This window comes from Dermochelys coriacea, chromosome 15 (genome assembly GCF_009764565.3).
Source record: "Dermochelys coriacea isolate rDerCor1 chromosome 15, rDerCor1.pri.v4, whole genome shotgun sequence".
NCBI classification, from domain to species: Eukaryota; Metazoa; Chordata; order Testudines; family Dermochelyidae; genus Dermochelys; species Dermochelys coriacea.
The window spans coordinates 3695649-3764779 of NC_050082.1; the positions used below are offsets into that span (position 1 = coordinate 3695649).

Below are 69131 nucleotides of genomic sequence, written 5' to 3' on the forward strand. Positions count from 1 at the left end.
ATTTGCCACACTAATTCCAATTTAATCAAATAAAATACATCCTGGGAGTTTAGGAGAACAGGGCCTGGGGTGCAATGACAGTCAGTAGGACCAGGGGTCTCTAGGGCTGGGGTGCAGTGACAATGAAGCTGGGGATCTCTCAGGCTGGGGTGCAGTGATGGTGGGACCAGGGGTCTCTCTGGGGCTGGGGTGCAGTGATGGCTGGTGGGGGCTGGGGGTCTCTCTGGGACTGGGGTGCAGTGACAGTCAGTGGGGGCTGGGGGTCTCTCTGGGGTGCAGTGACAGTCAGCAGGGCAGGGGTCTGTCATGGAGTCCCTGGGCGATGCTCTGGACCTACTCCCTACGAAGCTAGTCAAGACTCTGGGGAAGTCTCCTTTCTGGGAGCAGCCTGTCTGCAGGACACACAGCTCACCCGGCTTCCCCCTTCCTGGTCTGACCTCGGAGCATTCAGCATCCTCTGCTCCTCTGTGCACTTCCCACAGCAAGTCTGCCCAGGCGGGGTCCTGGGGAAGCCAGAGGGTCCTGCACCCTGATTTTGCAGTCAGATGTGACTCAGCCAGCCAGTAAAACAGAAGGTTTATTAGATGACAGGAACATGGCCTAACACAGAGCTTGTAGGTGCAGAGAACAGGACCCCTCAGCTGGGTCCATTTTGGGGGGCAGTGAGCCAGACAACCACGTCTGCACTTCACTCCATGTCCCTAGCCAGCCCCAAACTCTCTCCAACGCCCCCTCCTCTGGGCTTTGTCCCTTTCCCGGGCCTGGAGGTCACCAGATTCCTTTGTTCTCCAACCCTTTAGCTTTCACCTTGCAGGGGGGAAGGGCCCAGGCCATCAGCTGCTAGGAAACAGGGTGTTGACCATTCTCTGTGTCCAGACCTCTGCACACACCTGCCCTCTATGGCTCTGCAACGATCATACACCCTTATCCCACCACCTAGATACTTAAGAACTGCATAGGGGAAACTGAGGCACCCCCACAATATTCAGAGGAAACATTAAGAACAGTCCAGCTTCATCACAGGGTCTCTCTGGAGTTGAAAGAAGAAAAGGAGTACTTGTGGCACCTTAGAGACTAACAAATTTATTAGAGCATAAGCTTTCGTGAGCTACAGCTCACTTCATCGGATGCATTTCCGAGTTCTGGAGTTGGGGTGCAGTGACAGTCAGCAGGGGTAGGGGCTGGCTAGCTGTACGGAGTCGGCACCGGGTCTCAGCTCTAAGGCTGTTTCACTGGGGCTGCAACACCTCCCCTGGCTGCTTGGCGGGAGCATCGCTTTGAACAGCTAGTCTACGAGGGTGTTTTCTTGCCCAGCTGAATGTGCTGCTGGGCCCCAGCCACCATGGCTCTGCCTTGCTTCTTGGGCTGCTCCTGCCCTCCACTCAGCCTCCCTCGCTCCCTGCCCAGGACTCCCCAGCAGCTACGTGCAGCTCACAGAACCGAGCCCCTGGAGATGGTCTGGAAAAGGCTTAAAAACAAGGTGACTGGAATCCAAGGTCTTCTAATGCTCTGCAATGGCAAAGGACTCAGACTTTGGGCCCCTGGCTCCACTGCTGTCAAATGGGACTGGGATGGAGCTGCTGGAGTTTTAGCTGAGTGAGGACAGGATCAGGCCCACAACAGGCGATCCAGATTGCGCCCTGTGTGACCAGTGCCCAGGTGCTGGGGGAAAAGGGTCATTTACAGGGCTTGGCTTGGAGAGGTTCACGAAGTGATGGGGCTTCTCCCCTAGTCCACATTGCCTTACGTTATCTAACTTCTGAGAATGAAGAGTTCTTGTGGCATCTTAGAGACGAACACATTTATTTGGGCAAGTGGGTTCTAGCCCACAAAAGCTTATGCCCAAATAAATGTGTTCGTCTCTAAGATGCCACCGGGCTCCTTGTTCTTTTTGCAGATACAGACTAACACGGCTTCCCTCTGAAACCTGACTCCTGAGAGCAGCTCTCTGCAGCCAGTCTGCACTGAGCCGCAGCGAGAAATGAAACCCACAAGGGAGCCAGGAAAACAAAAGCAGGGCATGCCAGGGGAAAGAGCCAGCTGGAGCTACAGTGCAGCGCCAGGGCCCTCCAAATGCCCTGCAGCCGGGGCCATGCTAACACTGCCCTCCCCACTGCCCCTGCTGTAGACATCGGCTGCAGGCCAAGCTCCCCCAAGGGGCTCTAAAGCAGCGTGGGCCTGGGATAGGCCGGCTCCGATGGCTCTGGATCTTTACCAGACGCCTGCTTGGAAGCTGGATAAGTTCATTTTCGACATGCTGCAGCCCGACTGCACGTTCCTGCGCCAGGCTCGCCAAGCCATCGACACAGTCTGTGAGTTCCTGAAAACAAACTGCTTCGCCAACCGCCCCCAGCCCTGCATCAAGGTGCTGAAGGTTGTGAAGGTGAGTGGTGGGGGCCTGTCCCAGCTGCTCCTGGAATTACTGCTGGGGGGGTGGCACATCAGGCAGCTGCTCTGCACAGTGTGCAGGGCAATGCCAGGTAGGGGTGACCTGCCCCGAGTGGCAAGGCTCAAGGATCCCTGCTGTTCTGTGTGCATATCTGGGATGCAGGAGAGGGACAAATCACCAGGCGACCTGATGGCTCGGTCCTTTCCTTCGGGAGACCCCAGAGTGACTGGCCAGGACCCTGGGTGTAACACCAGGATGTGGGGCTCGGGTACTGGCCTTGGGGGCCCCAGGGGTAGGGACCGATCCTAGAGTCAAGGAGGAGAATGGGCTAGGGTGTGTCTGGGCAGGGTGCTCCTAAGACCCCATGGGTGCTCTGCTGAGTGGCACTGACCGTGCCAGGGATGCTGAGGCTCTAGGGTGCCTCAGGAGGGATCGCTGCCAGGGCGTGTGCAGCAAGGAGCAGAGTGTTATGTGGTTACCTGGCAAGGAGGGGCAGCCTCTGGGCCAGGCTGAGCACCAGGACAGCACCTCCAGCTGCTGAGAGCAGTATGGCTGTGCTGAAGGCAAGGGCAGGCCCTCACCTGTCAGTCCACAACATGCCTGGGTTACCAGCTGGGAGCCACTTCCCCAGCCAAGAGCACAGGGTGGGGGGGAAAAGGGAGGGACCGGCAGCCAGGCTTGCCCAGGTGGGAGAGAGCTGGTGGGGACCTCACTGGGGATTGGAGCAAGGAGCAGTGGAGGGGGGTTCTGTGGCCAGAATCTCTGGGGAGGAGATGGGGAAGGGGGTCGATGACATCTGCATCATAGATATCGTTACCTGCTTTAGAGCTAGTGACAGTCCAGAGGAACAGGAGCTGGGATGCATATGGATCTGTGTTCTAACTGATCAGTCTCAAGACAGGTACTGTGCATTCTGCTATATTCAAAATCAGATGAAGGCACAGGGGAGCAGCTCCTTGAAAAGCTATCTAGTATGTAAAAAGAAAAGGAGTACTTGTGGCACCTTAAAGACTAACAGATTTATTAGAGCATAAGCTTTCGTGAGCTACAGCTCACTTCATCGGTTGCATTTGGTGGAAAAAACAGAGGAGAGATTTATATACACACACAGAGAACATGAAACAATGGGTTTATCATACACACTGTAAGGAGAGTGATCACTTAAGATAAGCCATCACCAGCAGCAGGGGGGGGAAAGGAGGAAAACCTTCCATGGTGACAAGCAGGTAGGCTAATTCCAGCTTGAGGAATTCCACCATGATTTCAACAATTTCCATCCCACCATCAACCTCAGCCTGGACCAGTCCACACAAGAGATCCACTTCCTGGACACTACGGTGCTAATAAGCGATGGTCACATAAACACCACCCTATATCGGAAACCTACTGACCGCTATTCCTACCTACATGCTTCTAGCTTTCATCCAGATCATACCACTCGATCCATTGTCTACAGCCAAGCGCTACGATATAACCGCATTTGCTCCAACCCCTCAGACAGAGACAAACACCTACAAGATCTCTATCATGCATTCCTACAACTACAATACCCACCTGCTGAAGTGAAGAAACAGATTGACAGAGCCAGAAGAGTACCCAGAAGTCACCTACTACAGGACAGGCCCAACAAAGAAAACAACAGAACGCCACTAGCCATCACCTTCAGCCCCCAACTAAAACCTCTCCAACGCATCATCAAGGATCTACAACCTATCCTGAAGGACGAGCCATCGCTCTCTCAGATCTTGGGAGACAGACCAGTCCTTGCTTACAGACAGCCCCCCAATCTGAAGCAAATACTCACCAGCAACCACACACCACACAACAGAACCACTAACCCAGGAACCTATCCTTGCAACAAAGCCCGTTGCCAACTCTGTCCACATATCTATTCAGGGGATACCATCATAGGGCCTAATCACATCAGCCACACTATCAGAGGCTCGTTCACCTGCGCATCTACCAATGTGATATATGCCATCATGTGCCAGCAATGCCCCTCTGCCATGTACATTGGCCAAACTGGACAGTCTCTACGTAAAAGAATGAATGGACACAAATCAGACGTCAAGAATTATAACATTCAAAAACCAGTTGGAGAACACTTCAATCTCTCTGGTCACTCGATCACAGACCTAAGAGTGGCTATCCTTCAACAAAAAAGCTTCAAAAACAGACTCCAACGAGAGACTGCTGAATTGGAATTAATTTGCAAACTGGATACAATTAACTTAGGCTTGAATAGAGACTGGGAATGGATGAGTCATTACACAAAGTAAAACTATTTCTCCCCCCCACCCCACCCCCCACTGTTCCTCTGATATTCTTGTTAACTGCTGGAATTAGCCTACCTGCTTGTCACCATGGAAGGTTTTCCTCCTTTTTTCCCCCCCCTGCTGTGGGTGATGGCTTATCTTAAGTGATCACTCTCCTTACAGTGTGTATGATAAACCCATTGTTTCATGTTCTCTGTGTGTGTATATAAATCTCTCCTCTGTTTTTTCCATCAAATGCATCCGATGAAGTGAGCTGTAGCTCACGAAAGCTTATGCTCTAATAAATTTGTTAGTCTCTAAGGTGCCACAAGTACTCCTTTTCTTTTTAAGAATATCAGAGGAACAGTGGGGGGTGGGGTGGGGTGGGGTGGGGGGAGAAATACCATGGGGGAAATAGTTTTACTTTGTGTAATGACTCATCCATTCCCAGTCTCTATTCAAGCCTAAGTTAATTGTATCCAGTTTGCAAATTAATTCCAATTCAGCAGTCTCTCGTTGGAGTCTGTTTTTGAAGCTTTTTTGTTGAAGTATAGCCACTCTTAGGTCTGTGATCGAGTGACCAGAGAGATTGAAGTGTTCTCCAACTGGTTTTTGAATGTTATAATTCTTGACGTCTGATTTGTGTCCATTCATTCTTTCACGTAGAGACTGTCCAGTTTGGCCAATGTACATGGCAGAGGGGCATTGCCTTTGACTTTGTCCTGACCCATAACTATTTCACATTTGGTGACAATGTATACCTTCAAATCAGCGGCACTGCGATGGGTACCCGCATGGCCCCACAGTATGCCAACGTTTTTATGGCTGACTTAGAACAACGCTTCCTCAGCTCTTGTCCCCTAATGCCCCTACTCTACTTGCGCTACATTGATGACATCTTCATCATCTGGACCCATGGAAAAGAAGCTCTTGAGGAATTCCACCATGATTTCAACAATTTCCATCCCACCATCAACCTCAGCTTGGACCAGTCCACACAAGAGATCCACTTCCTGGACACTACGGTGCTAATAAGCGATGGTCACATAAACACCACCCTATATCGGAAACCTACTGACCGCTATTCCTACCTACATGCCTCTAGCTTTCATCCAGATCATACCACTCGATCCATTGTCTACAGCCAAGCGCTACGATATAACCGCATTTGCTCCAACCCCTCAGACAGAGACAAACACCTACAAGATCTCTATCATGCATTCCTACAACTACACTACCCACCTGCTGAAGTGAAGAAACAGATTGACAGAGCCAGAAGAGTACCCAGAAGTCACCTACTACAGGACAGGCCCAACAAAGAAAACAGAACGCCACTAGCCATCACCTTCAGCCCCCAACTAAAACCTCTCCAACGTATCAAGGATCTACAACCTATCCTGAAGGACGAGCCATCACTCTCACAGATCTTGGGAGACAGGCCAGTCCTTGCTTACAGACAGCCCCCCAATCTGAAGCAAATACTCACCAGCAACCACACACCACACAACAGAACCACTAACCCAGGAACCTATCCTTGCAACAAAGCCCGTTGCCAACTCTGCCCACATATCTATTCAGGGGACACCATCATAGGGCCTAATCACATCAGCCACACTATCAGAGGCTCGTTCACCTGCGCATCTACCAATGTGATATATGCCATCATGTGCCAGCAATGCCCCTCTGCCATGTACATTAGCCAAACTGGACAGTCTCTACGTGAAAGAATGAATGGACACAAATCAGATGTCAAGAATTATAACATTCAAAATGAAGTGAGCTGTAGCTCACGAAAGCTTATGCTCTAATAAATTTGTTAACCTCTAAGGTGCCACAATACTCCTTTTCTTTTTGCAAATACAGACTAACATGGCTGCTACTCTGAAACCTTTATCATGGGGGGTTTGGATCGGAGGGGAGGGGGCACATGCTGTAGTGCTCATGCTACCATGGGGAAAAACATCCTTGGAGTTTCTAATCATTATAGCTGCGAACTTTCTAATGCAAAAAGCATCACAGTGAGCTCAGGGGAATTCTATATTATCCTTCATTCTGAAGGATAAGATGAATTATCACTGAACTAAAACCTGATGGTTACCTAGGTGCAAGTGATCATGATCCAATTTAATTTGCTCTGTTCAAACAGAAGATGGTCCCAACCAATATATAGACTTGGTGCTTTAAGAGGGCCAGTTTCCCAGAGCTGAAAACAGTCCTGAGCAAAATTGAATAGGAGGAAAAATTTAAACATAAAAATATGAATGATGATGATTAGGAGCAGTTTAAGGATGCTTTATTGCATGCCCAAGGGATCTGCAATTAAAGAAAATCATAGTTGAGAGGGAAGGTGAAAGGAGCAATTATATAAAATAACAATGACTACAAACTGGTAGTTAGGAATTGTAGACAATTGATAAGAGAAGCTAAAGGCATCAATGAAAACTCTATGGCTAATAGGGTTAAGGACAACGAAAAGGAATTCTTTAAATATTTCAAAAACAAATAAAATCCTAGCATATGGCATTGGTCCGATACTAGATAAGGACAGATCCCCTTTGTGGATCTGGCCCAGCAATTAGGGTGCTCCCCTGGGAGAGGTGTGGACATAATGTACTTTGACTCCTGGCAGGCATTTGCCTTGGTCCCATGTGAAACTGGGAGTAAAAAATCAGCACTGTGCAAAATCGCTGTGACCCATATCGAATCAGTTCAGAGCTCTCCTACTGATAGGTATGCAAAAGCAAGTGTAAACGGGGAGTTGTCATCCAATGGTAGGGTTTTAGTGGGGTCCCGCAGGGATCTGCTCTCGACTCAATGCTGTTCCGTATCTTTATCAGTGATCTGGAAGTAAATATAAAATCACTGCCAGTAAGATTTGCATATGACACAAAGATTGGTACCATGGTAAATAGTGATGGGGAGAGGTCAGTTACAGAGTGATCTGGATCCCTTAGTAAACTGGGCTCATTGGAACAACATTACTACAGCAATATGCAGGGTCATACACCTAGGAATGAAGACAGCAGGTCATAGGTTCAGGGTGGGGAGCTGGATCCTGGACATCAGTGACTGAACAGTACTTAGGAGTCATGGGGGAAGGCAGCTAAACATCAGCTCCCAGTGCAAGGCTTCTCTGATCCTTGGTCATTTGCAGAAATACAGCTGAGGATGCAGTCAGAACAGGGAGGTAGTATTTTCACTTTGGGTACAGAATTGGCGAGACCATTCCTGGATCCTGCTCACACTTTAAAATGGATGCTGAAAAAACTGGAAAGGGTTCAGAGAAGAGCCAAGGAATGATCTGAAGTGTGGAAAATCTGCTAAGTGATGAGTAGGAGGTGACATGATCATGGGCTAAACGTACCTCCCTGGAAAGAGATTTCTTATAGCAGATGGCTCTTTAATCTAGCAGAAAAAGGCAGAACAAGATCCAGTGGCTGGAAGCTGGATAAATTTGGACTAGAAAGAAGATACCCCCCGTTAAAAAAAAATTGTGTCGTTAACCAAAGGGACAGCTTAACCTAGGATGTGGTGGCTTCTCCATCACTTGAAGTCTCCCAATCAAGACTGGGTTTTCTAACAGGTCTGCGTAGCTCAGCCAGACGTGATGGGCTGGATGCAGGAATCCCTGGGCAGAGATCTGGTGCTGTGTTCTCCAGGGCTCAGACTAGCTGATCAGTGGGCTCTGCAGGAGGGGTAGGGGAGGCAGGCCCAGCAGGTGACATGGGACTAACTCCCCTCTCCCAGCAGGGTGGCTCCTTGGGCAAAGGCACGTCACTGAAAGGCGGTTCCGATGCTGACCTCGTGGTGTTCCTCAGCTGCTTCAAAGGGTACAGTGATCAGGAGACAAACCGGGCAGGGATCATCAAGGAGATTGAGAGGATGCTGGAGAAGTGCCAGCAGCAGAAGCACTTTGAGGTGTCAATTGAGCAGTCCCAGTGGCCGAACCCCTGTGTGCTCAGCTTCATGATGAGTTCCAAGATGCTCAATGAATCCATAAAGTTTGACGTGCTGCCAGCCTACAACACCCTTTGTACGTCCTGCTGCCCCTACTCCGCCAGGGACGTGGGGCTGTGACGGCTGCCTGCTCTCTGTCTGTCTCCAAGGGCCAGGGATTCTCCTTGGGGGGAGAGTCTGGGCCCTGAGCCCTGGAGAGCCATGTTTTCTGGATCCCTAGTATCACAGTTTCTCCTGAGATCCCTAGATCTTTGCTACCCCACTCTCTGCAATGGTATAACACCTGGAAACAGCTGAGTAAGGGGAATACAAATTTGGCTGCTTTTGGAGGGGCACTTTCTGTGCCTCCCACAGCCAGAGGAGCTTGCTCTCCACCCCGGCAGCCCCTTGGGCCAGAGGAGCTGGCTTCTCCCCACTGCACCCGGAAGAGCTGGTGCACGCACACACCCCCCCACACCCCATGGCCAGTGGAGCTCGTTCTCCCTGCCCCGGATGAGTTCTCTACCCCCGTTGATGAGGGGGGCTCATGCCCCTGCTTACCTCCCTGCACACACCCCTGCCCTGAAATGAATGCAGATGCCCTCCCCCAGGTGCTGTGCCAGCTCCCACAGCTCAGGTGTCATGTGAACTCCTGCCGGGGTTGGATGGGCACTTGTGCTGCACCGGGTAGCATGAGAGACAGTGGCAGACCAATGGGAATCGTCCTCTGCTCCAAACCTGTCTACCAGGCCTCTGCCCCCCCCAAGCTGGGTTATTCTGCTAAACAGCCCCAGGTGGGTCCCCCTGCGTTACCAGGGTCCAGGTTTGCCCTGCAGGTGCCAAGCTGAGGTTAAACAGAGATGGAGCCCAGCCTGGCATGCACCTGTGTGTTTATGTTCCCTGCCAGCCTCGGGTGCCAAGCCTGACTCCCAGGTGTACAAGGCGCTGATCCACAGCTACTCCCAGGGTCGAGTTCTCTACCTGCTTCACCGAGCTGCAGTGGGATTTCGTGGTGGATCGCCGCACCAAAGTGAAAAGCCTGATCCGCCTGGTGAAATACTGGTACAAGCAGGTACAGTGGCCAGGCCAGGCTTCTCAGAGCCCCTGGGGTGGAAGTGGGGGGGGGGGTCATGCTTTCCCCTCCCAACACCCTCCACTCACCTTGACTGGCACAGTAAAGCCTCTTCACTAAATGCTTTTCCTTCCGAGTCCGAGATGGGTGAATGATGCCCAGATGGAGCTGGCACTGATGGGGCACTGTGGTGAGGAAGCTCACTGTGCCTGAGTCCTGGTTGGTACAGACAGGGCCCAGCTGCAGGGAGCTCCCCCTACCCCGGTGCCCTTTGCTGAGTGGATTTTGGGGCATGAACTGGGCACTGAATCAAGGCTCATCTCTGTTCCTGTTGTCCATGCCAGCACATCCATCCATACAAAAAGTACCTGGAAGTGGGGGAGTGCCTGCCCCCCCAGTATGTGCTGGAGCACGTCTGTCTACGCCTGGGAGCAGGGCAGCAGGGATCGAGCCTTTGACATGGTCGAGGGCTTCCAGATGGTGCTGGAGCTGATCTGGCAGTACAAGAAGCTCTGTGTCTATTGGACCATCAACTACAACTTTGCGGACGAGCTCCTGGAAGGATTCTTGCACCCATTAGCTCCAGATAGACAGGTCAGTTTCCCTCCACATCATGCCCCCACACACCCTGCTCTTGCTCCAGGCCGGTCCTGTTCAGGTCCGCACTGGGAGTGGCTGGTGGGACCATGAAACCAGCAGCATGGTGTGTGGACATGACTAGCGTGCTCAGGGCTCAGTCCAGGCAGAGCAGGGAGCTCAGGATGGGAGCTTGGTGCTCCCACATCTAGGCTGCTGGCTCCAGCTTGGGGTATGTGCTGCACGCAAAACGTGCTGTCCCAGGCATAGGGAGGAGCTGACACTGTGACTGTTTCTGGGGCACCTGGATCTCAGCTCCCTACCCTGCCAAGAAAGTCTGGGCTGAGCCCTGGGTGCCTGGTCCCAGGCTACAGGGGAGGGGCGACTGCAGCACAGCTGAGCCCAGGAGCCTGGCCCTCAAATCAGGAGATGTGGGGGTGTTTCCTCGTTTTGATACCCCCACAGGCAGTGCTGGCAGCCCCATCCGTGCTCAGTGAGTCACCCACAACGGGCCTGGCTACAGGAGGTCTCGTGACGAGACCCACCTGTGACCAAATGACACAATTTGTACCTGGTGCTGCCTGATGGGGCGGAGAGCTCGCAGCTCCTCCCCAGAGCAAAACCTTCCAGGCAATTCATGCTGTAACCCTAGCTCCAGAGCAGCCCATCCTCCCCAGTCCTACAGCTGCCCAACCCCCTCCATCCCCAGCAATTCAGCATGGCTTTTACCTGGGGCTCGTCCAATCCCAGCACGGCCAGTCTCGGGAGATCAAAACTCCTGAGTCAGATCCCAAAAAAATCATGATTGATTTTTATTTTTAAAAAGACGCTACTGTGATTTTTCAATCTGTCTTCTGAGTGTTGCCCTCGGCCTGCTCCCCCTCCCTGTGTGGGTCTGTAGAGAGGTTAGCCTCGCTCCGTTCAGGAAGAGGTCTAGCAGGGAATCAGTCCGGCCGCAGGAGTCTTCCTCTGCAGCCTCTGTGAGGGCAGAAACAACACAGGCCCTAGGTCAGGGCGGGGCAAGGGTGAGCCAGGTGCTCAGGCCCTGAGGCAGGGACTGAGCAATAAGCGTACATACACAGTGGGGCCAGGCCCTGGGTCCGAAGGCCTGGGAGAGGGGGAGACGGCCACCCACTGCGTCCCAGCCCGGGGTCCTAGCACAGCAGAAGACCCACTGCTAGATCAGTGGGGATCCGGGCCGCAGCACAGTGACATGGGGGTTTGTGGAATCATAGACTAGCAAGGTTGGCAGGGACCTCAGGAGGTTCTAGTCCAACCCCTGCTCAAAGCAGGACCAACCCCAACTAAATCGTCCCAGCCAGGGCTTTGTCAAGCCTGATCGTGTAAACACCTCTAGGATGGAGATTCCACCACCTCCCTTGGGAGCCCGTCCTGGCAGTGTTGCAGCCAGACTAGGATCGGCTGCCCCTGGGCTACTTCTGGTCTCCACCTCTGGAGGTACCAGGGTCAGGGTGGTGTCCTTGGGGGTGATGCCCTCAGGGGGTTCCTCGGGATCACTGGGGCAAGGCAGGCCCAGCCAGCCCTTGGGCCCACCACAGGTCGCTGGGGCTTCCCACCTGGGAGCTAGGCCAGAGGCATCTGGTCTCTGCAGCAACTGCCCTCCCCATGAGCTCTGGGGTCAGGCTGTTGTACGTCCTGTGCCACACCTCACCCTCTGCGGGGTGGGCACAGAGCTCCCTGGCTCCGCCCACTGTGGTGTCGGGAGGGGCTCGTCTCTCTCTGGGCAGCAGGGACCCCCACCGCCTCCCTACAGGGTCCCAGATTTATTGGGGCAGGAGAGTCTGGCCTCTGCTGCAGCTCTCACCCCACATATGCCCATCTCCTGCCCAGCAGTTGATTCTGCCCCCAACCTCCAAATCAATCCTGGCCCTCCACCCCCACATCAGTTCTGTCCTCCCTGCCTCCCTTCTGCTCCTCCTGGGGCTCTTCATCTGCCTCTCCCAGGCCGTGTGGGGGGGGGGAGAGTTGCTGCAGTGGGATCCCCTACCCTCTTCCAGGCTGTGGGGGGCTTTAGGGGCTTTTCACCCCCCCTCTACCCTGCCCAGGCGGGTGCTGCAGGGGTGGGGGAGCAGAGGAACCGTCCTGTCCCCATTGCTCACGGGAGGAGGGGATGGAGCCTCCCTGAGCTGCTGAGCTCCCCCCTCCCCTCAGATGAGAACAGTGTCGGATGCCCCCCAGGAGGCGGGGCAGTGGGGGAAGGCAGCCAATCAGAGCTGCCGGGCGGGGCTGAAATGGCAGGAGAGTAGCTGTGGCAGTGAGGCTGAAATCCCATCCCTGCAGAGAGGGCAGGGCGGCTGCTGGGGCTGAGGAGGGTGAACGCTACTGGGCTGGGGGAGCAGGGAGGCGAGGCCCTGGATGGCTCCTGCGGGAGGGGAGGGGGCAGTGCAGAGGGCTCGCAGTCGGGACACTGGGATGGGACGGGTAAGGAAAGCCTGGGGCGAGCGGCAGCCAAGCCCCTCCCAGCTGAGGGACGTGTGACCGACAGCGCCTAGCAGGATGGAGCCTGTGGCAAGGGGGCAGCATGTGCCCAGCCGCGCCCCCTGCCTCAGCCTGGCCCGGCAGCACCGCTGCTCTTTGTGTCTCGCTCCACTTCAGGCCCATCATCCTGGACCAGGCGGATCCGACGGGGATCATGGGGCAGGGGAGCCGCTGGGACCTGGTGGCACAGGAAGCCGAGCGCTGCTGTGCCCAGCGATGCTGCATGGGCCTCTACGGCAATGCTGTGCAGCCCTGGGACGTGCCGGTGAGCATGGCATCACCACAACGTCTCTGATTGTGTCCCTGGAGCTCACAGACCAGGCCACCGGGCATCCCCCTCTGTACAGCAAGGCCCAGCCTGGGGATCCCGCCCCCTGCAGAGTGGGGAGATCCATTCACCCTGGCCCTGTGCTTCCCCTTCTCTGCCCAGCTGGTGTCCTCCCGAGGCCCTGTCTGTTCAGTGGCACTGGCTTTTCCAGGCAGTCACTCCCTGACCATGTTCCCTGCAAACAGGCGGTCGCTGGGCTGGGGAAGCACCCGTCAGGGGGATGGCACCATCTCGTCAGGGAAGGTTGGGTGTGAGCCTCTCTGCTCTGCCCCACACACAGACACAGGGCTCTGGGCACCCTAGGGGGAGGCTGCTGCAGATACAGCCTCTCTCTTCTGAGGTCAGCCAAGCTTCCCTCTCCCTTCCCCGGTCCCTGTGGGGCCCCCCCCCCCCACCCACGACAGCTCCTCCATCCCCAGAGACCTAACACAGGGGAGGGAGGAGCAGTGACCTTTTATGACTCAAGGCGCTGCCAAATCCTTGGCCCAGAACTGCCAAGTCTGGACATCTTGATCTCAGCAGGGTCGGGCCAGGAGGTGCCAGCAGCCCAAGATGGCTGCTCCCCTCGAAAATTAGCTCTTGCCCCTGGCTGGCTGGGCTGCCATCTGCCCTCTGTTATCCCCAGACAACAGCAGTTATTAACGCAGGACAGTTTCAGAAAGGGTCTCCATGCTGCAGCACTAGGGGCCCCTGCTGGCTCCTGAGACCTGGAGCCGATGGGGGGGAAGTCGCTGGCTCTTTACTGATCCCCAGTATCTGTGTGCTCCTGTTCCAGCCTGAGCAAACCCTCGAAGGGAGCAGGGGCTTTGAGATCTACACCGGAGCGCAAGAACATCCGGACTCAGCACCTTGGCCTGGGCCAGCCTACACCAGCACCTGCACCAATAACCAAGCCATGGCCATCCAGCAGCCATCCTTCTGCACCATCCTCTGAGACACCTTTCCAGACCTCCCTACGGGGATGGCTCTGGCTAAGAGGCAGAAGGAATGTGGACAGGAAGGGGGGGAATTCTGGGGGCTCCCTCCATTCCTACTTTTCATGCTACCTTGAGCCGTGGTAGCTGGGCTGGTCTCATCTCTGGGAGGATGGGGCCAGTTCCCGTAGCCCACCTGTGTCATGGTCCCCCTGCCTGTGTGTGGATGGAACACTGGAGCCTCCCTATTGCAACACCATCCTGCGTTCCTGGACAATGAGAGGAGAGCACTCCCTAGCTGTGGGCGGCTCTTGAGCGTGAGCCAGGCCTAGGACCATTCCACCCAGTGCTCCAACTTGCTACCCCGCCTCCATGAGCATTACGTCCTCATCCTGCCCCCTCCAAGGACAGGTCTCCTGTGGTGCTCCAGCCCTGGCCAGGTCTATTCCCTTGTCTGTCTGCATTCACCCTGCTGCTCCCTCTGAGCCTTGTGCAACTCTTCCTCTGCTGAGCCCCCCTGCCTGCCAGGCCCTTCCTACAATGACAGGATGGCGCATTCTCCCCTAGCAATGGACAACAGCGCGGCCTCCCTTTGGGTTGACAGACAGGTGAATTATGGGATAGGTGAGGGAATCCTGGCATTAAATCCCAGACTCCCACAGTTTCCCTACAATGCCAGGGGGTGTCAATACACAGCAAAACTCCCCATAAGGCAGGGAGCCAGCTGGGGTGTGGAGGATGGTGGGATATCTCCCCACAATGCACCAGGCTTTAGCAATGTGGAGTGCGGCCATGCGAGCCCTGTGAGGTGTGCGCTGTGAGTGCACTCCACCGGAATAGCTTTTCCAATTGCACTATGTTGACGATCTCACCCCGGTGCGATGTGTGTAGACGAGGCCCTGGCGCGCTTCGCTCCCTGCGTTGTCACTGACCCCGAGGCAGGGAGGGTGGGAAATGCTACTGACTCAGAGCGGCAGCGTTAGGACTTGCTCCATGCTGGCATGATGCCAGGGCAGGGGGGAATGGGGCCCCAGGTGCTAGCACTGGGGCTGGGGAAACCTAAACAGGCCCAAGAGCCATGGGTCTTTTTTTGGGGGGAAGGAAGAATGGCAGGAAAATGAGACTCACTTGCTTCTCTATTAACTTTGCACCCAGACTGGGAGTCAAAGGGGAGCATCTTGAGGCCAATTGTCTCCTTTCAGAGGACAGCCCTGCCCTTCTCCTGCTGTCTCCCTGTGCCATCTCCCCTTCTGCAGTGATCTCCAGGCATTTCCCTTGGCATTTGGAGGGCACTTCCTCCCCTCAGGTCCCTGGTGGCATCAGAGTCTAGGATGCATTTTTTCTCTGTCCAGGGGTACTTCCCCTCTCTGCAGATTGCCGAGTTATTTACCATGTTCATTGCTTGGGGTGCGTGCGTGCGTGTGTGTGTGTGTTTGAGGGACGACTGGGTGGGGGGACCATGTCCCCAGTGGGGCATATCCCTGTTTGAGTGATGTCATAATGTTTGGGTCTACAAATGTACCCTCTTAGTGAGCTGAACAGTGAGAAGTGAGTGAAAGTTCATAACATGTCACAACCTGTTGTCATCAGTGTTGGTGTTCTGGGAGCAAAAGGAGACAGACTGAATTAGTCTAAACCAAACGGCCTCCTGACTTAACTCAACTCAAGGCCGGTATTAAGATCCTGCCTGGTAAACAAGAGAAGTGTGAAGCCAGAAATCAATCAGCCAAAATGGGTGCATCAGAAATTAGGCCTAAATAATGAGGGGATGGGCTATTTCACCCACAACTCCCTTTTGGGGGACTGAAAAGACTTTCTTTTTCCTATCCCTTGCCTTTTGCCTTCTATTTAACAAGAGTCTGGCTTAGCTGCCCAAGACTGCATATTTTGCATCACTGCTGGGAGCCTTTGTCCAAATAGGTTTCAGAGTAGCAGCTCATGTTATCCCTTGTAACCCTTTCTTTGAGAAGTTCTAGCACCCCGAGGCTTTGGAGCAGGAGCTGGAAATTTAGCAGGTGGGTCACCCTGGCATCTGGGAGATGCCTTTTGCCATCCCATGAAAATTGCCCCAACTTTTGCCAAGTTAGAAGCCTCTGAAAAAAATCTTCCTTTCACACACACAGTGCAGACTTGTTAGAACTTTGCAGCTAAGCTCTCTGAAGCTTCCATCTGCTCTAGGCCCTCACAGCTGCTACCTGTGACCAGACTTCACCTGCACGAGCAACACAGAGCAACCGAGCATGCTCTATCCCAGGGCTCAGCAGCACTCTCCTTGCAATTCCTGGTCCTGGCTACTGGACACTGCTGTGGAGCTAGAACTGAGAGGATGGGGTGTGACAGGTTGTCACCCCTGGGGTGGAGTCTGGGAGCTGTGAGAAACCGCTGCGCTCCTCTAACCACTCAGTTGGGCTGAGCCTGGTCACACTGCTTCCTTGGCTGGAGACACAACCAGCCTCACCCAAGCCCCATTATCACCCAACAAGACAGCAGGTGGCGCCACTCACCCAAACTGAGTTACCTGAGTGCAACCAGCAGACACCAGCCAATTTCCCAGCTCCCCAGGCACGTACCCCGCCTCTGGAGAATAAACCCCAAATGGTATCATCTTACACTGCACAGGGATTTGTACAATGTAAGCTCATAGAGTTCACCCTCCCCTCAATGTGGGAAGGAGATGCACAATACGCTTGTGTCAAACCAAACTGAGATTTTCTCCAGGCTCTTGAGTCAAAGGCACACTGGTTTTAGATAAAGCAAAAAAAAACCTCCACCAAGTTTATTAACTACAAAAGATAGATTTGAAGTGACTATAAGTGATAGCAAACAGATCAAAGCAGATTACCTAGTAAATAAACAAAAACCCAAACTAATCTTAACATACTAGAAGGATAGGATTTGAATTAACAATCTCTCACCATGACTGATGATACATGCAGGCTCACAGATTCTCAAGGCACAAGCTGCTCTTGCTTTACAGCTTGGGCTCCCCACCCCTGTTCCAAGTCCTTTTCTTTTGGAGCTTTTCTTAGGTGTTCAGTTGTCGGGGAGTGAAGAACAACAAATGACGTCACTCCCTTATATAGCATTAGCATATGGCGGTAACTCCTTGTTCCAAAACCAGTTCCCAGCCCAGCTTGTGGAAAAATACAGGCAGCCAAAATGGAGTCCAGAGACATGTGGTCTGGTCACATGCCCTTGCAGAGTCAGAGTCAGCATTCTTAGGAAGGTTCAGGGGTGCAGGGAAAGATAAGCTTTTCCTAAAGCCTATTGTTTTCCCTAATGGCCTGTTACCTGGGGATTACAGTGGATGGGAAGCTGGATGAGTCAGCAGTGTACCCTTGTTGCCAAGGAGGCTAATGGCATATTGGGCTGCATTAGTAGGAGCATTGCCAGCAAATCAAGGGAAGTGATTATTCCCCTCTATTCGGCACTGGTGAGGCCACACCTGGAATATGTGTCCAGAAAGGTGTTAATTATGGTAACCAAGCTGAGAACCCAAGGGCTGGGAAATGCCAGCCCCTGCCGCATGTTCCCATTTATTTGTACATTAACCTATTGATCCTGGCTCTGATTCCCCACACGCTCCAGCTGCTCTGCACCACTCTGGAGGGGGAAGATACTGGGGGGTGATCAAGGTGGAAAGGGGTGGAGCTGGGAGGGCGCTGCCAGGTGGGTTGGGGGCAGGGAGGGGGTGCTGCATGGGGTGGGGATGCAGGGTGGGAATTGAGGTACCAGTGCAGCACCACTGCAAGGCAGAGCTCAGCACTGCCCTAAGCTACTGGGGCTCAGCAGGTCACCAAGGGAGGCAGCACCTCCCCCCAAGGCTCCCATAGCACAGGGCTTGATCCCACCCTGGGGCCCTGTGGGCGAGGGACCCTCGGAGAGCAGCGAGAGCCACATATGCACTTGGCAGCCGGGAGGAGAGGAAGGCCTGGCTGGTGCAACTGGCTAGATCTGGTCCAAGTCAGTGTGAGACAGGAGCTAAGTGGTACAGAGCCTGTGGGTGCGGGGACAGCGTGGTGTCTGGCCAAGCTGCAGGGTCCCTGCCTCTGCCCGGCTAGAGGCTGCACTGGGACTCCGTGTCTCTCTCAATTTCAAGTCCATCATCCTGGACCTGGTGGATCTGATGGGGATTGTGGGGGAGGGGATCAGCTGGGACTTAGTTGCATGGGCGCGCTGCTGTGGCCAGCGATGCTGCTGGAAGCCCGCTGGTTCCACACTCCAGCCCTGGCCTGCACTGGTGAGAACAGGACTCCCTGTCCATGTGGAGGGGCTCTGGTAGAACCAGGACCAGCTCCCTCCTCCATGCACAAGGGCACCAAGATGGGCCAGGCCTCGGAGAGCCCCCTCCCCTCATAGCAAGGCTTCTCTCTCTCACTCCCAAATGCAAATTGGCCTTGGTGCATGCAGGGTAACCTCAGGGGAGTCATCCCTGCAACCCCTGTGCAGCCCCCGCCTGTCCTCTGGGCAGGGCTTGGCCCTTCGCTCTCCCTGTGCTATCCTGGCATGGAGGAGTCCCTGTTCCACCTTCTCCCAGTACAGTTTCCCGAGCCCTCTGCCCTGCATGTCCTGTATTCCCCCACCCCGCAGCTGGGCTCCCTGGAGTGACCCATCCTGGCAGGGTGGGATTGAGGGCTGGCCCCAGTGCCTTGCAGTGCCATCAGGACAGTGCAGATACCTCCCAAGGTTAAGGGTGCTTCTCCTTACAGACAGTTCCACTTGTCGGGTGAAACAAACACGGTGCCTGTGACACAGGCCCAGGCTTGTGGTGGTCCGAGGGCCTGGCTGATCCTTGAGCCCTGGGGCTAAGATGAAACAATTGCCTCCTCTGGGTAGGCGCGATCCCCAACTGCTGTGTTTCCCTGTTTCAGCCACAGTAGACAGTAGATTGCGGGGTTCAAGGCCACCCAGCAGCCTGGGGAGATCGACCAAGAATACCCCATTAATGTGAAGCAGATGAACATAACATCATAAGAGCGGCCATACTGGGTCAGATAAAAGGTCCATCCAGCCCAGTATCCTGTCTTCTGACAGTAGCCAATGCCAGGTGCCCAGAACAGAACAGGGAATCATCAAGTGAACTGTCTCCCATTCGCAGCTTCTGGCAAACAGAGGCTAGGGACACCATCCCTGCCTATCCTGGCTAATAGTCATTGATGGACCTATTCTCCATGAACTTATCTAGTTCTTTTTTGAACTCTTTTATAGTCTTGGCCTTCACAACATCCTCTGTCAAGGAGTTCCACAGGTTGACTGTGTGTTGTGTGAAAAAATACTTTCTTTAAACCTGCTGTCTATTCATTTCATTCGGTGACCCCTAGTTCTTATGTTATGAGAAGGAGTAATTAACACTTCCTTATTTACTTTCTCCATACTAGTCATGATTTTATAGACCTATAGCATATCCCCCCTTAGTCGTCTCTTTTCCAAGCTGAAAAGTTCCAGTCTTATTAATCTCTCCTCATAAAGCAGCCATTCCAAACCCCTAATCATTTTTGTTGCCCTTTTCTGAACCTTTTCCAATTCCAGTATATCTTCTTTGGGATGGCGCAACCAGATCTGCGCACAGTATTCAAGATGTGGGCATATCATGGATTTATATAGAGGCAATAGGATATTTTCTGTCTTATTATCTGTCCCTTTCTTAATGATTCCCAACATTCTGTTCCCTTTTTAGATAGCCGCTGCACAGGGTTTGGGCGAGCAGCGATGCACATACTAGATAGGGTGACCATATTTCCCAAGGCTCGGGCTGGCATTGCTGCTTGCCCGAGCCTTGCCTGCCCTCCCGGCGTGGGGCTGGCATCGCTGCTTGCCCCTCTCCCTCCCCGCATGTTTCTCTGTGCGATGAAGTGGGACTGTTCTTAATGTTTTCTCTGAATATTGTGGGGGTGCCTCAGTTTCCCCTATGCAGTTCTTAAGTATCTAGGTGGTGGGATAAGGGGGTATGATCATTGCAGAGCCCTAGAGGGCAGGTGTGTGCAGGGGTCTGGACAAAGAGAATGGCCGACACCCTGTTTCCTGGCAACTGATGGCCTGGCCCTTCCCCCCTGCAAGGTGATAGTTAAAGGCAGAGGTGAAAGCAAGCCCGTAGGCCCCAGTATGGTGTACCGGTGAGAGCCGGTGTGCTGTACCGGGACCGGCTTTCCCAGAGAGCAATTTAAAGCCCTGGGGTAGGGGTGGCAGGGCCGCAGCGGGGATTTAAAGAGCCCCAGAGCTCTAGCCGCTGCTACCCCCCCCCGGGCCCTTTAAATCCCTGCCTGAGCCCTGCTACTGAAGCCCTGGGGTAGCGGCAGCAGGTCTCTGGAGTGGATTTAAAGGGCCAGGGCAGTAGTGGGGGCTGGAGCCCCAAGGCCCTTTAAATCCCTGATGCAACCTGGCCGCCGCTACCCCAGGGCTCTGGCAGCAGGGCTCAGGTGGGGATTTAAAGGGCTCGGGCTCTGGCAGTTGCTACCACTGCGCAGCCCCAGGCCCTTTAAAGCTCTGCCAGAGCCCAGAGCCCCAGGGTAGGGGTGACAGCCGTGAGCCCCCAGGGCTCCTCAGTGATTTAAAGGACCCAGGGCTCCGCTGCAGTAGCTGGAGCCCTGGGCCCTTTAAATCGTCCCCGAGCCCCGGAGTTCCCAGCCACCTCTGCAGCTGGCAGCTCGGGAGTGATTTAAAGGGCCCCGGGCTCCCAGCCGCCACTACCGCAGCTGGAGCCCTGGCCCTTTAAATCAAGATTTAAGGCCACACCTCTTCTGGTTATGGCCACGCCCCCTGCTCAGAACTCTGGGGTACCAGTAAGTCCTCTAACTTACTTTCACCCCTGGCTAAAGGGTTGGAGAACAAAGGAATCCGGTGACCTCCTGACCCGGGAAAGGGACAAAGCCCAGGGGAAGAGGGGCTGGAGGGTCAGTCAGTTTGGGCTGGCTGGGGACATGGAGTGAAGTGCAGACGGGGTTGTCTGGCTCACTGCCCCCCAAAATGGACCCAGCTGAGGAGTCCTGTTCTCTGTACCTACAAGCTCTGGTTTAGACCATGTTCCTGTCGTCTAATAAACCTTCTGTTTTACTGGCTGGCTGAGAGTCACGTCTGACTGCGGAATTGGGGGGCAGGACCCTCTGGCTTCCCCAGGACCCCGCCTGGGCGGACTTGCTGGGGGAAGCGCACAGAGGGGCAGAGGATGCTGAATGCTCTGAGGTCAGACCCAGGGAGGGGAAGCCGGGTGAGCTGTGTGTCCTGCAGACAGGCTGCTCCCAGAAAGGAGACTTCCCCAGAGTCCTGACTGGCTTCGTAGGGAGCAGTTCCAGAGCATCACCCGAGGACTCTGTGACACTCTGTACCCCACTTTTTGACAAAGGTGGGCATTTGTCCCATTTGCTCTTGTCGACTGATCAAGTTGGCAAGAGCAAATGGGACAAATGTCCACTTCTGCCAAAAAAGTCAGGAGGGGTGGGACAGGGCTTAAAAAAGGGACTGTGCTGGCCAAAACGGGACGTATGATCGTTCTACTCCTTATGCACCTGTAACAGACTGATTTGCTAAATTCCAGTTCCAGGGCCAGTCCGTGACTCCTGCGCAAGCCCTGGGAGGGGAATGCAGGAGGAGGAGAGGACAGAGTTTGGCCTGCGGACCCTGGATTACTGGTGATGATGCAGGAGGTGGAAAAACAGGGAAGGACTGTCAGAATCCAGCTGGCCTGGAACCATCTGCAACTTGCCAAGTGAAAACATGTGATCTGAAATCACTGAGTCATGGTAACAGCGGATCTGCACATTCACCCTGCCAGGTCTACACATGCCTAGCAACAAACAGGACAGCTGAGCCCTGCACAAGAGCAGTTCTGGGAAGGCAGCGAGAGATTCCAGCTTGCAGCCAGGATGCAGGGCATAGGGCAGTGGACTCCAAAGCATCCCTGGGCAGGGAGCAGCCTGGGAGAAACGAAACTGATCAGAGAGCTGAGGAAGTGAAAGGAGGCGAGGCCTCTGTGCAGCAACCAATCCTCTGCACCTACTGTTCCCCTCCCTGCCCAGGGCCTGTTGCAGTCCAGAAGGAGCAAGAGACGGCCCCTCTCTGCCAGAGGCACACACAGGCTAGTCCCGTCCTAGGCAGCCCCTGTTATTCGCCTCCTCATGGGGCTCTACCAGACGCCAGCTGAGGAACTCGATACATTCATCAGCAATGACCTGCAGCCCAACAAAGTTTTCAAGACCCAGATCAGCAAAGCCATTCACACAATCTTCTTATTTCTGACCCAAAACTGCTTCAGAAACTCTGGCTCTGCAATGCGGGTGCTGAAGGTGGTTAAGGTGAGTGATGGAGATGGGGTGCACAGAGCAGCCTGACCCTGCCTCTCCAGCTATTGGGGGGAGTGGGAAGGGGAGGGGGAACAGTCCAGGAGGTGAATGTACTCAATGGTGATCAGCACACAGCTAGGGTGATGCTGTTGTAAATCAGGGTGCAGGGTCGGGGACCCCTCTGCCTGTGTCTGAGGAAGGGGCGAGCAAGAGAGGAGGTGGGGCTGGTTCCCAGGTGCAGGACCCCAGTGTGGGGAAATGGGGGACAGACAGTCACTGTCAGATTTGTGCAGGACTGTGTCTGGGGAGAGCAAGAGGGCAGGCAAAATATCTGCAGAACAGCCCTTCCCTTAGCGAGACCCCCCGAGCAATGGCCCTGTGGGACACGGGGCTCGGAGTCTGGCATTTGGGGCTGTGGTGCATCAGGCAGGGGATGATGCCAGAGTCAAGGGTGGAGAATGGCTGTGGCGAAAACCGGAAAACCCAGATTTGCACTAAAATCACTGTTTGGTCATTCTGGCTATGGGGTAAGGCAGTGACCTCACAGGCCTGGGGGAGGGGAGCAGGGTCACTTTTAGGATGATTGTTAGCCTCAGCTGGGCCCTTGCCCCCACTCCAGTCCCTCCCCACCAGCTGTTTCTTTTGATCCCACATACCCCAGCTGGGCCCCTTGCCATCAGTCTGGCCAGCCCCCAACCAGGGTGGGAGGCCCCAGGGCCCAGCAATATGTCACATCCAGAGAATCTCTCTGTCAAATTCCTTTAGAAAACTTGCAGAGCTGCGGGCACTGAAGAAGTTGGAAACACGCAGCTCAGGCCACGTGAGCAACGTAGCATGTGACCCGCTAGTGTAAGGACAGTTAACAACACTAGTGACCTGTTATAAAGCTGGGGGCAGGGTGGGTGTGTTTAGATCACCCCTGAGCCCCCTCCCAGCTGGGCACACTGCTGCGCCTGCCACCTCTCTGCGGGGCTTGCACATGGTCTCCTCCAGGCTTTTAACAAGTGAGTTCGGATTAACCTTCAGCTGAGGCCCAGTGAGGGTTGGCCCCTTCCAGAGACATGTAGGGGTCCAAACAAAAATAACTCATTTTTGCCAGCCCTCTTCCAGGCTCAAATGGTTCTTACCCCACTGGGGACCCCTCTGCCCCTCCTCCACCTGGGCCCTTAAATAACGACTGGTACCAACACTGGGCCTCCAGCCCCACCAATGCTAGATCACCCAGGCCTTTTCCTTTATCAGATTTCCCCTCCCAGACCACTTTACCGCCCATTGGGGAGCAGTTACTCACGTGAGTCGCTGGCTGAAGTCAAATGAAGAATTGACTAAGGGCCTGAACCTGTGGGAGGAACACGGCTGAGGCCCACGGTGTAAAACCCCTGTGACTGAGACCAGAATCAGCCCTAACCCCTTCCCTGCTCCACCGATGCTCAGTCCCAAGGCTAGGACTCAGTTTGCCATAGCCACCGGCCAAAACCACACCCGCTCAGCCCTGATCCCACCCTGTACTTGTGAGTGAGTGGTGGGATGTCCCACAGGGGTGTCTCCAGAGTGGCACTGGAAGCAGCTCCTCCATGTGGGTGGGCCACAACTGAGCTCTCTGCAGAAGGACTCAGTGGGACCTCTCTCTCTCTGTCTCCTGCTTTCTCCTCCAGGCCGGCTCGTCAGGGAAGGGCACAGCCCTGAAAGACATCTCCGATGTGGACCTCGTTGTGTTTGTCAGCTCGATTACAGATTTCTGGGCCCTGAAAGCAGAACGGAAAAAAATCATTGCTGAAATCCAGACAAGGCTGGAGGAATGCAGAGGGTCCCTGGGAAAAGACCTAGTGCTGAGCATTAAGAAAACAAAGTGGGAGAACCCCCGTGTGCTTACTTTTACCCTAACATCTAATACCATGGGGGAGCATATTGATTTTGATGTGCTGCCAGCTTTCGATGCCCTAGGTAAGATGCACTGTTTTGGATTCCCAGGGCAGGGGCCGTATTTCTCAATGACTGTCTAGTCTCTCTCCATTCCCACAGTGCATTGCCAGAGCTGTTGCTACTTTCGAGATAGCGATGGCTCCATGTTCTCTGGGGTGTGCTGGGTTGTAAGCTCGTGATACCAGGAGATTTTAAGGGGAATCCCATGGCCAAACTTTCCCACTATGATTTGCAAATGTATCTCACATGTCTAGCTTTGCAGGTGTAAATTCAAATGGATGTTATGTTTAAGTACATGGATGTGCCTCACCCACTGGTCAGTGTGGTTACAGCTTCCCCTCTGTATCCACTCCACGGAGCAGAAGAGTTGGTTGCTGTATGTTTTAGCTTTAGCTCACACTGTACCGTGCTTGTAGTTCTGCAGGACCGCAGTTCAATCCCAGGTCAAGAAGGTGGCCATCACCCATGCATACCCTAGGCACACCTGATCTCCTCCTTGAGCACTAGCCCTCATCAAAAGAAAGCACCATCCAGGGAGTGTGTTTCCTTTACCTCCCCTAAGCTGCTTCTCTTTCTCTTGTTTGTCCTGCCCACCTGTGATTCAGAATAGAGGCACCAGCCAATAGCGACCGGGGGCGGGGAGGGGATTGTTAGTCACTCTTTAAATTTAACCATTCAGGAGCAAGCAAGCAGCATTTGGCCTCAAGGAAGAGCCTTATCTGAATGACTCCCAGGACTTTCAGAGAGAGTGGAGCCACATGCAGCAGGCTACTCAAAGCTTCAAGCACCCGCTAAGCTCAGTGGGAACTAGGGGCCAAGTGTGAGGGGCAATGCATAGCCGGGGGAGGACCAGGATTACAATTTGGACCCAGCTAATGGCTAGCACTCCCAGCCCCCAACTCCCCTCGGTCCCGCTGCCACATCCTGCTCCTTTCTGTTGACAGTGCCCTCCAGTCCACCTGCCCATCTCGTCCCCCACCCCACGAGAGCTGCTCATCATCTCAGAACTGCTCTGATCTGCCAACAGGCCGGAGGGGCCTCCAGAAACAATCATCACAAGCTGCATGAACTCTCTGGGCTCGCCGCAGCTGTGCCAGCCAAGGGTGATGTGCTGGGCCACGCCCCAGCCAGGCTGAGCGGTCAGGCCAAGGGCTCACCTGGCAGGGGCCCTCAGTGAGGACCTACCTCTGCCAGGATGGAGTCTGGCCCCTTCGCTTTCCCTTTCCTTTCAAAAAACTTGAAAAAAACCATCTGAGGTGGGAGTGAGCAGAAGGAAGTGTATCCTTCTGCTGCGCAAAGTAGTTCCTATGGGAAGGGGAAGAGAAACTCACAGGGAAAGGTCAGGAGCCAATGAGCACTGGGTCTGTGATTGTAACGCCAGGCCCCACTCGGAGTAGTGGGCACAGGGAGCGGGGTGGGGAGTGGCCATGCCACCCACAGCACTTGGGTACGTACAGTGTTTAGCTACCCATGGCTTACACACCTGTGTTCGTTCTCTGCTAGGCCAGCTGTACAGAGGCTATAAACCCGACCCCCAGGTGTACGTCAGGCTGACGGAGAGCGAATCCGAAGGGAGCGAGTTCTCCCCCTGCTTCACCGAGTTGCAGAGGAATTTCGTCATGGCTCTCCCCACCAAACTGAAGAGTCTGATCCGCCTGGTGAAACACTGGTACAAACAGGTACAGCAGCTGTACAGGCTCCCCACAGCCCCCCTGCAGCTCTCGGGGCACAGAGTCATGTGGGAATATGCACCTGGAGACCCAGCAGGCACCAAGGTACCCTGGAGAGGGGCCCTGCTGTCAGGAGCCCCCCCTGCCCCAGCTCTGTCTCCCCGCCCCCCCTCGTCTCCCAGCCCTTCCCACCTTTTCTGAGTGGATTTCGGGGCGTGAATGAGGGTTTGTTGCCTGGCGGTCTCACCTCTGTTCCTTTTGTCCATCCCAGTATGTCCTTCCCCACAAAAAGAAGCTGTGGGGGAAAGAGTCCCTGCCCCCCCAGTACGCGCTGGAGCTCCTGTCTGTCTATGCCTGGGAGAGAGGGGGCAGGGGTCCAGCCTTCAACATGGCCGAGGGCTTCCGGACGGTGCTGGAGCTGATCCGGCTGCACGCCCAGCTCTGTGTCTATTGGACCATCAACTACGGCTTTGAGAATGAAACCCTGGGATGGTACCTGAAGTCTCAGCTCTGCAAATCCAGGTGCCTGCAAACACCACCGCACGCTTGTGTGTGCATCCCAGCTCCCTGTCCCCATGGCAATGGGGCCCTGCCCGTGATCCCCCCATACACAGCTGGGGGCAGGGAGCTCCCTTTGTGTGTGAAACTCACTGCTGATGACCCAGACACAGCACCCTGGGGGCAAGGAGAACGAGAGAAGCCCCAGCATGAAGTGGGGCAGGGCTTTAATGCTCTGAATGGCCAAGACACCCCGATGCTGGGTGCCGGGTGAATAGTGGCAGTGGCAATAATTATTAACACACAGTGTGTGGGAGACGCTGGGGAAGTTGAACTGGTGAAGGAGGGAAGAGGAAGGACTCAATCTTCATTCTGCCAAGGCGGGTGGGGTCCGAGAGACACCGCGGGTCTGAAAGAACTGAGAGGGCCAGCCTTAGAGTTCAGGGCTAGGCAAGGGCTGACAGCGAACAGAGAGCAGCTAAAGCAAATGAAGGACGTCTGGGACGTCTGGCCAGGTGGCAGCAGCCATTAACTAGCTGCACCGTGTCCTAGGAAGACCAGACGGGAGCTTAGCAGGACAGAGCCGGAGGGGTCAGGCAGCAGGGTTATGCCCAGCTGGACTGCAGCACCCCTGTCTCTGCCCGGCTGGAGTCTGCACCGTGACTCTTTGTGTCTCTGTGAATTTCAGGCCCATCATCCTGGACCCGGCGGATCCGACGGGGATCGTGGGGCAGGGGAGCCGCTGGGACCTGGTGGCACAGGAAGCCGAGCGCTGCTGTGCCCAGCGATGCTGCCGGAAGGGCAATGGATCCGTGGTTCAGCCCTGGGACGTGCCGGTGAGGGCAGGATTTCCTGCAGTGGCTCATATTGTGTCTAAGAGTAAAACAGCCCAGCCCATTGGGCATCCCTTCCCGTGGACTGGAGGGGATAGGATAGCCCAGCGCTCTGCTCCATCTCCCTACCTCAGCACGGCTGGCCCCGGCCCGGAGGAATGCCCCCTCCCTGCAAGAGAGAGACAGCAGTTGCATTTGATGCCTCAGTGGTTTCTCCTCACTGCGCCAGCAGTCGCTGACCTGCCCGTCAGTCTGACTCTGGGGCTGTCGGTGTGTCTGGTGCTCTGTTATGGGGACTTTGCTCTGTCCTACTGAGTCACACAAAGCAATGTGCACAGAAACTGCACTGGGCTTCTTCCCTTGACTCCTCCCAGACAAGCCCCTTTGGCTGGGGGAGGCCAGGGGCCCCTACTTCAGACTCCCCTGAGTCTTCCCAGCAATTCAACTGCACCATGCACTATGGTTGCCTGGGTTCACTTGTGCCCCCATCTCCCTCCTTTCCCAGCTCACACAGTAGTGAGTGCTTGATGTGACCTAGACTGGTAGGGCTGGGGGCTCGGGCTTGGGTGGAGCAGCCTTGTGGTGTGGTCAGGAGGGGACACCTGAAATGTCAAGATTAATTCTTCTTTGAGAAAACAATCGTGCAAATCCTTAATTGTGCCCGTATTACATGGGTCCATGGTGGCAGCCACAGCGACCTGGCTGCTCCCAGAGCCCCCAGCTAAGGGCAATTTGTCTGGAAGCCGCCAACTCAGTGTTTCCCTACTTCAGTTGCAGCAGACATGGAGAGCGGCTGAAGGAGGTGATTTGGTCCTGCAGTCTCAGACTATGGATGAAGAATACCCCATCACCGAGAACCAGATGTTTGTGACTGGCAGCCACACTGCAGAGCAGGAATCCTACTGCACGCTCCTCTGACAGCTGCCTCTCAGCCCCCCACCCTGTCAGGAGCCCTCCCTGGGGCAGGGCGGGCGTTACTGGGGGGGGGTCTCTCCCTGCTCTGCAACTTCCTCCTTTCAGAAAATGGGCCAGTTGAGGACTAGCCCTGATGGGACGTGACCAATCGGCTCGTGCTCTGTGCTCTCCCAGCTCCCTTCCCCCTCCCTGCTCTCTCTGGGGCTTGGCTGCAGTGACAGCCAGAGCCCCCATCTTGACCCCTGCATCCCTTCTGCCCCAGTAACAGCAGGCAGCACCCCCCATGACAGCCCCTTCCAGTAACCCCCCATCCTGAGTGTGATGGAAAGAGCTCCCCAGCACAGAGGGAGCCGGGCCCATAATAATTATCCCCCTTTCTGAGCACCTGGCTCTGTCTCTGGCCAAGGCTAGATCCCCTGCCTCTGAACCTGGTTATTGCCTCGGCTGCCTGCCGGGGACTTGGCACCCCCTCCCTGTCCCGCACTGGGTGAGTGGAGCAAGGTCTTCTGGGTGGCACTAGTGCTGCTTCAGCAGGGCCAGGCATGGAGGGGACATCAAGGGGTTCAGAGCACGGGGGATGTGGATGGCTCAAGAAGGGAACACGGCTCACGTTTGCTCCTTGACACTCTGCACCAAAGGGGTGGGGCACACGGGAGACTGGCAGCTGCCCCCTGCCTCTCTCCCACCATGCACCCTGGTGCCTCACTTCTCCTTCCCCCCACCTGTGGTGCAGGGGACAAGGGAAGGGGGGAGAATTGCTCTCACTGGCTCTGTGTGATGGGCACTGTGATCTCTGAGTGTTTCCCTTGCCAGCCTCAGGGGATCGGTTTCTGGGGGTGTCAATCTGTGATGTGGTTTCTCCTGCCTGGGGGTATTTGTCCTACCTGCTGCTTGCCTTTTTGTGGCGTGTTTGAAGGATGGCTGATGGGGAGCCACACACCCAATGGGGCAAATCCCCCTTGAGTGAAACCCTGGTCTCGCTGGGTTTCTATTGGCTGGGCAGGAATGGAAGTGGGAGGGGGTTAGTCTGTCACTGGCCCACAAGAACATGTTTCTGAGTGTGCTGGGGAAAGTGTTTGCAGGGAGAGTTTATCCTGGAACGTCCCCTTAGATGCAGCTGGGATTTAGTGTCAAACATGTCATTTATTCCCATGAACCCAGCCGATCCCCCCCCTGCAAGGAGAGGGAGCTGGGGCCTAGCTTGGGTATCGTCAACAGATTGCGAGCTACAGTAAATGCTCATTAGCGTCACTTTATTCCCGTTGAGGGTGGTGAATACAGCTGTGCAAAAGCTATACCTTTCTGTGCTTGCACTTTCAATTTCTTGGGACTGTACAGTCTCAGAGCCAGGTAGCCATTTGGCTGAGTCAGGGGAGATGCACACCGTGCTCCCTCCTGGAGGCTTTACCTATGTCCTTTCTTGTATTTTTATTGTTCTCTTAATCAGAAATAAAAGTCACTTGATGGGAAAGCAGGGACTTGCTCTTTCTATATGGAAAAGCCGGGTGGTGATGGTGTATGATCTGGCAAGAGCTCAGCTTGTCTTCCCGATGCCAGGCACCTCTGGGAACGAAGCTGAGCATCTTTTTACCTGTAATTCGCACATTTACCCGGAATCCCCAAGAGTATTGAACATGGGAAGTCATAATGCCCTTCTTACTGGTCATTTGCCCAGTGCTTAATTTGTGCCGGGGCTTGTCAGGGCTGACCCCCAGCACCTCTGGGCTCGGCAGTTCAGAGCCCTGGCACCTCTGGGCTCGGCATTTCAGGGTAACGGCACCTCTGGGCTTGGCAGTTCAGGGTAAGAGCAGCTCTGGGCTGGGCAGTTCAGAGTCCCAGCACCACTGGGCTTGGCAGTTCACAGACCCGGCACCTTTGAGCTTTGCAGTTCGTAGCCCTGGCACCTCTGGGCTTTGCAGTTCATAGCCCCGGCCCCTCTAGGCCTGGCAGTTCAGAGCCCCGCCACCAGTGGGCCTGGCAGTTCAGAGCCCTGGCATCTCTGGGCTTGGCAGTGCAGAGCCCTGGCCCCTCTGGGCCTGGCAGTTCAGGGTTACGGCCCCTCTGGGCCTGGCAGTTCAGAGCACCGGCACCTCTGGGCTTGGCAGTGCAGAGCCCCGGCCCCTCTAGGCCTGGCAGTTCAGGGTAACGGCACCTCTGGGCTCGGCAGTTTGTAGTCCTGGCACCTCTAGGCTTGGCAGTTCGTAGCCTCAGGCACCTCTGGGCCAGGCAGTTCAGAGCCCCTGCACCACTGGGCTTGGCAGTGCAGAGTCCCGGCCCCTCTAGGTCTGGCAGTTCAGGGTCACGGCACTGCTGGTCCTGGCAGTTCAGAGCCCTGGCCCCTCTGGGCTTGCCGCATCAGTTATGAAAGTAAAATAATTGCTTGATCCCCAGCACCTCTTTCCTTACAAATTAAGCACTGCACTGGCCAGAGCAGGCCTGCCCCTCAAGGTCTGGGATTTCCTAGCTGTCTGTCTAAGGGTGCAGTGAACATTTCTTGTCCCTGCAATTTCATGACTGCACAATCCGACGTGATACTGGCCTTTCCATTGATGTGATTAATTCCTCTGTGACAATCAAACATACATTAATTCTGTGTCCAGTTAACCTGTCTATGAGCTACCTAGGTTGTGATGGGGCTGTCCACCACTGAGGGCAGTAGTGCCTAGTGGTCAGTCCACCCACCATCTGGCATGGCCCTTTAAGGGTTCGGAAGGGTCCAGTAGAGATACATATTGAGCTGTAAGGGTCCTGGGAATGAATGGTGCTTGGGGAAGGAACCTGGCAGAGAAGCTAGGGCAAGGCTCCCCTCTCACCCAGCCAAACGGGAAAGCATTGGGAGCCGGGGAGCAGCATGAAGGCTGCCTCGTCCCATCCTCACGGCAGGCAGGTGCTGGCAGGAGAAGGCTACTCTGCGGAGCCCTACAGTGGGAAGGCTACTTGGCAAGGGCGTTCAGCTGGAGGGAGCTGGCAAAAGCCTTGCAGCCAACCTAAGTCATGATGGGAGCCACCAGGAAAAAGGCCAGGGAGGGACCTTCTGCTTTAAGGTGAGTGGGGCTGGCTGTCCAAAGCCAAAGAGGCCGGCTCCGCAGCAGGGCTGAGGGGAAGCTCCTGCTCGGAGAAGGGGAGGACTGGCTAGTCTCAGGCAGGAGCTAGAGGAGTTATTCATTGCAGCCCAGGTGCTGCAAGCTAGGCTGGGAGCTGCGGGTGGGGATGGCTGTCGCTGCCAGAGAAGTGGTGAGGAACCACAGATCCCAGGCGGGGAGAGCAGCATCCAGAGGCCTGGGGCCAGATGTCAACAAGCTGGGCAGAAGGTGGGAGTGGCCCTGGGAAAATGGTGGCAGGATGCAAGGAACAGTCCTTGGCGCCTAAATGGGGGCCCTGGGCTGGAAGCCAGAGGAGAGGGTGGGCCCAGGTGCTCCATCACTCCCCAGGGCAGCGGGAAGGTATGGGCATCAGAAGGAGAAGAGGCCAAGTAGGGCGGGCCCCAGATGGAGATTGAGGACTGGGATCAAAAGCCACTGGACTTTAGGGTTTCCTATTGGGACTTTCCTGTTAACCTGGAAGGGAACTGGGCTGAGTAGTACTTGGCTGGAGGGCTAGGCCAGACACGACAGAGTGCTGTGGAACCAGAATGACCCCAGGGAACTCTAGACTGAAAAAAAGCCCTGTAACACCACATGCAGACCCCAGGGCGGTGCTGTGCAGGTGACAGGCACGAGGGCACAGCCTTGTAAGCCAATACCCAATTCCCTTTCGCACGTCTCATTTAGCTTCCCTCCAAAAGGCAGCTTTGTGCATAAGCTGCTATGAGCCCTTTGGCAAACCACGTCTAATGCCTTTGACACTAGTCTGCATGGCAGCTACCCCGCTCCTAGAGAAAAGGCTAGGCTGACTGGGGAAGCAGCCACCGCTGGGGCCAATCAGGCCACACCTGGCTCTGTTATAAGGGCTCAGGGAGGAACTGGGTCAGTCTCTCTCTCTAGCTCTGGAGAGAGAAGGACCTGGCTGCCTGGGAGAGAAGGGTACCTGGGGTTGAGCAGTGCTGGGGAAGGGCAAAGGGAGCTGAGGAGCTCCAGCCTGGTAAACCCCCAGGCTGCAGGCCTTGTTAAAGGCCTATAGAAGGCACTGGGGTTGCAGAGATGCAGCCCGGGGATAGGCAAAGGCAGCAGGTCCTACCCCATTGCCAATTATCAGTGGCCATTACACTGCAGTCTGCCCCAGTGAGTGGGGGCCAGATGACAACTGGCAGTAGTCACTGAGGCAAGGTGGGTGAGAGGGTTGCGGGTTCCCCTGGGAGGGGAGACCCAGAGCAGGGGTACTGCAGAGGGCAGAACCCCAGAGTAAGGGGCAATGGGGTCTAGAAGGGACATGGGGGGCCTTGAGGCAAGTGAGACATTGCCCTGCAGAGGGCGCTTTGGAGGATGGAATTGAGCTAATTCTCAGGATAACCAGCAGAAAGTGTTGCACCAGTGAGTCTTTGCTTTGCTACACCAGTACTTTTCAATAGAGACCAGTCACTCTCCCTCCCAAGAGACTGCTGGCTGCCGTGTGTGACTGTGTGCAGAGCCACCACCTGGCTCAGAGGGGCACGCAGGCCTTGCTGTGCCTGCCAGACCCTGCTTTGGCTCCCATTTTGCCAGAGACTTCGATTTTAAGGCCTGTTTTGTTGCAAACAACACAAGTTCTCCATCACCTGGAAGGAGACAGCCATGCTCCAAGGGCCAGAGGAGCCCCTGTTCCTCCTGCCGTCAAAGCAGGGTAATGGGGGGCAGAGCCGTTCTCTATGAGCAGCGGGCTGTGGGGGTGGCAAGGAGACAGCCAGCCAAATGGGTGCTCCTCTGGGATGCCTCCCTGAGCCCTTCTCTCTCCATGGTGACTGAGGGCTTTGGATTGTGGCAGCGAGCGCCATGGCTCCTGTAGGTGCCCAGGTCTTCTCTGCTGGGGAACCTGCCTAGCTGTAATGAGGACCCTGCCATCTCTTTAACACCCAGCCAGCTGCTAGCTGCTCTCTGCTCCTGCCCCTTACTAACTGGTAGTAACCAACAGAGTGGCAGGGTGCCAGTCAGCTGAAGAGGCCAGTGCCCTTGCTCCTAGTTACTGACTAAGGGAGGGAAATGATACTGCAATTGTCCTTAGGTCCAGCTTGCAGAGATGCTCACTGGGGTGGCTGGACCCCACCCTCTAGGCCAGAAGAAACAATGAGGATGGGAGGAGGAAAGTCAGGCACAATCCTGGTACAGCTACCAACTGTATCTCCCTGTGCCAGCCTGGTCCCTCTGCTTTGGCAGGGACATTCACTCTAGGGAGGGCAGGTCATATTTCCATCTCTGTCTGTCTTTGGGAGCTGCTTTAAATTCCCCTGTGGGTGGGCAGCCCTGCCACAATCCTTCACTGCCAGCAGTGCCCTGTCTTTGGGCAGCACTACCCCCTGTGGAGAGCAGGATGGAGCCACCTTGTGCTTGCCAAGCCCCTCCAGCAGGCTCTGTGCAGCCAGGGGGAGGCCTGCACCCAGCCCACAGAAATCAGTGTGAAGCGGGGATGAATTTGGGCCCCAGAGCCCTTGGTGTCTGTGCCCTGGTGTGGCGCCTCCATGTCCCAAGTGGTGTCATGCCCAGGCGATGCCATAGAGGGCCTCACTCCTCATGTGACAGTATTGCACCCGTGTGCTTTCAGTGTCACATAAACAGGGTGGCATTAATCTCTAAGAGCCGCTTTTCCGGTCTATCCACTGCTAACTCATCCAGGCTCTCATCTTCTCACAGCTTGATGACTGCAGCCTCCCTGGCCTCCAAATGCCAGCTTGCCCTGCTTTGAGCCTTCCCAGTCCCCTCCTCCTGGCTCATCACTTCCATCACCTCAGCTCTCTTTGCATCTCCACCCAGTAGTGTTCCTAATGGGAGGCTGTTCCAGAACCACACTCCTCTGATGGTTAGAAACCTACTTTGAATTTCCAGTCTCCATTTAACCATGGCCTGTTAATTCCCATTTGTTCCTGTGCCAGCTTTGTCCTGTGGCTTCTCTAGCTCCACTCCCTCCCTGGGGTGCACCCCCCACCCCCAGTGTCTCTACACAGCAGTCAGAGCCCTGCTCCGCTTTCTTATGTGACTAAGGAAGCCAAGCACTCCAGGCTTCTCTTGGAAGCTAGGTCCTGTGTTCTCTGCCCATCCTAGTAACCCTTCAGCACCTGGTCCAGTTGGAATTCATCTTCCTTGAACTTGGGTGACCAGACATGCACATGGTATTTCCAATGAGGTGTTACCAGTGCCTTGTGCAGGGGCATTCAGACTTCTCTGTCTCTGCTGGACACACCTTACCTTGGTTTGGGTGAAAGCAAGCAACAGTGCAGTGCATTGAGCGTGAAGATGGTAGCTGGGGGTGCTACAGTTCCTGGGAGAAATACAGTATTTGCTAGAAAGCTGCTATCTGGGAAAACACAGTACAGTGACAACCAGCTCAAGGCAAAATGAGGGATTAGCTGGAGAATCTGGTGCTGAATCCGTTAGATTGAGATTAAAGGCGGCAGCAGAACCATCATGCCCCGCACCGGCTCCCTCATGGCAGGGGTGAGATTTGCATCTGTGAAGAGTTAGAACAGGGTCTGAGTGCAGCAGCCATGGGGGTGCCCACCCATCCGCACCCTGCACACCCCTGAGTGAGAGATGGGCAGAGCCCCAATCAGTACTGAGACAGGGAACTTCCAGCCGGGGACTTCCCCTCCTGTCACAGATCCAGTGGATGGATCACTTCCTCTTGGCCGCTCACCACACTGCTGGGAGCTGATCCAACCCCTGGGTTTCATGTGCTTTATGCCACCAGAGTCCGGGCATGCCCCTGCTTGGCCTCTCTAGGCACACTCTCAGGGCGCAGATCTTCTGTCCAGCACCCCTTCCTGAGAGCTGTGCCCCTCTGCTCCAACTTCCCATTCTCTGGGACCAGTGCTGACCCCCCCCCCGACTCCTTGGTAGCTTACACACCCCCTCTCCCAGAACTCCAGCGGTGTGGGCGCTCTGGTGAGCTCTTCAGAGCGCGTGCCATTTTGCACAGGATTCGGAACCACCACTGAGTTCCTAAGAAATGCAGACATCTAATAAAAAAATAGCAAATAATGAACCCTATGCACAATTTCCTGCCCCCATTTTCCTCACCACTCCGGAGCATTGTCTGGGCTGGGGTCAGAGTCCTTCAGGACTGCCCAGTGTCTTTCTAGTGCACCACATCGCTCCAGTTCTGAGCCTTGCACCTTGTCTCTCTCCCTCCAGGCCACCTTGCTTGACCAGGTCGGTTCTGCAGCTAAACAGATTCTCCCGGCTACAAACACTTCCTGTCCCTTCCCCTCTCTCCTGGCCAAAGCGTCTTGGGCCTCTCCAGGAGCGTCCTCCCGGGACAGCTTTTTAAACCCTGCTTTAAGGAATTCTCCCTGTTGCTCCCAGCACAGCCAGCCTGAGCCACCCCAAAACCTCAGGAGATTACACCCCCAGGATGTTGTGTTTGTCAGTCTGTCTTTGGGGTGTAGCACTCACAGTCCCAGTGTGTGGGTGACAGCTAGTGTTTATTGGGGCAGGTGAGTTTGGCCCTGCTGCAGGAGCTCTCACCCCACATTGCCTGCGCCCTGCCCAGCAACTCATCCTGTCCCCAGTAGCCCTATCAGTTCAGCCCATCCCCCCCTCAGTCCCAGACCCCCCACCGCCGCCCCATCCAGCCCAGTGCTGCAGCGCCACTCCCTGACCCACACTACTCCTCACACCGCCCTATGGCTCACGCTGCTCCCTGACTCACACTGCTCCCCACACCTCCACCTGACACGCACCAGTCCCTGACCCACACCGCCCCATTGCTCGCGCTGCTCCCTGGCTCACTGCTCCCTACACTGCCTCCTAACCTGCTCTGCTTCCTGAGCCACACGGCTCCCCACAGCATCCCTGGAACTGTCTGAGCCCCTCCTGACCCTGGCTGTGCTGCCAGCTCGCTGCTGTCTTGTGGCAGGGAATTCCACAGGTTAATGCGCCACTGAGTTAAAACGAAACACGCCCAGGTCTTTTCCCGTTAGTATTTATAACATCGTTATGGTTGATTAAACGCTGAGCCAACTCCTCCTGCTGACACCCGGAGAGCCCCAGTGGCTGCGGGCTGCGGGTGCATGGGGGCCAAGGGGAGCACAATTTGAGTCCCCGATTTATTTTATTTTCTGAAGTCGAGATGCACCCAGCCCCTACATTTGGATCCAGCCCCGGATCACACCCCAAAGGGCTCAGTGAATGGCCCTGGTCCAGCGCCGGGTCCGGGTCCCTGGCCCCCCTGTGGCCGCCAGGGGCTGGGTTCGCTTTCCCCGGGGAGTCCCCATGGGTCCGGGTCCCTTCACCCATCGCTTTCCAGTTTCGTTTCCCGGCGGCGCGGGAGCGGTGGGGCGGGGAAAGGAAACCGAAACCCAGCGGCCAAGGCTGGTTTTGATTCTCGGTGCGGTCGCCGGGTGACTGGCGGGCGGCGGCCGGGCTATAAAGGAGGAGCCGGCGGCGGAGCCGGGCAGAGCTGGTCGGGCTGGAACTCGGGACGCTGCGGAACCAGGGAGACCCCGGCAGGCTGCAGACATGGTGAGTCTCGGGCCGGGGTCCGCAGGGAGCAGGTCGGGGGTCGCTCTGCACGTTCCTGGCTCCGGGGAAGGGCGGCGCTGCAGCTCGGGACCGGAGCCCCCCGGGGTCTCCTGTCCGCTGGGGCCCCACCCCCTCCGGCCCGGGTGCATGTTTTGGGGGGGACCCCGAGCGCGGTAGCATGCCCCCCGCCCCCTGCTGCCGGCTGCATGCCCCGCGCCGAGCCGGTAGCAAGGCAGGGACCGATCGGCACTTCCCGGGGTCCCTTGCCACAGGAAAGGCAGCTGCCGCCTGTATTTACCGCCCCCTCCCAGCTCCTGGTCTCCGCTAAGCTGCCCGTTTGTTAGTGACCCGACAGCCCTTGGGGAGCCCCCTGAGCGAAAGGGGAGCACAGCAGCCTGAGCCCATCTGCCAGGAGCACCCCTTGCCCCTGGGACAGCCTCTGAGCACTGGCTAGTGCACCACAGCCAGGACCGGGCTCCAAGGGGGGGCAGACCAGCCAGCTCAGGGAGCAGCCTCATCCCTCCACTGCCCTTTTGGGGGTGCTGGGTTTGGGCCCCCGTTAATCCCATGAAAAGGGATCTGGTGAGTGTTCACTGAGCCCAGCAGGCCTGAGCCCTTGTGCGCTGGCATGGATGCTGGTGCAGCGGGTGTGATCATCACCATGCTGACTGGGACACATTTCCCTGCATGTTGTACTGGGGTAATGACTGCACCAGGTGCCAGGCACTGGAGGTGTGTATAGCGGCGTGACAGGATATGGAGAAGGTAACAAGCCCCAACCTGCTTCCCTCCCGGGGGTCTGAGTCCCTGTGGGATGGACGTCTGGGCTCCCCTCAGTTCTGACCGCTCTGGGCCCTCTCATCCCCAGGCCCTGTGGCTCAGTGTGAAGCTGCTGACCGGCGAGATGCACAGGTTGGAGGTCACCAGCACTATGACCGTCTCGGCTTTCAAGGCCCAGATTACCAAGAAGACGGGGGTGTCCCCGTACCAGCAGAAGTTGGCCTGCCAGAACGGGGCCTATGTGGAGCTGTGTGATGGCTCCCGGCTCTCCGACTACCAGCTCAAGCCCGGAGACATCATCCTGTTGATAGTAAAGAACGAGGAGCCCATCACCATCTTCATGAAGAACGATAAGGGCAGGACCAGCACCTACACTGTCCTCCCCTCGGACGGGGTCACCCAGTTCAAGCAGCGGGTCCAGCAGCAGGAGAACATCCAGCAGGAGCAGTTCTGGCTCAGCTTTGAGGGGAAATCGCTTGAGGACGGCCACAAGCTGGAAGACTACAACATCGCCCCCCACTGCATCATCTTCCTGCACCTGCGTCTGCGGGGGGGCTGAGCCCCAGGGCCCAGCCTTCCTGATTTTTCTGCTCCTGTCCTCTTTTCCTAGATAGACCTTAGTGTCCCAAACGTTGTATGCTAGCTTTGGACTCTCAGATGTGAAGCTGTGACTGGCTCCAGCACTGGCTGGGGTGGGGGGTGATGCAGAAGACTGGGAGAGGGTCCCAGGGAGAGTGAGCATCATGTTGACGCTGGGTTGCCCACAGCACTCGCACCCCATTGTGCATGCGCTCACCTGGTGCTGCTCACTCCAGCTCCTCATCCATCCATGAATCTTGTTCCAGTGCAGCATGGTCCCGCTGTGCCAGGCGATGTGGCTGACCTGGGCTGGGCGGAGCGACTCCGTTCCTTCCGGGGGGCACAGTGGGGCTCCTTGCAACATGGTGGAAATCTCTGCTGCTGGAGGTTTGGTCAGTTAGCTCCTACATGAGAATGACACCCCCACACCCCCCTCCCCCGGTCTGTGGTGCCGCGTGTCTAGCGAGTGGTTTCCTTGCAACAGGTGTTTGTGTGGTTCCCTGGCAGCGCTGTGGGGCAGGGGGTGGATTCAGCAGGAAGAGCGCGCTGGCCACTCCCTTCGTCACCAGTCGAATTCAGGTGTGAAGCTTGGATGCCAACATCCCAGGATCCAGCCCAACCATGCACTGCCTCTTCAGGGGCTGTGCAGCGGCTTCCTGTGATGTCACATTGGGGGTGGGGCTTGAGCGAATAATTGCTACCGGGCAGGGCTAAGGCTGCAATGACCAACCGGGGGTAGTGGCCTGTGAAGAAACAAAGGAACGGACCTGATTAGACTCTGGAATTGGCAGAAAGGATTTCGGTCTTTTTTGTGACAAGATAGTATTTGTGTGTTCTGATCGGTGATTGGAGGACTCAGTCTGTGATTGTATTGCGCACTAGGGCACTTTGCTATGTAAATGCATGATAATGATGATCTAATAGAATCAATACACGTTTCCTCAAATCCTGCCATGCTCCTGAGTCCTTTCTTTTCTCTGCTGACTCTGATCCATGCTGGTAAACCCTTCCAGGTGATCCACCCCATGCACCGAGCCAAGCTCTTACCCCCATGGCCCCAAACACTGGCCTCATCCTGAAAAGAGAGGAGGACACCCCTGGTCCCCAGACCAGACAGCTGTGCTGCCCTTTGGATGAGAGAGAAAGGAATTACAGCTGAGGTGTATATAAGGTTTCCAGCTTGGGTTGGACATATTCCTGGAGGTTTCATCACATGACAGAATCTTTAATTCCTCGAGACTCCAAGACAATCCTGGAGGGCTGGCAATACTACTGAAGTAGCTCTCACGGGAGCTGGCTCAGAGTTTGAAGCCCAGCCCCACGCTCCTAAAGCAAGAGCTAGCGCTCTAGGCCATTGGCATCAAGCATATAGCTTGGGGCCTGGATCCACCCCCAGGCCTTCCCTCTGGCTCACAGCTCTGCCACCCTCAAAGCTGCCTGGCCTGCAGCTAGTTCAAGAGAGCCGGCAGGAGCCATGGAGGAGATGACCCATGCCAGGTGGGGCACAAGCCACAGACGACCTCCTTGCCCCTATGCTTCCAAGCTGTGGCTGTCACCACATGCCAGCCTGGGTTTAGGAGTGTGCCTGCTTTCCCCTGACACTGACACCAAGCCCACTACTCAAGGACGTGGCTCCTACCCCACACCAAGAACAGGAACCAGAATCCCCCTGGGGTGATGTGATGTTGCACTCCATATGTTTTATGAAAATGTTTATAAGTGTGAATATAATTATAATATTCACACTTATAAACATATTTTCATAAAACATATGGAGTGCAACGTCACAGGTGGGGAGAGTTAGCAAAGGGAGTGGGAAATCCCCAGGGGAGGAACGGAAGGGGGGTTCCCATGGGAGAGGATAGAGGGGTGGAACTTCCCACAGGGGAGAGACTGAGGGAATCCCTGTGGGGCAGAGATGCAGGAGGAAGAATCCCAGGTGGGAGCGAAGGGTGGCCCATCTCCACGGGACCCAGAGTGGTGCAAAGTGGGATTTTGCCCCTGCCAGAGAACGACTGGACTGGCTGCTTAGTGTTGGCACCATCTCTCCCCTGGGCAGGCAGGTGCACACAGGTATGAGCAATTCCCTGAGAAGTGAAACCCTCTGCGAGCCCTGCTGGGGCTCCCTCCCCATCCTATGGCCAACGGGGGGCAGTTTAGGGTTCCCTTTTAAAGGACGTTGTCAATCGTGAATGAGGTGTCCCAGTCAGAGCACCCCTGCTGTCATCACCAGTCCACACCCACAGCCCCATTGATCCCCATGGTGCCTGGCTTTACCAAAGTGCACCCCTCCCTGCTCATCCTGTAATGCACCCTCGAGCTCACCACTTGGATGCAGAGACCTGTGTCCCAAACTCTGGAAGTCAGGGGATCTGGGCTCAATTCTTGTTTCTGTCCAAAACTCTCTACGTATCCCCTTTGGAATAATGCCACCACCATGCTCTTCTATAGCCCCTTTCAATCCTGGAGCTCCAAACATTCTACAAAGGGCAGTCAGTAGCATTATCTCCACTTCACAGATGGGGAAACTGAGGCACAGGGTGGGGCAGTGTCTTGTCCAAGTTCACCAGCAAATCAGTGGCAGACCTGGGCAATAGAACCCACATCTCCTCTGTCTCAGCCCAGTACCGCACTCACTAGACAGCACTGTCCCCCGGAAAGGCACTTAAACTCCCCGTGGGTGTAGCTGTCAGATGGGGATGCTGCTGCTTTCCCCAGGGATGCATGTGTGTTGCATGTTCCCCTTTGTGCCCGGACCACAGGGGATGGGAGTCTGATGCCAGAGCCTGGCTCTGAGACTTTCAGCTCATTAGGTCCCTGGTTCAACTGTGGCTGTTGGCCAAGATAGCAGCCTTTACCCTGCCCTGTCTCCCAGCAGGGTGGTGAAGATAAGAGGCTCAGCTACCATGGTGGTGATGCCCCCACTGGTAGATAAGTATAGCTTTTGATATTGTCTCCCATGGCCTTCTCATAAGCAAACTGGGGAACTAGAGCCTAGACGAATCAACTACAAGGTTGGTGCACAACTGGTTGGAAAACCGTACTCAGAGAATAGTTATCAATGGTTCACAATAAGCTTGCCTGAGGAGGTTGTGAAGGCTAGGATTATAACAGGGTTTAAAAGAGAACTGGATAAATTAATGGAGGTAAAGTCCATTAATAGCTATTAGCCAGGATGGGTAAGGAATGGTGTCCTTAGCCTCTGTCTATCAGAGGGTGGAGATGGATGGCAGGAGAGAGATCACTAGATCGTTACCTGTTAGGTTCACTCCCTCTGGGGCACGTGGCATTGGCCACTGTTGGAAGACAGGATACTGGGCTGGATGGACCTTTGGTCTGACCCAGTCTGGCCATTCCTATGTTCTTATGTTCAGCTGGAAGGGCCTATTGAGTGGGGTCCTACAGGGAGCTGTCCTAAGCCTGGCTCTATTTAATAGCTTCATCAGTGATTTGGCCAAGGGCATAGAGAAGTACACAGATAAAGTTTGAGGGCACTGCCAAGCTGGGAGGGGCTGCAAGCACTTTGGAGGACAGGATTAGAATCCAAAATGATGTGGACAAACTGGAGAAATGGTCTGGAATAAATAGGATGAAAATCAATAAGGACAAATACAAAGTACTCCACTTAGGAAGGCATAATCAAGTGTACAAATACAAAATGGGAAATGACTGCCTAGGAAGGAGTCCTGCAGAAAAGGATCTGGGGGTTATAGTGGATCACAAGCTAAATATGCATCAACAATGTAATGTTGTTGCAAAACAAGTGACCATCATTCTGGAATATATTAGCATGAGTGTTGTAAGCAAGACACAAGAAGTAATTCTACTATTCTACTCATCAGAGATAAGGCCTCAACTGGAGTATTGTGTCAAGTTCTGGGCACCGCACTTCGGGAAAGATGTGGAGAAAATCCAAAGGAGAGCAACAAAAATGATTAAAGGTCTAGGAAACATGACCTACACCAACAGATTGACAAAACTGTAATTGTTTAGTCTGGAGAAGAGAAGACTGAGGGGGGACATGAGAACAGTCTTCAAAATACATAAAAGGTTATCAAGAGGAGGGTGATCAACTGTTCTCATCCACTGAGGATAGAACAAGAAGCAATGGGCTTAAATTGCAGCAAGGGCAGTTGAGTTGGACCTTAGGAAAATCTTCCTAGCTGTCAGGGTGGTTAAGCACTGGAATAAATTGCCTAGGGAGGTTGTGGAATCTCTGTCATTGGAGGTTTTTAAGAGCCGGTTAGACAAATACCTGTCAGGGACGGTCTAGATAATACTTAGTCCTGCCAGAGGTGCAGGGGACTGGGCTAGATGACCTCTCGACGTCCCTTCCAGTCCTACATTGCTACGACTGGCAGGAGTTTTGTGAGGTCACAGCCTGATGACATGTTCCCAGCTAGTCACATGGTCAGAAAAGAGAGAAACAAACAAACAAAACCGCTGGGGTTGCTAATCAGATCTGCAAATGGTGCTTTCAGGGATATGGGGCCGATGACAGAAAAGTCCTGGGGCTCCATGTCTAGACCGGGCAGATGCACTTAGCCAGACCCCATCCATTGTCCACACACAGCCACATCACACCCGGCCACCCTAGCTGTCCCTCAGCACCTCTCCCTAACCCTCGCCCAGCCAGACCTGAGATCTCCTTTCTCCCGCTTGTTCCTAAGCAGGCTCTCAAAGAGAGAGGGCAGGAGGCCAGTTACTCCTGTCCAGCATGCCCCAGCCCCCACTGAGAAGGCAGAATTCTTTCCCTACCTCTATGCCCAGATTAAAGCTTTCAGTTTCTCCCTTGGTGGCTTCCACGTAGGAATCAACATGGAGGAAATGCCCGTTAATGCCTAATATCGTCTTTTCAAAAACTCCCTGCTGCAACAGATCTAGTCAAGCTTCAGCTCCGCGAAGGCAGGTGTTGACAGTCAGTGATGAGCTGAGATCTCTGGGGACCGGGCGGTTCTGAGGCAGGACGCTAACATTTTTAGCGGACCCTTTGACACATGAATGCATCCGATGAAGTGAGCTGTAGCTCACAAAAGCTTATGCTCTAATAAATTTGTTAGTCTCTAAGGTGCCACAAGTACTCCTTTTCTTTTTGCGAATACAGACTAACACGGCTGCTACTCTGAAACATGAATTGTAACGTGACTGGTGAGGATTTACTTTTCCGTGCTTGGAAGTTTCCTTCAGTTCCCGAGCATCAGTGCTGTGATTCCGGGGAGGCTGCCGGGTATTCTTTGGCCACTGAAGCCCTCCTTTAAGTGAAAACTGAACTAAACCCTAGATCCAGGGGTCAGGGTGCCAGCATGGGACTCCAAAGACCTGGTTTCCATTCCCAGCTCTGCTACAGACTCACTCCGTGACCTTGGGTGTGTCTCCCTGTCCCAGACCCTCAGGGGATTTAGGCTCAGAACTTCCAATGAAATCAAAGGACGTTGATGCCTAAATACCTTTGTGGATTTGGGCCTTTGTGCCTCAGCTCCCATCTGTACCAGGGGGCTAACAGCCCTGCCCTGCCGCACAGGGGGCAGGTGAAGATAAATACAGTAAATACTGTGGTGCTGGTAGGGTTGCCAACTGTCTAATCTCAAAAATCCTGCCCAGCTCCTGCCCCGCTCCTTCTCTGAGGCCCCAGCCCTGCCCACCTCTTCTCTGAGCCCTCCCCCCGCTCACTCCATCCCCCCTCCCTGCATCGCTCGCTCTCCCCCACCCTCACTCACTTTCACCGGGCTGGGGCAGGGAGTTGGGGTACGGGAAGGGATGCAAGCTCTGGGCTGGGGCCAAGGGTTTCAGAGTGTGGGCAGGGGCTCTGGGCTTAGTCTGGAGCAGGGATTTGGGGTGCAGGAAGGGGTGTGGGGTGCAAGCTCTGGGAGAGAGTTTGGGTGCAGGAGGGGGCTCCGGGCTGGGGCAGGGAATTGGGGTGTGGGAGGGGGTGAGGGTTGTGAGTTCTGGGATGGAGTTTGGGTGCAGGAGGGGGCTCCGAACTGGGGCAGGGGATTGGGGTGAGGGGTTTGAGCTCTGGGAGGCAGTTTGGGTGCAGGAGGGGGCTCTGGGCTGGGGCAGGGGGTTGGGGTGAGGGAGGGGGTAAGGTAGTGTGACCAGATAGAAAGTGTGAAAAATTGGAACTGAGGGTGGGGGGTAATAGGTGCTAATATAACAAAAAGCCCTGAATATCAGGACCATCTCTATAAAATTGGGACATCTGGTCACCCTAGGATGAGGTGTGCAGGCTTTGGGAGGGAGTTTGGCTGCAGGAGGGGACTCCGAGCTGGGTCAGGGAGTTGGGGTGCATCAGGGGAAGAGGGGTGCGGGCTCCAGCTGGGTGGTGCTTACATCGGGCAGCTCCTGGTCAGCCGCACAGAGGGGCTAAGGCAGGCTCCCTGCCTTCCCCGGCCCCACACCACTCCCAGAAGCAGCCGGCATGTCCCCGTGGCCCCTGTGGGGGACAGGGGGGTCCCCGTGCTGCCTCTGTCTGCAGGCACCGCCCCCGCAGCTCCCATTGGCTGGGAACTGTGGCCAATGGGAGCTGTGGAGTTGGCGCTCGGGAAGGGGGCAGCACGTGGAGACCAGGCTGCTGGTCCTGGCTGTGAGGCCCAAGTCTGGGGCTCTGTTGCTGGCCCCGAATCAGAGGTCCCAGCTGCTGACCCCACACTCGGAACCCCGGCTGCCAGCCTTGGCCCCTGGCCTCAGCTGTGCTCCTGGCCCGGCCCCTGCCCCCACTCCCAGCTGTGGCCCCAGCCTCAGCCCCCTTACCTCTGTCTGTGTTCCCCCTTCCCGGAGCCACAGCCCTGCTCCTAGCTCTGGGGGGGCTTGGGGCGTGGACAGGGGTAGTGGAGGGAACAAAGTAAAAAGTTTGGGGACCACTGCTCTGGGCCATGACTGTTACCGCTGGGACCTGACGCTGGGACGTTAACCCTTTGCATGGCAGCCTCTGCATCACACTAGCATTCCATTTAGTATCCCACTTGGGTAAGGTTTTGTGGAGCAGTTTGTATGAAAGACAACAAACTAAACTAAACTAAAGCTTTGTAGAAACGCGTAACCTCGTGCCGGGCCTGTTAAGTCCTGGAGCCCTGAAAGCTCCGAGGGCAAATGCCACTCGCGGAGCCCCTGGAGTGCTGCCAAGTGCCCCCTGTAATCCCCCTACAGAGCAAACTTTGAAGGGGAAAAATTCCGAACCCAAGGGCCGGATCCTGTTGGGGAGTCATAGATTCCAAGGCAACAGGGACTATTGTGACCATCTGGTCTGACCTGTTGCATTGCACAGGCCAGAACCCTGCCCTAAAATAAATTCCTGCATCAAGTCCAATAGCTGTGCTTGGGCTAGAACGGATGTTTAAAAAAAATTCCATCTTCATTTAAAAATGGCCAGTGATGGAGACTCCACCCTGATTTGGGTAAATTGTTCCAATGGTTAATTACCCTCCTCGATGTTACCAACGATGCGTTATTTCTAGCCTGTATTTTTCTAGCTGCAACTTCCAGCCATCGGATCTTGTTCTACCTTTGCCTGCAAGAGTGAAGGGCCTTCTGGTATCGAATTTCTGCTTCCCATGTAGGTACTGCTAGACTGTGATCAAATCAGCCCTTAAACTTGTCTTTGATAAGCCAAATAGATTGAGTGCTTTGAGTCTATCACTATAAGGCAGGTTTTCCAAGCCCTTGATCATTCTTCTGGCTCTCCTCTGAACCCTCTCCACTTTATCAGCTCTCTTCATGAATTGTAAACTCCAAGACTGGACACAGCATTCCAGTAGTGGTTGCACCAGTGTTAAATACAGAGATAACATAACCTTTCTGCTCCTACTCGAGATTCCCCGTTTATACATCCCAGGATCACATTGGCCCTTTTGCCCACAGGGGAGCACTGTTCAGCTGATTATCCCCCAAGTTAAAGTCCCCCATCTGTAAGTATGCTCTGCATTCCTAGTTGTTAGAAGTATTAAAACAGATATTGTTTGTTTCCACCCAACATACCAAGCAATCCATATTGCTCTGTATCGGTGACTTGTCCTCTTTGTTATTTACCACTCTGTTAGCCTTGTCATCTGCAAACATCCTCAGTGATGATTTTATGCTTTCTTCCAGGTCATTGATAAAAATGTGGAATAGCATAAGGCCAAGAATCAATCCCTCTGGGATCCCACTAGAAACACCCCCCCTCAGTGATGATTCCCCGGTTCAAATGACATTTTGAAATCTCTCATTCCCGCAGTGTTTAATCCATTTAACGTATGGCATGCTGATTTTCTCTTGTTCTAGTTTTAGACTCAAAATATCTTGTGGTACTGAATCAAATGCCTGACCGAAGTCTGAGTGTTTTAAATCAACCCTATCACCTTTACCAACCAAAAGTGTCATATCATCTAAAAATGCCATCAAGTTAGTTTGACAGGCTCTATTTTCCATTTGCCCATGTTGAGTGCCATTAATTACATTCTCCTCCTTTAATTCTTTATTAATTGAGTCCCATCACAGCTGCTCCATTATCCTTACTGGGATCAATGTCAAGCTGACTGGCCTATACTTACCTGGGTCGGCCACAAGCCGAGCTTTCTTCCACTCCTCTTCCAGGATTGGCGATGATGGAGCAGTCTCTATGCAAAAGAATTAATGGACACAAATCTGACATCAGGAATCCTAACATTCAAAAACTGGTAGGAGAACACTTCGACCTCTCTGTCCACTCAGTAACAGATTTAAAGGTGGCAATTTGGCAACAGAAAAGCTTCAATAACAGACTCCAACAAGAAACTGTTGAGCTTGAATTAATATGCAAACTAGATACCATTAACTTGGGTTTGAATAGAGAGTGGGAGTGGCTGGGTCATTACACATATTGACTCTATTTCCCCATGTTAACAGGTTTCAGAGTAGCAGCCGTGTTAGTCTGTATTCGCAAAAAGAAAAGGAGTACTTGTGGCACCTTAGAGACTAACAAATTTATTAGAGCATATAGCGTAGCTCACGAAAGCTTATGCTCTAATAAATTTGTTAGTCTCTAAGGTGCCACAAGTACTCCTTTTCTTTTTCCCCATGTTAAGTATCCTTACACCTTCTTGTCAACTGTCTGAAATGGGCCATCTTGATTATTCCTACAAAAGTTTTTTTCTCCTTCTTAAACTTATCTTAATCCTCTTACTCCACCTTTTCATGTTCTCTGTATGTGTAGCTATATCTTCTTTCTCTATGTTCCATTCTATTCATCCGATGAAGTGAGCTGTAGCTCACGAAAGCTTATCCTCAAATAAATTTGTTAGTCTCTAAGGTGCCACAAGTCCTCCTGTTCTTTTTGCGGATACAGACTAACACGGCTGCTACTCTGAAACCTGCAGTTTGTGTGGAGCAGGAATATCTACTCTGGCCACCAGGGGGCATCAGTGCAGCAGAGATGGGCAGCTGCGGGCACTCCAGGGGATTGACGCCTTTAGTCCAGCTGCCTGGCCTGGAGCTGAGGATGCCCAGTCCATACCGTGCCCTCATCAGAGAGAGGCAGGGGATGGGTGGTGCTGCTACCGTCAGTGAGGCTCAGACCATGAATCTGCAGACGGTGAGAAAGGAGATCCCAGCATAAACCAGTATAACGGCAGCTTCAGAGCGGGCAGGAGCCGTGGAGATCCAGAATAAACCAATACAGAGAGGCTGTTGCTGCTGTAGGACTGGGACCGTCCCAGTTCTCCCAGTATAAGGAAAGGGAGTGGAGATCCCATCTCAGCCCAGAGGCTTCCCTAGATCCTCCCCCTGCGGATGGAGGCGCCCCCGGCGAGGCGGCTGCCGTGGGCTGTCGTGGGCTGCCGGCGATGTGTCCGGGAGTTCTGGAACTACGAGACCCCCAAAGTGATCGTGGTGAAGAACCGCAACCTCGGCATCATGTACAGGGGGGTGCAGCTGCTGATCCTGCTCTACTTCATCTGGTAGGTCCCTGACTGAGCCAGCGTGTGGGTCTGGGAGAGATGGGGTGGGGAGAGCTGAGGGGGCAGGCAGAGGAACGCCAGCCTCAGCACCTGCACAGAGAACCGAATGGGGGGCTGGATCCTCTGCTGCATTGGAGCCATTTCTGATTTACACCAGAGAAGGATCTGGCCCAAGGGTTGCAGTTCAACCCTTTTCTGTGCCACTGAGGCATCAGTTTGCCCCATAGCGAGAAAGGGGCAGAGTGGGGTTAGATGCAGGAGGGAGTGGACGCCAGGTTCTGTCCAGCTCCACTACCATGAGCGTCCTGCTGGCCCCACAATGGAATTGGGGAGTCTGGGATTAGGACAGGGTCCTGCAGCGGGTACTTTGTTAGCTGGGTGCGCCACATAGGTGCAACCAGAGAAAAAGAGTGTGTGTGTGTCGGGGGGGGGGGGGGGGCAACAGGGAGTGTTTTATTCAACACAGAAGAGACAAGGCAGCAGGGGCAGTGTAGCCAGTCTGGCCTGGGCACATTGCTGGCACCAGCCCTTTTCAATGTGATTAAATCTTGCATCACTTTGCACCTACCCTTTCAGACTCCAGAAATATGAGAGCTGGTGAATAAAAGGCAATTATGGTTTGCAGGAGACTTTGGGGGTTTTAGTTTCCCATTAGCATGTTTTGTTTTCTTCCTCTCAATGACAATCCAAACCAGAAACATTTTCCATTTGATCAAAACATTTTTGATAAAAATGTACAGTTTTCAAAAATAATTTCTCATAAAAAACAAATCAGTTTTGGGAAAATCAAAACCTTTTTTTTGCCTTTGGAAAATAAAAAACTGAGCATTTTTACCAAAAAGCAAAGCTTTTCACCAAACGTTTTTTGGTTTTCATAGCCCTGCTCCCCCGGGGGAATTGCGACTCAAATAAAAACGTGCATAGGTTTGGGGTTTTTTGCCAAAAACATATTGTCTGACTCTAGTAAAAATGTAGTAAAACGATTTGTTCTTTTTCCTTTTCCCCTCTTTTCTTTGCTCTGCTCTGTCTCTCACACTCCAGTGCCCTCAATCTCCTTTTTCTATATTGTTTAATAGTCATTTTCTCCTACTGTCCTGTCTATGTTGTGGTCTCTTCCTCCCTCCTTTAACTTTCCAGTCTCTTTTCTTCTCCCTCTTTTTGTCCCAGACCCTTCCTCTCTCTCACATCCCTCAGTCCCACTCTCTCTGTACTCTGCTCATCCTCACTTCCCTTTCCACTAAAAGCTCTCCCATCCCATGCACTCTCCTTCCCCACACCCAGTCGCTCTCCTCTTTCCCACCCCCCATGTCACACGCGCACATGCTGGTGAATGAGATCTCCCAGTAGGACAGTCGCACACACCACCCAGCTGATCTGGAAACGATTGCCTCGTGCATAGTTCAGCCCATGACCAGTGCACTTCTCAGCCTCTCTGCCGAGTCTGCTCACCAGCGCAAAGCACGGCTGGGAGTGTGTGACGGGGGATCTGGAACAGAGACTCATCCACCACCGCTCTGAGAGGCACCACCCAGCATCTGTTAGCTGGAAATAAGTCTGAACCCTGGTTGAGCGAGCCAGGATTCCTGGTGACCTGCAGGCAAAAGGCTTCACTAGCAGGGCCTTGAGACATCCCAGCCTCAAGAAGCACTAACTATTACACTGCCCAGAATGATGCTTGCTGTCTAGTCAGCTACTGAATGCAACCAATAGCCCAGGGCCTGAGGGGGACCCAACACACCTGCTATTTGAGAGGTGGTCGGTAGCGGGATTCCAGGATCCTTTTCCTGGCTCTAGGAGCAGATTCATGCAGCGTCTCTCAGTCGGTGCCATATGGTCCCATCTGGCCTGGGAATCTATGAAAAGTTCCAGGCCCTGGGTCAGTCAAATGCAGGCCACACCTGTCTGGAGGTGTTTACAGTGTGAATCCCTGCCCTGGCCTAGTTCCTGGAGCTGTCCCTGGCCCCAAAGATCCTGTGCTGGGATTCCTTTTCCATGCCAGGACCCCTCCGGGACCCCCTCCCAGCTAGGTAGGATCCAGCCAGGCCCCTCCACCCATTTAGCAATATGGGATGGGCAGGGTAGTTACAAGGCTCTCATACTGGTTTGTAGTGCCCAAAGTAAGAATCCCAGGGCCAACGATTACACACAGCCCAATCAAGCACATAAATTGGCACATTCCTTCTGTAAGGTACTGTGGCAAAGGGGTGAGACTTTCCCCCGTCTTAGCGAGACCTGGGTTTTGTCCATACCTGATGTGATGTTGCGCCTTTCACTCCCTGGAGCTGTGATGTGGGCGAGTGGCAAGGTCGGTGCATGAGGGCTTGGTTAATAATGAGGGTTATGAAGGTCCCAGAAGCACTAACAGCAGTTAGTAAATAGCCGAGGCTAGAGTCGTGGTCTCCTGGCTTGCAGGCCAGCTCCTCGCCCTAGGCTAGAGGGTCTTTCTGCAAAGACCAGGGATTTCACCTGCCCTGCAGGCCATGGAGACAGACCTGCCACATGCATGAGCCTCACCCATACGGATGAGCCCTGGTGGGTGTGTGCAGGATCCCCCAACACCAACAGACCAGCTCCCCGGAGTCCCCAGCCACCCACTCTCCTGGCTTCTCTCTGCCCCGCTCTCCCTAAGCTCATCACTGCTCCCCACACAGCCATCCATGCTCCCCTTCTCCCCAAGTTCTCTCGGCCTCCTGACTGGCTTCTACTGGCCTCCTGTCTCTGCCTGCTACTTCCTGGTGCTCCCAGGCCCCCAACGCCCTTGGTGTGGGCCGGGACCTGTGATGGGAAGGGGCTGGCTCCCAGGAGCTGCCCGGCACCAACAAGTCTTAGGGCCGGCGAGTGGATAATGCAGCGGTGCAGGGACCATGGGGGTTGGCATGTTGCAGGGGAGGGGGAGAAGCCCTTGTGTTTTGGATTCCCCAGCCATAGGGCAGGCAGAGGTGGGGGGATTCGTCCCTCCCCCCACCCGCCGCACCCCCAGCTGCTGGGGATGTATGGCTCTGATGGCTCCCCCGCCCCCCCAGGTACGTGTTCATCATCCAGAAGGGTTACCAGGAGAGCGAGACGGGCCCTGAGAGCTCCGTGGTCACCAAGGTCAAGGGCGTCACCCGCTCGCACAACAAGGTCTGGGACGTGGAGGAGTACGTCAAACCTGCCGAGGTGAGGCTGAGACGCTACCCCCCCATGCCCTGAAAGGCTGTCATCTGCCCCCCCTTCTGCGAGGCCCTGACACTACCACCCGCCCCCCCCCCTCCCGGGCAAGGCTGTGACGCTGCCCCCTCCATGCCCCGCAAGGCTGTGATCTGCCCCCCTTTCTGTGAGGCCCTGACACGACCCCCCCCCTCCTCCCGCGAGGCAAGGCTGTGACGCTGCCCCTCCCCCATGCACCCCACAAGGCTTTGATGTGGCCCCCCCACTCCCCTCTGGGAAGCCAAAGCACTGCCCCTCCCCCACTCCTTCCCATGGAGCCTTGACACTGCCCCTCCCCCACAGCCTCGCCCACTCCCACACAGGCTGTAATAGCTCCTGCCTGATGCCAGGTCCCCCTGGAAGCAACCAGACTGTGACAGCCCCCAGACAGGCGGGACACCTCGCTAATGCTGGCTGTGCCAATGCTGTGTGCCAGTGCTAATAACAGTGCATTGCTGACATATGACCAGCTTCCCCAGGGCCCCAGTGAGCCCTGCACGGAGCTGGAGCCTGCACAGAGAGCCCGTCCCTGCAACCCCCGCACCATTGCACCCCCAGGGCTCCCTGCGCTGCGCCGATCCCCATGTGTGCGCTGACTTGCCTGGTCGCCATAGGGAGCCCTTCCCACTCCCAGCGAGCCCCCGCGAGCCCCTAGAACAGTGTGCCATGGGGCCAGCCCAGCGTGGCTCCTGGAAGGGAAGTGGTGAAGGGACTGGCCCAGGTGGGGGGCAGGATTTATGAGCCCTCCCTCGCTTTGAAGTAAGGAGAGGCAGCTGGTTGCTTTCTTGCTGGCTGAGGCTGGCCAGGCAGATGCCCTCCAGTGCCTCAGGGCTTTCTCCAGCGATCTCACTCATTCCAGATCCAGCAGGGCACCCCAGTGAGGGCTTGTGGGGAAACGGGTGGGGGGGCTCCATGGAAAACGTCTCTCTCTCCCTGTCGGCTCTGCAGGGCGGCAGCGTGTTCAGCATCATCACCCGGGTGGAAGTCACCCACTCCCAGACTCTGGAGACCTGCCCGGAGGTGAGAAAGGCAGACGGGGCTGGGTGGAGGGCATGGGTGGGGGATGGAGGCAGGGGGTCTGGCTGGCTGGGAGCAGCGAAATGATGCAGAGGAAGGAGGCTGGGTATGGGGGACTGGGGCACGTTTTCAGCTGGCCCATGACAGCCCCAGACCCACCTTCCCATGGGCAGCACTTTCATAGAATCATAGAATATCAGGGTTGGAAGGGACCTCAGGAAGTCACCTAGTCCCATCCCCGGCTCAAAGCAGGACCAATCCCCAACTAAATCATCCCAGCCAGGGCTTTGTCAAGCCTGACCTAAAAAACCTCTAAGGAAGGAGATTACACCACCTCCCTAGGTAACCCATTCCAGTGTTTCACCACCCACCTAGTGAAATAGTGTTTCCTAATATCCAACCTAGCTTGAGACCATTACTCCTTGTTCTGTCATCTGCAACCACTGAGAACAGCCAAGCTCCATCCTCTTTGGAATCCCCTTTCAGGTAGTTGAAGGCTGCTATCAAATCCCCCCTCACTCTTCTCTTCTGCAGACTAAACAATCCCAGTTCCCTCAGCCTCTCCTTGTAAGTCATGAGCCCCAGCCCCCTAATCATTTTCATTGCCCTCCACTGGACTTTTTCAATTTGTCCACTTCCCTTCTGTAGTGGGGGACCCAAAACTGGACACAGTACTCCAGATGTGCCCTCACCAGTGTTGAATAGAGGGGAATAATTACTTCCCTCAATCTGCTGGCCATGCTCCTACTAATACAGCCCAAATATGCCGTTGGCCTTCTTGGCAACAAGGGCACACTGCTGACTCATATCCAGCTTCTCGTCCACTGTAATCCCCAGGTCCTTTTCTGCAGAACTGCTGCTTAACCAGTTGGTCCCCAGCCTGTAGCGGTGCATGGGATTCTTCCATCCTAAGCGTAGGACTCTGCACTTGTCCTTGTTGAACCTCATCAGATTTCTTTTGGCCCAATCCTCCAATTTGTCTAGGTCACTCTGGACCCTATCCCTACCCTCCAGTGTATATACCTCTCCCCGCATCTTAGTGTCATCTGCAAACTTGCTGAGGATGCAATTAATCCCATCATCCAGATCATTAATAAAGATGTTGAACAAAACCGGCCCCAGGGGCACTCCGCTTGATATTGGCTGCCAACTAGACATTGAGCCATTGATCACTACCCGTTGAGCCCGACAATCTAGCCAGCTTTCTATCCATCTTCTAGTCCATTCATCCAATCCAGACTTTTTTAACTTGCTTTGAGGGCACCTAGTGCAGACAAAGGCAGGGATTGCTGCCTGCCTGGCCCTGCCCACCCCTCCCTCCAGGCCAGGGGTGATTGACAAGCAGGAGCACAGTGGCTGGTGTGGTACCTAGGCCAACCCCCAGGCTGGGAGAGGGAGCAATGCCAGTTGCAGGGGTGGGAGCTGTGGTGTGTCATTCAGCCAGAACTTGGCCTCTTTGGGTCCCTTCACCCAGGTGTCCTGCTTGGCTTTGCCCCATTTCCACACCTGGGTCTGGGCTGATCTTGCTCAGCTCCCTGCTGCTGGCATAATAGAGAGTGCAGGGGCAGAGGTCACCCAACGCGAGGGGCATCCCAGGCTGACCCAGGGGGTGAGAGGAAGGGTGCTGGGTAGGGGGACTGGCTCAGTCCCATCGTTCCCCTCCCACAGCTCTGCCCTCTTTGCAGGGCCCCAGAAGTCCCTTCCTGTGATGTTCCCCTCTGGTGTTATCTGGACCAGTGATCTGCTAGGCCACCCCGATCCTTGACTCTGGGAGCCAGGCTTACCCTGCTCTGCTGTGAGAACCCCACTCCTGGGCTGTTCACGCACAGCCTCTGTCATGTCAGCTGCTCCCAGCTGCTTGCAAGCGAATGACACTAGCCAATATCTCCAGTCCCAGACACAACCCTGGGAACCTCCATCTTGCAGTGTCCAGTTATACCCACTGGACGCAGCAAGCTTATATAGGGGTTTGTCAATTTGACGAAGAAATTGATATGTACCAGGCTTGTTCTCCCAAGGGGAGTCTCTGACACACTGCAAACCAAATGTGCTGTTTCAGGTAGAATAAACAAACAGATCTATTAACTATAAACATAGATTTAAGTGATTATAAGACAAAACATAACAAGTCAGATTTGGTCAAATGAAATAAAAGCAAAATGCATTCTAAGCTGATCTTAACACTTTCAATGTCCTTAAAAACTTAGATTCTTCTCACCACAGGCTGGCTAGATGCTCTTCAGCCAGGCTCTCCCCTTTGATCGGTGCTTCAGTCGCTTGGTGGTGGTGGTGTCTGTAGATGTAGGTGGAAGAGAAAGAGCATGGCAAATGTCTCTCCCTTTTATCATGTCCTTTCTTCCTTCATGGCTTTGCCCCCCCACCTCCTTCAGAGTCAGGTGAGCATTATTACCTCATCACAGTCCCAAACTGCCCAAAGGAAGAGGGGTGACTCCCTCGAGAGTTTTCAGAGTAGCAGCCGTGTTAGTCTGTATTCGCAAAAAGAAAAGGAGTACTTGTGGCACCTTAGAGACTAACAAATTTATTTAAGCATAAGCTTTCGTGAGCTACAGCTCACTTCATCGGCTGCATCATGCATCGGATGCATCCGATGAAGTGAGCTGTAGCTCATGTAAGCTTATGCTCAAATAAATTTGTTAGTCTCTAAGGTGCCACAAGTTCTCGTTTTCTTTTTCCCTCGAGAGTCTAACAGATTCTTTTGTTGCTTCCTAAGCTGGTGTCCATTGTTCCTGTGAGGCTGGGCTGGGTTTGTCCCATCCATGCCCTGTTGAGGTGTGAACTGCCACTCTGCTCTTGGAGAGTTTTTGTCTGGGCTTGCTTTATGCCATGAGGACACATTTTTAGCCTCATAACTATATACATGAAATTATAACCTATAACCTTACTATAACATTACTGTAACAATTACTATAACATCACTAGAACAACCATATTCAGTGCATCATGAGCCTTCCGAAGACACCCGACATGACAAATTTTGCATTGGATACCACACAATCATTCTACAAGGATGAACGTGGGGGTGCTGGGTGTTCCCCTGAGGTACAGAGCGTCACACTCCCCTCTCCTGGTGACACCTTGGTTTCTGCCCCTGCAGAGCCTGGAGGTCCCTGACGCTGCCTGCAGCTCTGACAGCGACTGTGTGGCTGGGGAGATGGACATGCTGGGGAACGGTGAGTGAACAGTGCTGGCTGGCAGCTGGGATGGCAGTGTGGGCACGGGTCAGGGCCAGTTGGACACTGGCATTCAGCTGCCACAGAGCCAGAGGGAGGGCGGGGCCTGCCACCCCCCGGGGGGGCCCGCTCTCAGTCCATCTGTCTGTCCCCACAGGAGAGAGGACGGGGCGCTGCGTCCCCTATTACAATGGGCCGGGGAAGACCTGTGAGGTCTCCGCCTGGTGTCCAGTGGAAGACGGACACACGGTCAGGTAGAGAGGGGGCTGCTGGGAGTGCAGGGGGACCTACAGACGGGGATGTTCATGGCCTCTGGGAAGGAGGCACAGCTGGGAGCCCCTCAACCCTTCTCCTGCCCTGGGATGCCACCTAGCCCTCACCCCAGCACCCAGCTCCAATGGGACACCTCAGAGGGAGACGGGGCTGGGCAGGGATGGGGTGCTAGCCTGGGGAGAGGCAGGACCCCTCTTCTCATCAGGGGTGAGTTAGCACCAGGAAAGAGGGGTGTCAACAGTGGGGGAGATACAGCACCCTCATGGTGAAGAAGGGACCCCCACGTGCTTTGGGGCGTTGGGGTTTTGGCTGTGGGTGGGGGCTGTCACTTGTGGGGGTGGGGAGGATGATGCCTGGGGCTTGGGGGAGGAGGAACTCCCTGCCCAGTGAAGAGCTGACACTTGTTTCTGGCCTCGCCAGTGAGTCCCTGGGGAAGATGGCTGCGCAGTTCACCGTCCTGATCAAGAACAACATCCACTTCCCCCGCTTCAGATTCTCCAAGTATGGCTCAGCAGTGACCAGCGAGTGGCTGTGCCCCCCATGGTCTCACACCAACTGCCCCCCTCGGGGGAGAGATAACAGGCTGTGCCGGTCAGGAACAGAGCCGGGACAGGGAGGAGGGAACAAGAACACTGGCACATGGGCACCGGGGGGGAGACATTGCCTGGGTGCTGCTCTGGGTGTGTGTGAAGAGGTGTGTGGTTTGTGTCTGCAGGGCATGGTCAGCTGGCTGAATGATGCCAGGTTGACCATCGCTGCCATTGTGGTTGGGCCAGAGCACCCCAGACCGGCACATGCTAGAGATGAGCATGGCTGTGGGGGGATGTGTGCATAGGGGTGAGTGTGTGTGTGCAAATGGCTCTGTATCTCTGTGTTAGTGCACCTGCATAGGGGTGTATTTTAGGGTTGCCAGGTGGCCAGTTTTTGACCGCAATGTCCGGTCGAAAAGGGAACCTGGCAGTGTCGAGTCAGCACAGCTGATTGGATGCTAAAAGTGTGGTTACCTGCAGTTAGAGCAGCAGCTGCGGTTGGAGCCTGGAGGAGCTGCTCTCTTCTCAACTGCTGAGTGAGAGAACCCAGCTCCAGCCTCTCCGGCAGAGTGGTAGGTGCTGGCGCTGGCCACCGGAGTGGGGGGAATCCTGTCCTCCCCCTGCCTCGCAGTGCCCCGATTGGGCAGGCTCCACATCAGCTCCTCCCAGCCTGGCTCTGCAGGCAGCAGGTGAGTCCTGGGAGAGGGGGGAGTGAGCAAGGAGGGGGAGGGGGAGAACAAGCGAAGGAGGAAGGGGGGAGAGCAGTAAGTGAGGGAGGGGCCTCAGGGGAAGAGGTGGGCCATGGGGTGGGGCAAGGGTGTTCGGTTTTCAGCAATTAGAAAGTTAGCAACCCTGTGTTTGTGCGTGTGCACAGGTATTGGCAGCTGTGGGTCCCATGGGGGTCTGGGTTTGTTCATGTACACGGCGGGTGAGATACTTATCAGCTCTCGGCATGTCTCCTCAGAGGGAACGTGAAGGACGCTAAGAACGGCTACCTCAAAGACTGCACCTTCAACGAGACCACTGACCTGTACTGCCCCATCTTCCGCCTGGGCTCCATTGTGGAGCAGGCAGGAGAGAACTTCACCGCGCTGGCCGAACAGGTACGCTGTGAGGGGAGGGGGGACCCTCACCTGGTGACAGGCTCTGGCCAGGTGTGGCCGCGGCAGGGTCTCTGGTTGGGCTGGGTTCTCTTAGGCACATGGTTCTCGGGTCTCCCCTAAAGGAAGGCTCTAGCTCAGGCCCATAGAATATCAGGTTGGAGGGGACCTCAGGAGGTCATTTAGTCCCACCCCCTGCTCAAAGCAGGACCAGTCTCCAATTTTTGCCCCGATCCCCTAAATAGCCCCCTCAAGGATTGAACTCACAACCCTGGGTTTAGCAGCCAATGCTCAAACCACTGAGCTCTCCCTCCCTCCATCCTGCTGCTCCTCTAGCCTCCTGCACAGGAGTGTTCAGGGTCAGGGGGACTCGAGCCAGTGCCGTGGCAGGAAGTTCCTGGCCGGCAGAGACCCTGTGACGGGCTGCTGGGAAGCCGTCAGACAGACAGCACAGGCCTGCAGGCAGCTCTGTGCGGAGCCTGCATGTCGCTCAATCCATGACTGCCCTGCGCCCAGCACTGCCCGGGTGCCTGCGGGGGCACCAGCTGCTGCAGGAGGACCTGGCAGGTGAATGCCCTTTGGCCCTCTGGCCATCCTCTGCCACTCCCCAGAGCCTTGCGCCATCCTGGCCTCTCTTCTCGGGATGCCCCCTACTGGGCAGAGGTCAGCCGCTGGGTCCCCTCTGACGCCAGAGCCACACGCTCGCTTTCTGAGACCCCTCCACACACGCCCCCTGGGTCTGGATATCCAGCTCCTTCGCGCTTCCGAGCCTGCCGGGCGCTGGGTTGAGCTAGGCTGGCAGGCAGCTCCCAGAGCCCGGCGGCTGCCCTCCGGCGCTGGGTGGGCCCTGCCGGACGAGCAGGAGGGAAAGCGTCTGGCTGGAGGGGCAGCAGGGAGATACGGGGAGCAGAGAGGGAAGCTCTGAGATGCAAGCAGGTCTGGGGGGGTGGGAGGGGGCAATGGATTGGAAGTCAGGACCCCAGGTGCTGCCCAGAGCGGATGGAGGTCCTGCTAGAGCTGTGTTGATCCTGCCCTTCTCTCTGTCTCCTGCAGGGTGGCGTTATCGGGGTGATCATAAACTGGAACTGTAACCTGGACCTGCCCGACTCCGCGTGCAACCCCAGCTATTCCTTCCACAGGCTGGACCCCAAGAGGATTCCGGTGTCTTCTGGCTACAATTACAGGTGACCTGTTCCCCTGCTCCTCTGGGGCGGTGACCCCCAGGGCCCTGCAACACCCCTGCTCTTGGGCCTGGCCACTCAGCTCTGACTGCCCCTCATCCCCGCTCTCTCCTGCACAGGTTTGCCAAATATTACAACTGCAATGGGACGAACATGCGGAGCCTGATCAAGGCCTATGGGATCCGCATTGACGTTATTGTGCATGGCCAGGTGAGAAGAGAACTCTGCCCAGGACCCCCTCCCCTGCACTGGGTCTGGCTCTGCAGGGACCCTTCCCAGCGCCCCCTCCCCTGCACTAGCACTGTGGGACCTGCCCAGCGCCCCCTTCCTCTGCACTGGGCCTGGCACTGCGGGACCCTGCCCAGCGCCCCCTTCTTCCGCACTGGGCCTGGCTCCGCAGCGATCCTGCCCAGTGCCCCCTCCCCCACACTGGGCTTAGCACTGTGGGACCCTGCCCAGTGCCCCCTTCCTCTGCACTGGGCCTGGCTCTGCAGGGACCCTGCCCAGCGCCCCCTTCCTCCGCACTGGGTCTGGCACTGCAGGGACCCTGTGATGCCAGGCTGGGCCAAGTTGCTGACATTCACAAGTAGGGTGGCCAGATGTCTGGTAGGGGACCTGATGGTGTCCAGTCAGATCTACTGACTGGACACCCAAAGTCCGGTTACTGCAGGTGAGGGAGGTGGAGAGGAGCCAGGTCATCGCTGGGGCTGCCTCCTACCAGCATTGGGCAGCTGCAGCTCCCAGTCCCGGCTCTGCAGACGAGTCCCTCCCCAGCCATGCAGGGATGGGGGAGCGGGGAAGAGCAGCCAGTGACAGTGGGAGGGGAAAAGAGAAGCAAACTGGGGTGGGGCCTCAGGAGGAAGGGGTAGGGAAGGGGCATGGGGGGGACAAGGAGGGGCAGGGCCCAGGGGGAAGGGACGGGGTAGAGGCAGTGAGGAGTGCCAGGTTTTTATATGCTGTATTACAAAGCTGTCAACCCTAAGCCGCGGGGAGCGGGTGGCAGGGGCTGAGGAACGCGGTGCTGACAGCTCTGTTTTTCTGCCTAGGCAGGGAAGTTCAGCCTGATCCCCACCATCATTAACCTGGCCACGGCACTGACCTCAGTGGGAGTGGTGAGTATGTGCATGCTGTGACCAGGTGCTTGGCACGGGCTCCCTCGGGCACTAACCCAGCTCTCCTGCCCCACAGGGCTCATTCCTCTGCGACTGGATCTTACTGACCTTCCTGAACAAGAATGAGATGTACAGTGCCCGGAAATTCGATCAGGTACCGTCCCGGCCCCTCGCTCTGACCCTGCCCTGCTCCTGCCAGGGCTCTCCCTCCCCCAGGCCAGGAGGTGCCCTCATCCATGGGCACAGGGGAAGCGACTCACCATGTCATACAGCAAGGCAGGGCAAAGCAGGGAATAGGACCCGGGAGTCCCAGCACCCTGCTCTCACCACTAGACTCCACCGCCTCCGCTGTGACTGGGCATCTCCAGGCTCGAGGGCAGTGAGGGAGTACCCAGGGGCATCTCCCCCTACGCTGAATTAAAGCCCAGCAGAGATCCTGCGCGTGCAGAGCGAGAGACCCCCCGACAGGGACCCTTGCCATCAGGGGAGACTGGAGTGAGAGTGTAAAATTAGCACAGGCCTCAAGGGGAGACCCTGGAGAAGGGGGCTATGAGCCCTGCCGGGCAGGGATGGCTGGTGCCTTGCCCGCCCCAGCCCCCTTGCGCTGCAGCTGCTGTCACACATTGTGTTTCTGCTCATCACAGATGGAGCCGCATGGCATCTCGCAAGCCAGTGCCCAGAGACCAAGCCGGATGGGCTCTCCCTGCCCTTGCTGGCTCTGGGCGTTCGTTGCGGGAGCCGGGCACAGCAGCCTGCCTGATGAAACACCCCATGGGCCTTCTCCTGGCTGTTCTCCATGCCCTGTGCCCTGGGGTGGGGCCGTGCAGCGAGGCCTAGGCACTAACTGCCCCATCTCTCCTCTGTTTGGCCAGGACATGACCCCGGCGCCAGGCTGCAGTGGTAACGCCTGCACCACCCAGGCCTCCTCGCCAGCCAACCCCAAGGGCCCTGGCCAGCTCTGAGCTGCCACTGCCCCCCACCTGCTGCTGCAGCTGGACTGGAGAGCGGGGAGCCCCTGGCGGGGACACGCAGGGCCAATGGGCAGACTGAGTTGGGCTGCCCCCAAGTACTGACTGGAGGGGTGAGGACCAGGAGACTCCCCAGCCCAGTCCGAATTTCACCCCACGGGCAGCAGAGTTCCTGGAGAGCCTGACCTTCCCTGCAACTCTCTGCAGGGCTGGGGGTGAGTGAGCCCTGGCCCAGAGAGGAACCCAGCGCTAGGCTGAAATCCCCTGGAGGCTGGAGTGCCAGGTGACCCACCATGGGGGCAGCGTGGGACAGGTACCAGCCCCGTTCTACGCCCCCTGCTCTGCCAGCACCAGCCCCTCCTGCAGTGAATGTGCCCAGTGGGCTGTGATGGGGCGACAGGTTGGCCCCAGGAGCCCAGCCGCAGAGAGCCTGGTCCGCAGGCCACAGCCGCCTCCCCTGGCCCAGCTGGCTCTTTAACTCGCACTGACCCGGGAGTCACTGGGGTCGCTGGGTGCCACGTGCTGAGGGGGAACAGAACCAGCAGGAAGCACATGGGCACTGTCCTTTCCCGGGACATCACCTCTTCCCTGCTACTCTCCCCCTAAGGGAGCCCCCTGCCCCACCCCAGGCTCCCCTTCCTCCGCAGCTGCTGGAGTCTGCTCACCCCATAGAATTGAGGCTGTAAAACCTGGTAGCACTCTCCTATGGGCCACCCACAAACCCAGCCATGCCCACTCATGACGTCAGACAAGCCACCACTCACAGGGCAGTGCCTCATAGGGTGATCACCATTCATCCTTCTGGCTGGCTTTGAGCAACAGCAACTTAGTGAACGGTACTGACATTTGACTAGTCTTCATTAGGTTTCAGAGGTAAAACGCTATTGAGATGACCAGAGCAATTCACCCCTCTCAGAGCTGCTGTTTCAGGCTCTCTGCAGACTCCGGCAGAGCTCACAGCATCAGTGACACTTGGGTCATATTTTGAAGGGTTTTGTCACAATCATAAGGGCTAGAGATTTAATTTTAGTGCTCAGGAATGCTGGGGGGGCCCTCAGGTTTTGGGGAGCCCAGCTTGAGACACCTCATTTTCCAGGAAGTGCTGGGCCCCCATCCTGTGAAAAACGGCTCAGGCTGAGCCCCTGAAAACGGAGATGCCCCCAAATCACTAGTCACTGCTGAAAAGCTGGGCTTGAGAGCATAGCCTGGGTCACACAAACACAGGAACCAGCCCAGCCCCCTCCCCGACACACTCAGAGCTCACCTTAGGCCCTGAGATGTCCCATGGGCCCTGCGTGGCTGGGGGCAGGGGCCCATGTGGTAATCAGGAGGGCTGTGAGGTGAGAGCCCGTCCCCTTTGTACATCCTGACTGTGCAGCACGGCTATGCCATAGGGTGGGCTGGCGCCTTGGCATGGCTGGAGAAGTGAGACCTGCCCAGGCAGGGCAGAATGGCTGGCTCGGCCCCCAGGGAAGCACTGCACCGATGCGTTGAGTTCACAGCCAGGCAAGGGCTGGTGGCACCAAGGCCTTGCTGGCCAAGCCGGTGGTGTCTGGTAACGCTGGCACAAGGGGCTGTCCCACCATGCCTGCTTGCCCTCTCCCCCATCGCCCTGTCACTTTACCAAACAGCTAGGAAATGAACTCGGGCACACGGTGTTACTGGTCCAGCCAGGCGAACCAGGGCCATCGCCAGCGGGCCCTGAAGGCGCAGAGGCTCCCAGGAGGCTGATGGGCACAATGCCTCGAGGTACAGATGGGCTAACTCCGAAGCTGCTTGGCATGCTGTGAGCTGGGTGACGAGCTGCCCACACGAGGCAGGCTGCACGGCTTGCTGGGTTCCCGGCGCTGTGGGCCTCTGGCTGGCTGCTTTCCTGGGGACAGCTGTGTTGTCACGTTACCCTGCCACTGGCCCTCTTGTGTCATTGTAACTGGGAAAAAGGACTGCCCTCTCCCCGCTCCAGACCTACCTCCGGCCCCCCATGGTCCTGCACGCAGGTGCCTACTGTTGATTCAAGCGGCCTTTGCTGGCTGTTCACCTCCTGGCCATCCATGTAGGGGAAACCCTCTGAACCATGTGCCGATGAAATGCCCAATGCAGTGGGAGTGACTTGGAGCCATGAGCCTGGCATCTCCTGGCGTTTGCACTGGCTGGAATGGTGCCCAGCTGCCGCGAGAAGGGTCCAGCCGCGTGGCTCAGGAAACGGCACTAGGCTGCAGTGGGGTGGGAACGCTGGCTGTGGGGCGTGCCTAGTGACTCCTACTCCAGGTCCTGCCGGTCTCTGCATGGGGGCTGGATGGCTGGGGCAGGAGAAGGGGCTGGGGAGTGTTCACAGCTCCCTTGCCTGGCCACCCCTCTCCCAGCAGGGGGCTGTAAGGAGCAGGGCAGGAGGGCTGACAGAGCAGGGGGCAGTCCCGGCTCTCCAACCTCTCCCAGCAGGGGGCACTGTGGGGAAGGCTGCGATAGCTGCGTCTATTAGCAACGCTGCCGCATGCCATGACAGGCTCATGGGCGAGCACGTAGCTGCCAGAATCCGGAGGTCCTCCAGAGAGAGGTGCTAGGCATGACAGTGCAGGCCCCACATGGTCCGTACCCCGAGAGAGGGGGGAGGGCATAGGCCACATGACCAGATGCCAGGCAGGCGGGTGGGTTGGGAGTATGGTGATGCTGGGGCATGGGAGTGGGCTGGGGGGGAGGGCGGGGCAGATTCTGGATCATTGCATCATCTCCCCAGGTCCCTTCCAGGGGCTGGTGTCCAGCCCTACACCCGCGGGGCCATACAGGATGATGCTGGTGGGATCTTTCCTTTACCTGAGTGTCCCGATCCCCAGAGAGATCAGGGCCCCACTGGGCTAGGTGCTGCAACCTCCCCGGCTCGCTTCTACTGCATCTTCATGGAGCTCTCAAAGCATCCATGGGGCAGGTGAGCTGGGTGCTGGGAACTCTCTGCTCAGTGTGGCTGCAACATGGCAGGTGTTTATAGGCCCATCTACACTACCGAGTTGTGAAGTGTGGCTGTGGTGTGTGGCCCAGCCAAGCACTGAGCCAGTTTGCTTAGCCTTGTCCCCATTGCTACCCCTAGCTCAGCTCAGCTGCTGGGAGCTGTGGAGGGGCTGCAGGCGTATTGTGCAGAGGCCACAGCGCCACAACCAGCCTGGTGCACGGCTGTTGCTCTGGCCAAGGTGAAGGTGAGGGTAGCCGCCTGCAGCCCGAGCCCGTGTTGTGATGCAGTGGGCTGCTCTCAGGTTCCTCACCCTGCTGCATGGGGCCCACCCTGCCAGCCTGGGACAGGAACTGCAGAAAGACGCTGCCTCCAGCTAGACAGTGCGGGGAAAGCCATCAGAGCGACTGCAGCTGCCCCAGCTGATGCCCGCCGCCTGAGACAGCCCCGAGCCAGGGCTCCCGTCACATCTCTCCTTGTGATGGAATCACATGCCTGATACACCCCTGTGCCTCCTTTTGACTTGCATCTCCCCCCTCTACCACTCAGCATGGGCTGCTGGTGCCGCTAAGTGCCCGGCGAGCATGCTAAGTCAATTAGAAAGAGACTTGGAGGTAATTGAATTAGAGCAAGCGGCGGGAGGGGGTGGGGGGGGGGAGAGGTTCTGAGCATAATCACATTTTCTGGCTCTTCTGTTTCTGTGGCAAATCCCAGTGCATTAGCAGCTTCCCACTGTGACCTCTGGCTCCAACCCGGGAGGCAAAGGCACGGGCAGGGGCAGCCAGAACCCAGGGCTGGCTGCTGGCAGCTTGGCTTCACTAGCAGGGCTGGACCCCCCAGTCTCCTGCAGGATTGGGCAAGGGTTAGGGGTAGGAACATTCCCGGGGGTGGGGGATCACACGCAGGGCTGCCAAGCCCCATGGGCCCAGTTGAGGAGCTTCCCGGAGCCAGATGGTGATGGGGACGGAAAATGGACTGGATAGGGAGGGGAGAGTAGAGGTCTTTTTGCTGTTAAAGGCATCCAGGGTCAGCTCGGCTGCCCTGGGAAGAGGAGAGTGAGGAGACCAGGGCTTTGTTCCAATGAATGCCCAGGGTCAGGTCAGAGACGATGCACCAGGCCGGGGTTAGGGAAGGGGGCCAGGAGCAGAAGCTGGGGGATCTATTGCGGGAGGTTTCATTACATGATGTAATGGCATTAATGCCTGACCTACTGTGCTCTGAACCTCACTCCAGAGCCATCATTCTGCCTTTGGTGGAAACAAGGAGAGTTACATGAGTCATAATTTCACATTTTAAGCATATTGCACAAATAAACAAGACTGCAAAATCTCCAGTTGTAATGTGAATCTTATTTCTAAATAGCAAGATGAGGTTTAGGTGCCTTTGCTTGTTAATGCACGTTTCAATGTGTTAGGTTTCAGAGTAGCAGCCGGGTTAGTCTGTATCCGCAAAAAGAAAAGGAGGACCGGAAACGGCCCACCTTGATTATCACTACAAAAGGGTTTTTTTCCTCTCCTGCTGGTAATAGCTCACCTTACCTGATCACTCTCATTATAGTCTGTATGGTAACACCCATTGTGTCATGTTCTCCCCACTGTATTTTCCACTGAATGCATCCAATGAAGTGAGCTGTAGCTCACGAAAACTTATGCTCAAATAAATTGTTTAAATGTGTGCATGCATACAGACCTGGGCATTAGTTAATGCCATTATTTTAAAATACAGAGAATACAATAGCATAACCTTAGAAAATGAGAGAGACAGCAAAAACTCATTGATTAGCCTTACGACTGGAAACTGCTTGATGACACACAATGCATTTGGCTGTAAATTCATCGACATAAAAAGCCAGATTTTATAGCCAGGGTTTTCATTGTAACACCACGGGGAATTTGTCTTTTTGATGGGCCTTTCAGAACTGCTCTGTTCTTACGAGCCCTCACCATTATGAGGCTGGTCTCATTTTTTGAATGTACAAGGCTGTTGTAGCGTAGTGTAGACATAAGCACCGTGAACGTGCCTGTGTGGCTCAGTTATGTGCACAGGCTTTACGGCATAACAAAGCCGCAGCCACACAAGGTAAAGAAATACACGCACGGTGCAACTGTTGGGCAGGCAAATGCACCTCATGCTGGCATTTTACACATCGACTGGCCTATTGTATAAATGGGAGGAGTCCGGTGGCACCTTAAAGACTAACAGATTTATTTAGGCATAAGCTTTTGTAGGTAAAAAAACCTCACTTCTTCAGATGCATGGAGTGAAAATTACAGATGCAGGCATTATTATACTGACACATGAAGAGAAGGGAGTTACCTTACAAATGAAGAACCCAGTGCTGACAGGTCCAATTCAGTCACGGTGGATGTGGTCCACTCCTAATAACTGATGGGGAGGTATCAATACCAAGAGAGGGAAAGTTGCTTTTGTAATGAGCCAGCCACTCCCAGTCCCGATTCAAGCTCAAATTAATGGTGTTAATTTGCAAATAAATTGTAGCTCTACAGTTTCTCTTTTAAGTGTGTTTTTGAAGTTTTTTTGTTGAAGGATGGCTACTTTTAAATCTGTAATTGAATGTCCAGGGAGATTGAAGTATTCTCCTACTGGCTTTTGTATGTTACCATTCCTGATGTCCGATTTGTGTCCGATTTTTCCTTTTATGTAGAGACTGTCCGGTTTGGCCAGTGTACATAGCAGAGGGGCACTGCTGGCACATATCATACTAGTAGATATGCAGGTGAATGAGTCCCTGATGGTGTGGCTCATGTGGTTGGGTCCTCTGAGGGTGTCGCTACAGTAGATATGGGGACAGAGTTGCTAATAGGGTTTTTTTTTTTTTTTTTTTTTTTAAAAAACAGGGATTGGTTCCTGAGTTAGTGTTTCTGTTGTGTGGTTGCTGGTGAGTATTTGCTTCAGGTTGGGGGGATGTCTGTAAGTGAGGACTGGCCTGTCTCCCAAGGACTGTGAGAGTGGGGGATCGTTTTCCAGGATAGGTTGTTGATTGTTGATGTGCTGGAGAGGTTTTAGCTGGGGGCTGTACGTGCAGGCCAGTGGTGTTCTGTTATTTTCCTTGTTGGGCCTGTCCCGTACTAGGTGACTTCTGGGTACCCGTCTTGCTCGGTTAATCTGTTTCCTCACTTCCCCAGGTGATATTATAGTTTTAAGAATGCTTGATAAGGATCGTGTAGGTGTTTGTCTCTGTCTGAGGGACTGGAGCAATTTTGGTTATATCTTAGGACTTGGCTGTAGACAATGGATCGTGTGATGTGTCCTGGATGAAAGCTGGAGGCATGTAGGTAGGAATAACGGTCAGTAGGTTTCCGGTATAGCATGGTGTTTATGTGACCATCACTTATTTCCAGTGTAATGCCCAGGAAGTGGATCTCTTGTGTGGACTGGTCCAGGCTGAGGTTGATGGCAGGGTGGAAATTATTGAAATCCAGGTGGAATTCCTCAAGGGCCTCCTTCCTGTGGGTCCAGATGATGAAGATGCCATCAGTGTAGCACGAGTAGGGGTATTAGGGGACAAGAGCTAAGGAAGCATTGTTCTAAGTCAGCCATAAAAATGTTGGCATACTGTGGGGCCATGTGTAAATGGGATTCACCATTCTCACACTGCCCTAGGATTTGTCTCCCGGGGGGCTCTCAGCAGCCTCCTGGAGATTTGTATTTAATTCCTGGAGACTCAAGGGCAGTCCTGGGAGGTTGGAAACCCGGTTAGGATCCCAGCATGGAACTAGCACCCTGGCTGCTGCCCTGCAGGAATCTCTACTGCTCCCACAGGCCTGGCTGCCTTCAGCATGGGGCCCTCTAGCCTCATGCTGGTGGCTGCGACTCTCCTCCCTGCAGCTGCTGTCTGGCCACCCCTGGGAGCAGGAGACTAGTGCTACGGTAACACATGGCCGGTTGCCTGCACCTGCCCTGTCAGCTGGGCCCAGCAGCTCCCAGCCAAGCCTCAGGCTGCGCTAGACACTACGCTAGGGTGTCTCTCCAAGGCCTGATACCACTCAGAACAGTAGCTGGAGACAGTGTCGCCCACGCTGTCTCCCTAGCTCCCCTGCTGCCCCAGACCCGGCTGGGGCTGGTGAGCAAGCAGCCCCACACTGACCTCTGGCTCACCCCAGAGTGAGGGGCAATCTTGCTGCACCAGGTGGCCACAGGCAGGGAACCGCCCCCAGCACGGCAGGGGATCCCTGAGACCCTTCAGCGCTGGCCAGAGGGAAGTGACCAGGCCCCCAGCTGTGGTCCAGTAACATGGCAACAGCAATCAGGCTCTCTCCATCCCTGCCCCTGGCTGCCCAGCAAGGGTCCAGTCCAATCCCTGATTGCACTAGTCTCATCCGGCAGCACATGGGAGCTGCCCAGAGCCATCCCCCCGCCCCCGTATCTCAGCCCTCAGAGGGGCAGCGCGGAGCCAAGCCCAGCTGGCAGGGTGGGTTGTGCCCTAGAAGAGGAGCTGGGAGCATGTGTGTAACTCACCAACCTTGCTAACCACAGCCCCAGCGGGTACCCACCTGCCAGAATCTCTGCTTCCCAGAAAGACAGGCCAGCGCCTTCTGCTAACTCGATTCCATGGTGCGGCAGGCCCATTAGGATCGGGTTTCCGTGCACTGTCGAGCCAGCTCCAGTTCCCTGATTCCTGCCAGGGGAGGTAAGGAGCTGCAACCACACTGATTAATGGGCACCTTGCCCTTGCAAGAGGTGCTCCCTGCCCCTTTCTTCGGGTCACAGCCCCATCCCGCAGATGCTGGTAGCGGTGGGATCACACATGTGGGTTTGAAGCGACAGGCCCATCATTAGGATGGCCTGGGATCTGCCCCCTGGCTGCCCTCTGCTCCTGCATGGCTGGGCTCTGTCTCAATACAGATCGGGGGGACAAGATACAGAGCCTGGGTACAGGAGGGGGCAGCGCCAGTTGGGATGAAACTGACACGCCAAAGGTTTCACTCAAAGCGGCTTCTCGCCCCAAAGGAGCAGTGGTCACAGGGCAGCAGCTCTGAGTGTTTATTTTCTTTAATGAAAAAACCAGGAAGGCTCATTTTCCAGGGGACAGTGTTGGCTCCTGAAAAAAGCCCCTTTGAACCCCAGCCAGTAAAATATCAGAGAGGCTGGGGGACATTTTCTGGAGACTTCAGAATTGTTTCCAAATTTCCCACAAGTAACAGGCGATTTCTGAGCAGCTCTAGAAAGGGCAGCTTCTTCCTGCCCTTGTCCCATCCCCCAGGAATGGGTTTGCCATAGGGGTTTGCTTTAGGAGGACAGGGGCTTGGCTTTCCACAACCAAGCTGGGGCAGCCCAGTGGAAGTGAGCGGGGTAAGGAATTAGGGAGCAGGAACGGGAGGGTCCCTGCAGACTGTTTTCATAACACAAAGTGGGGCTGGGTGGGGTGAAACTGGCCACGAATGCCTGGGCACGTGGCTGGCCAAAGCAAGATAAAGTGGGTCACAAAGGGGGTGGGGGTGGCACAGAGTCCAGTGGTCGAAAGGGAGTGGGACACATAAGATGTTAGTCACAGGCGGGAATGGGAGGCGCCCAGAGACCCCAGTATGGGAACCTACAGACCAGACCATTCCCAGGCCAGGCTGTGGCACCAGACAAACGAGGCTGCAAAACCAAGTCAGCAGCTCCTCCTGCTGGCTGCCATCTGGAAATGCAGGGCAGTCCCACCAGCTGCCCCTTAGCCATCC

The 69131-nt window shown here is 55.3% G+C and overlaps 3 protein-coding genes across 3 annotated transcripts; all 3 read left to right on the forward strand.

Moving 5' to 3' along the window:
• The first annotated feature begins 2100 nt into the window (after positions 1–2100).
• On the forward strand, positions 2101–29555 carry LOC119843818 (2'-5'-oligoadenylate synthase 3-like). Its single transcript, XM_043498367.1, is given in 15 exon segments — positions 2101–2383; positions 8395–8677; positions 9488–9548; positions 9550–9652; positions 9997–10061; positions 10063–10246; positions 12401–12483; positions 12845–12992; positions 13831–13986; positions 22057–22257; positions 23901–24189; positions 25672–25847; positions 26110–26360; positions 27025–27172; positions 27941–29555. Coding segments are annotated over 15 exon segments (2481 nt in total). The 5' UTR covers positions 2101–2197; the 3' UTR covers positions 28088–29555.
• A 6940-nt stretch (positions 29556–36495) lies between these two features.
• Positions 36496–38981, forward strand: ISG15 (ISG15 ubiquitin like modifier). Its single transcript, XM_038373326.1, has 2 exons — positions 36496–36672; positions 37541–38981. Exons 1-2 carry the CDS (start codon positions 36670–36672, stop codon positions 38009–38011), a joined length of 474 nt encoding a protein of 157 aa, XP_038229254.1. The 5' UTR covers positions 36496–36669; the 3' UTR covers positions 38012–38981.
• Positions 38982–47645: 8664 nt separating this feature from the next.
• On the forward strand, positions 47646–63134 carry P2RX2 (purinergic receptor P2X 2). The gene is made up of 12 exons (XM_038373542.2): positions 47646–47942; positions 50966–51101; positions 52080–52151; positions 55264–55339; positions 55497–55593; positions 56033–56113; positions 57107–57245; positions 58296–58426; positions 58543–58633; positions 59470–59535; positions 59612–59689; positions 60408–63134. The coding sequence occupies exons 1-12, from the start codon at positions 47776–47778 to the stop codon at positions 60495–60497; spliced, it is 1224 nt and encodes a 407-aa protein (XP_038229470.2). The 5' UTR covers positions 47646–47775; the 3' UTR covers positions 60498–63134.
• The last annotated feature ends 5997 nt before the right edge of the window (positions 63135–69131 follow it).

Excerpts from the sequence above, each read along its gene's own strand:
- P2RX2 (XM_038373542.2), top strand. The coding sequence starts at position 47,776 with ATGGAGGCGCCCCCGGCGAGGCGGCTGCCGTGGGCTGTCGTGGGCTGC. Across the intron at positions 55,340-55,496 it reads GATGGACATGCTGGGGAACG|GAGAGAGGACGGGGCGCTGC; the intron begins GTGAGTGAACAG and ends CTGTCCCCACAG. Across the intron at positions 55,594-56,032 it reads GAAGACGGACACACGGTCAG|TGAGTCCCTGGGGAAGATGG; the intron begins GTAGAGAGGGGG and ends TGGCCTCGCCAG.